Raw genomic sequence first — 72089 nt, forward strand, 5'->3', positions numbered from 1 at the left:
CTACACCAGCCCTCAGGCTGCAACTAGTTAAAAGCCTACCAACCCTCAAGGCTGCACCACGGCCGCAGCTAGCCAAGTGTTCCAGTCCTCAAGGCTGTTGCTGGACTCATCCTCTCTTGTTATACCCGAATCCTAACAGCGACATGTAGCTGGGATAGACGGACAAAGCGATACGTGGCTGGGACAGATAGACAAAGCGATATGTAGCTGGGACAGATAGGCAAAGCAATACGTGGCTGGGACAGATAGGCAAAGTGATACGTAGCTGGGATAGATGGGCAAAGCGACTGTGTGGCCAGCTGAGTGGCTGGTCGTTATTTCATGATGATGGGCCTATGTTATGCGGAGGACTGGGTCTGTAGTCCCATCCGTCTATTTCTTAATCTGCCCAGAATAATACAGAGATAGGTGCATACACGTTTTACAAAACATTTATGAAGAAGTCCTGTAGGCAGACTCATAGCTGAGGATACTCCCTTCTAGAGAAGAACCAGACAGCTCCAACACAACCATCCTGACTATGTGGGTGACTGTGATTCACCCTAAGGTATAAACAAAAAAGTAAATGTGGAACCACATATTACCATAGAGCCAACAAGGCGAGGGGGAGACATCCTGGGCCACAATTGCTGGGCCTGCAGTTATCACAACCTCAGGCTTGGGAAATATATGATTTATGCAGCGTTTACAGTCTGTGGAAGGGAGGAAATACTGTAAGTGTACGGCGCCTGTACCAATATACGAGTAAACACACTGACTCACATTACAGATGTACTGAACAGTCAACAAAAAATTACTTGGAAAATGCTAAAAAAAAATAAAAAAATATATAAATAAAAAAATGATAGCAAATGCAGCAAATTATAAAAAAAAATAGCTACAAGGGAACGTTAATAAGTCAGACGCAGAATTGAACTCCAAGTCGGTTTTGCGATAGATTGCACACTGCACATGATCAGCAGTTGGTCATACGCCTCTAGGGGAGATTCAAAGTCGTTTGCATATCCACTTGCAACTGAAGGGTGGCAGCGAGGGGTTCACACATAGGCTGAGTTTAGCGCGGGCATGTTGCCAACGTGTAATACGTAATAGCTGGTTGTAGTTAGGCAGAGATCCATCTTTTTTTCAGGTGTGCGCTGATAATGATGACAGCTATGAAACCAAGCGTATGGATAGGGCGGAGCGGTCGCGCAGATGCGTAAAGTTCTGTATATGGGCTAATATCAACCTGTAGTTTCGTGCACGCAAGGCGGGAGTAATTGCGGGCGACTTGTGTTTAACGCTTCCTCACCCCCTCGATATTTGCAGCATATATTTTGCGTGCGATTTAAGTTTGTTTTACTGTGATAAATTAAATAAAATAAAAATCTGAGATATACAATTACAAAATTTCCAGGATTATAATTGTAGAGTTTTGTGTTAAATTTGTATGACTAGGTGGATATTTACTAAAGTGCGGGTTTTTAGTAGTGGAGTTGTTGCCCATAGCAACCAGATTCTAGCTATTATCTTCTAAAAGGTGCTAGATAAATGTTAAGTGTAATCTGATTGGTTGCTATGGGCAATAATTCCACTTCTAAAAACCTGCACTTTAGTATATATACCCCTCATTATCACGTGACCTATTACACCGTACGGTAGTTTCACAAGCGTTCCCAGAGCGTTTAAATAAACATGGAAGTGAAATTTCTTTTTGTGCTCAATCAGAAATTATTTATTTTCTATTTTTAGTTTGTTTATCCAGATAGTGATTATGCTGCGTCCTGGCATTGTGAGAAGTAATCAGCCATGGATCGGGGGGGGGGGGCTTCTGGATTGTAGTTAGTGGGGGAGGCAGGGGTAGTAATGTGAGGAATTTGGTAATAGACAGCCCCTACCTCCCCCATCTAATAATTATTTTGATACCAGAAAAATTTCACAATACATTGGAATTCTCTCTGTAAATTCTCTATCCTGAAGTCGCTATGTTCTAGGCTTCAGGATAATAAGGGTTACAATTACACGCATCAGGTATTTGGAGGGGGAAGTTCTAATATGCCTAATGCTGGGTACACACTACTAGACAATGGCCCTCATTCAGAGGCGCTCGCAAAATGCGAGCGGTCGCTCTGAATGTGGGAGGCCGCTTCTCTTTTGAAGTGCGGCCTCCTGGTCTCTAGCTAAGCTGTGGGTTATCACCCACAGCTTTAGCAACCGACCAGGTTGATGGTCGCGTTGGTGAACACCATCGCGACCATCGGGGCTTGCTACGAGACCCTAAGGTTGGGTCTCGGCACCCGCAAGCCCCAGGGAGCTTCCTGCTCTGATCGAGCAGGAAGCTCCCCACTGACATCACTGCTGTGGTCAGTGCGGCCTCCCACAAAACGGCAGGCGTTCCTTAAGGAACGCCTCCGTTTGTGAAACCACCCCCCCGCCACGCCTACACAACAGGGCGAGCTGTCGATCACCATTGACAGCCGCCCCTTTTGTAGTGAGCTCCGGAGCGAGAGAATTTATCTCTAGCTCCGGGGCTTGCGCAGGGCCTAAACATTGACCCGCTTGTGAGCGGGTCTGAATGAGGTCCAGTGTGTACCCTGACGATGTAATGAAGGACAGAACGATGTTTGTATTGTCTGCAGATAATGCTATTATTTTATCTGTTCAGAACTTTAATAATCAAACCCGTAATAAGATCTCCCCTGAAGATTATGTTAAGTGAATAATTTTCACCTCTGGGCAAGCGTAATCGCAATGCAATTGCTGCTTTTGCGCAGTGCGGATTTCGCATAATCTCTGTAAATATTGGCTTTGCGTAAATCTCGGAATCAGACCCACAAATAGTGCATCTTCCAATTCATGATCAACTACTTGCATCGTGTATGGTGCCAGTACATTGACAACAATTTCTCTCGATCTTTGTACAGTTCTTCAACTGCCACCCCAAACGCTGCCAGACATTGCCGGACAGGAGTCACTGGCAGTTGGTGTGACTACCCTAATTGAATTTTGGACTGTGCTGCAGACCCACCACTGCAGCCACCACTGATCTGGAGTAGTGTGGAAGTAGGGGCATCACAGCATGTGCTTGCTTTGGGCTCCAGGGCTCCATGCTTACAACCCTACATCCACTGAGGTAGGATGAGGGAGGCTGTACCTGTTTCATCTGTACTGGGCCCCACAGATTCTGATGGCAGCCTGTACTAGCCATCAGACTGAGCTCAGAATTACACATTAGGTGCCAAACTCTCGCCCCTCATAGTTCGTCATCACAGGGCCTCCACTTAAGTGTGGGGGAGAACACTGCTGTCCGTACAAATGCAGAGCCATCTATCGGATTGTGGCCTTACCTAAAAGATCGGTTACCGTCAGCACCATAGAATGACGGGTGTATACACAGATTAATTGTATGGGCACCCTGACCATGATCTAAAGGCTCCCTACACAATATTAGTCAGGACGGTGGGCTCTGTGGGCCCATGCTCTCTCCAGTTTGAGGCCCCTTAGATCTTATGGACTGAGGTGCTGTGCAGATGTTTCCTAAACATTGCAAAATAGTTCAGTTATTTCTGGTTTACGAAGAGCTTAGCTATTTGTGCTTTGATTTAATCTGGAAAACTGAGAACCGTTGCGCAAATTGCCATCCTTCTACAATGTGTTTCCTGCCCCAATGGAACCCACCAACCCAAGCAGCGTACACATTGCTTCCTGAGATTGCAAAATGATGATTGCTCATCGCTCCTCAAGACGTGTGTGACGGGTCTCCTGGAATAAACACTTCACACTAGGAGCACAGGCATCTCGATTGATCATGCAAAAGCGCTCGCTGAACTTTTAATTACGGAAACAGAAATCTTTTAATATTGCACCCGTTGAGCATCGCTACGATGTCAGGCGTTGGTCAAGGACCTGTGGTCAACTCTTCAACACCAAGCTTGGTGTTTACAACCACGACTTACGATGACGAGCCCTTTTATATGTGCCCTAAAGAAGAAAGCATCAGATTTGGGGCTGCGATAGTGCCCGGCTTCTACTACACAGTCTTCGCTATAAGTTTGCTGGGCAACGGCCTGATTCTATTCCTGCTGCTGAAGTTTGAGAATGTAAAGACGGTGACCAACCTGTTCATCTTCAATCTCGTAATATCAGACTTGTTATTCACAGCATCCCTCCCGTTTTGGGGTTACTACCACAACCACCAGTGGATCTTTGGAGACGGACTGTGCAAGGTGGTGTCATCCGTCTTCTATATCGGATTTTACAGCTGCATGCTATTTTTGACGATAATGACAATAGACCGGTACATGGCCGTCGTGCACGCCATATACGCCGCCAGAACCAGGAATCTGCTGTACGTCTATGTGGCCAGCGCCATCATCTGGATCGTGAGCATCTTCTCCACCATTCCTAAATTCGTCCTGTATGGGACCAGGAATGACACTAATGTGGGGATGCTGTGCGAGGAAACGGGATACGAATGGGAGAAGATCAGTCACTGGAAAGAAGTTGGATACTACCAGCATTTATTTATGTTCTTCCTGATACCGCTGCTGGTAATCCTCTACTGTTACGCCATGATCATCGTTAAGCTGCAACACACCAGAATGCACAATAAGGACAAGGCCATGAAGCTGATATTCGCCATTGTGCTCGCCTTCTTCCTGTGCTGGGTCCCGTACAACATAGTGCTTTTCATTAAGGCCAAGAAATTGACTGAGGTCAGGCTGGATGAAGAATGCAGCAATTCGATCGACTACGCTTTCTATATCTGCCGCAACATCGCCTATTTCCATTGCTGCATTAACCCCTTTTTCTATACGTTTTTTGGGACCAAATTCCGTAAACATTTATCATCTCTATTTGGGAACTGGATAATGTGCGGATCGCGGTACAGACATTCCAGTTGGAGTAGCCGGACCAGCGAATACTCCCCTCAAACGACTTATGAATAAGTTGTGCTGCTTCCTAGTAACCAAGACCTAATTAGTTATCAAAGATGGAGAGAGAGAAGGGGGACGTTGAGGGTGGAGATGTAACAATCCTTGCAGATAGATAAAGTGTGGTAGGTCCCTAAGCAACCAATCAGCGTCTGTTAGAAGCTGGTTGCTATGGGCAACCTCTCAACTTTTCCTCTCGCCAAGGCTTGATAAATCTCCCCCAGAGAGGGAGAGAAGCCAGAGGGAGAAAGAGAAGGGGGGAAGAGAGAGAGAGGGTCTAGGGAGAGATATTACGTTGCCATGTTTACTATAAATAGCTAATTGCACTCTATAGCAATCAATGGTTTTTATGATTAACTTTTTTTTTTTTTTCTTGTAACGGAATTTCAAGGGCATTGCATGGATCTTAGCCTGTCAGTTGTGTGATAATGGTGATAATTGGAAGACAACTGTCGTGTGTTAGTTTAGACGCAGGTACTGAACAAAAGTATTTTCTCGGTAAACGAGACAATTTTTTTTTTTTGGCTACATTTCATTTGCAATCTTAATTTAGCCAAATGTTCCATCTCATATTGAACGATGATGATGATGATGATGATTTTTATAACATTTCGGTATCCGTTACATGTTTGTGTGAAGTTTGATTAAACGGCAGCGATGCCAGCAACAATCTAACATGAGACATTGGTGGTGTCGCATGTGATAAATGACTACGGTTCTAATCATGTTATTGTGAAAATGGTGAAATAAATGTTGCGTATACAATTTGATTTTCATCTTGTGCATGTATGTATATTACTTTATGTATTCTTTTTTTAATTTATTTATTTATAGACAATTGGCATTGTTTATTACAAAGGAACACTTGTGTCGTACACTGAGTGTTATTTTTCTAACATAGGCGCGGATATGCAATCAATAATGTACTTTTATCTGTTGACCATGAAAGTAGCGCTTATGTTAATAAATAGCATGCCACTAATGTAAAATAACAAACATGGGCTGATTCAATTGGGAGTTAAGCAAAAAAAAGTAATTAACAGTGCACCTGGCTAAACTATGCTGCAATACAAGGGAAGGGGGCAAATACATTTAGGGGGGTATCCAATTAGGCATGATCTGCGAAAAACAGGGATTTTTCGATGATTATCCCCATTTTTCAACAATTTTTTTTTCACCCTATCCTATTATTTCATACAAAATAATAGGATATTTCTCTCGAAAACGCATAGGATCTGCGATAAGCTCACAGTCCTATGTGTTTTCGCCATTTCAGAGGTGAAAAAACGTCACTTATCATTAATTATTTTTCGGGACATATCAGGCGGACTTCGGTGCTAATTGGATATCCCCAGGGGACCGATTAGCGCCCAAGCTATGTTCAGGGCTAATTGGATACCCCCTTATTGTGTTTACTTGCAGGGTAAATACTGATTGCTTTTGTAAGTACGGTAGCCCACATATACCAAGGATGTACTAGAAAATAATAGCTGGATGTTTATTGGTTGCTAAGGGAAACTTCTCAACATATCCTTTTTAGAAGCTTTGATACATTTCATCCTTTGTTTGTAAGCTGTCCTACAAATCAAAATCTCCCTGGGAGGAAAACAAGTATGGTGGCCAGTCACAGATGGACAGTCTGCTCACTACATTGTGGGTCATGTGACTGGTTGCTATGGTAGCCGTATAACACTACTGAATTTTAAATAGCAGCCTGAAGAAACAAACCGAGGAAAATGGTAATAACTACGTATGTAGCTTGCCACTATTTATGTTAATATAATAATTATTATAATTATTATTACACTAATCAGCTTAATTTTTGAGATTAAGTTTTTTTTCTGTAATTTTTTTATAATTAGTGGATGGTGAATTAAAAAATATAACTAATTTTGCTCAATCAGGTTAGTTTTTTTTCTGCTCTCTCAAGTTTAAATAAAAAATTCAAATTTCATAATTAAATTACATAAGTTTGGAACTGGAAATTATAATGTTCATTGTTTCAATGCAGACTTACATTCACATTAATTGTACAGTATATATGAAATGGTACACAGATACAGTTATTCTGGAAGAAAGACCTTTCCAAAGACTTTGGTGTGTGTTTTGCACATGAAACATCTCTCTCTCTCTCTCTCTCTCTCTCTCTCTCTCTCTCTCTCTCTCGAGGCACCGGCAATATTCCACAAGCATACTCTCCGCTGTTTTCAGTTTATTGATTTCTCCAGCAAAAAGGGCTGAAGAAAAGGCTTTTGTATGTTTAACCCCTTCGCTTCTGCGGGTTTACTCACCCCTGTGCTGAGTTTTTTTTTTTTTCACGTTTGCGCTCTTCACTCTTCAACAGTAATCTCAGAGTATGCTTGTTTGTTTTATTTTTATAATGCGGCACCCACACACATCCATTAGTCCTTTTATTCATTTTAACACATCATATAAAATGAGACTGAAATGGTTAAAAAAATAAAAATAAAAATTGTTTGATTTTTTTTTAAATTGAAATGCCCAGAGAGTGCAAAAACAAAAAGCAAATGTGATTTCTATTGTGTTTTTATTTTATTTTTTTTATAAACACCACAAATAAATACTTTGTGATTTTCGCTTCGTCATGAAAGCACTTTTAAGAAATTACAAGCAGCCGGCATCTACGTGTAGATTTTTTTATTTTTGCAAACTTTTTCTGCTTTGATTTAAACCCTAACGATGTGTAGAAGTAATATCACATCCCAAAAGGCCTACAATTTTTTTTTTTTTACCTAGGAAACCTACTGCATTAAATGATGGGACCCCTTTTTTATTTGATACAATATGGGGGAGGTTTGGACTTTAGATTCCCCCAATGTGTGCGCTTTCATTGTCTGGTGATCACCAGACTATAGCTTCTAAGGGTTAGATGGAACTCCCCTCTTTCTAAAGTGGCTGTCCCTTAATTATTGGATGCCAGGTTGTGGGAGCCCTTCCCCCATCCCTGGACTCCATATTTCTGTAGTGCTGGGGGTTAATGTCTGATGATCACACAGATAACCAGACATTAACTTTTATGAGGGAAACACATTATCTTTAGACCCTCCCCCATATTTGTATAATTTATTTTTACATTTTTCTTTAAATCGGGGGGATGTGGAGGATGAGCCTGACTCATCCTCTGCAGTTTTGGTGTACATCAGGATGATGAGTCAGGCTCTTCTTCTGCAGCGAAGGGGTTAATAAATAGACCCCCTAAATCTAAACCAGGGGGCACACGGATATAGGGAGAGTAGCCATTAATATAATTAGAAATTAAATATAACAAGTAAATTAGTCAAACATGTTTCTATATATTACATTATACAGAAAGATGGTTGATCTTTAATATTTTATTTTTTTTTGTGCTGTGGCATCCAGTATGCAAATATTGTATTACCGTTCCCACTCTCACCGGCTCTGCCTCAACCTGCCTATCTGGCGCCCCTGTATATATTACCTACTAGCTCATGCTTGTGAACCATTTTAGGTTATGTCAGGAAGATGGGTACATTTCAATGCATAAGAGATAAGGACGGCTGTTAACTACTGCGTTCATTTTAAAAAGATATTGATATGCAAAAATTAAACAGCAGAGACAGTAATAAGAGGCTGACAGGATAATATGGAAGCATTCATTATATTATGTTATCTATTAGCTGATAAATAGGGACCAATGGGTTAATGGTATAAAATGATATGCAAAAACAAAGTGAAAAAAGCAGAAAAAAAAGCCAAATTGGGTAAAGCTGCAGTACAGTATATTATACCTCTTTTCCACCGAAATGCCGTGTCCGACCCAGGTTATTTGTTTGGTGGAAAAGGGGTATAAATGTTAAGGTAATTTCCACTAACACAGGGAGATATAGGGGTGCATTTGGGAACGGAGGGGGAAGGTTATACAGCTGTAATGAATATTTTCACTAGTAAGAAAATCAGGATAAGCTCAAGGGAGTAAGTACCAGTGCCACCGTAGGAACCTACTTCCAGTGCGCCCCAGTTATTAAGTACCAGTGCCACCGTAGGAACCTACTTTCAGTGCGCCCCAGTTATTAAGTACCAGTGCCACCGTAGGAACCTACTTCCAGTGCACACCAGTTATTAAGTACCAGTGCCACCGTAGGAACCTACTTCCAGTGCGCCCCAGTTATTAAGTACCAGTTCCACCGTAGGAACCTACTTTCACTGCACTGATGATGAATAGCCTGGTAGCTAAAATATGTGAAAACTAGCGTTTCTGCATGGTTACCGGGCCATTTACTTATGATGAATATACCCCTCAGAGTGTTCCTTTGCGAATGAGGGACTTCCGGGTCTATGACCCACAAGCCCCTCTGGTATCATTCTGCGAATGCAAAACATCGGCCACGTCTGTAAGGACTAAAACGTTGGATGAAGGTTTCAGTGGATGTCTGGAGACAGCTGGTTCATATTAGGGGATAATTCTCCTCAATTTCCGTGCACCCAACCTGGATTCTGAAGTGGTGAGCAGCAATGAATATATATATATATACATATATATATATATATATATATAAATATATATACACTACCGTTCAAAAGTTTAGGGTCACCCAGACAATTTCGTGTTTTACATGAAAACTGACTTTTATTTATCAAATGAGTTGTAAAATGAATAGAACATATAGTCAAGACATTGGCAAGGTTAGGAATAATTATTTTTATTTGAAATAATAATTTTGTCCTTCAAACTTTGCTTTCATCAAAGAATACTCCTTTTGCAGCAATTACAGGGTTGCAGACCTTTGGCATTCTAGCTGTTAATTTGTTGAGGTAACCTGAAGAAATGTCACCCCACGCTTCCTGAAGCACCTCCCACAAGTTGGATTGGCTTGATGGGCACTTCTTGCGTACCATACGGTCAAGCTGCTCCCACAACAGCTCAATGGGGTTGAGATCTGGTGACTGCGCTGGCCACTCCATTACAGACAGAATACCAGCTGCCTGCTTCTTCCCTAAATAGTTCTTGCATAATTTGGAGGTGTGCTATGGGTCATGGTCCTATTGGAGGAGGAAATTGGCTCAAGCGCTGTCCACAGGTTATGGCATGGCGTTGCAAAATGGAGTGATAGCCTTCCTTATTCAAAATCCCTTTTACCTTCTACAAATCTCCCACTTTACCAGCACCAAAGCAGCCCCAGACCATCACATTACCTCCACCATGCTTCCTGCATCTTTTCACTTGTTCTCCGTCTCACAAATGTTCTTCTGTGTGATCCAAACACCTCAGACTTCGATTCGTCTGTCCATAACACTTTTTTCCAATCTTCCTCTGTCCACTGCCTGTGTTCTTTTGCCCATGTTAATCTTTTCCTTTTATTGGCCAGTCTCAGATATGGCTTTTTCTTTGCCACTCTGCCTAGAAGGCCAGCATTCCGGAGTCGCCTCTTCACTGTAGACGTTGACACTGGCGTTTTGCGGCTACCATTTAATGAAGCTGCCAGTTGAGGACTTGTGAGGCATCTATTTCTCAAACTAGAGACTCTAATGTACTTGTCTTCTTGCACAGTTGTGCACTGGGGACTCCCACTTCTCTTTCTACTCTGGTTAGAGCCTGTTTGTGCTGTTCTCTGGAGGGAGTAGTACACACCATTGTAGGAAATGTTCAGTTTCTTGGCAATTTCTCGCATGGAATAGCCTTCATTTCTAAGAACAAGAATAGATTGTCGAGTTTCACATGAAAGTTCTCTTTTTCTGGCCATTTGGAGAGTATAATCGACCCCCACAACGTGATGCTCCAGATACTCAACTAGCTCAACGGAAGGCCAGTTTTATAGCTTCTCTAACGAGCAAACCCATTTTCAGCTGTGCTAACATAATTGCACAAAGGTTTTCAAGGGTTTTGCGGGAAATGGGCCTCTATACACCTATGTAGATATTCCTTTAAAAACCAGACGTTTGCAGCTAGTATTGTCATGTACCACATTAACAATGTACAGAGTGTATTTCCGATATCTTCATCGAAAAAAACTGTACTTTTCTTTAAAAAATAAGGAAATTTCTAAGTGACCCCAAACTTTTGAACGGTAGTGTGTGTGTGTATATATATATATACTGTACATACTTACATTCGCTGGTGTACATTTGTGCGTTTGAATGTGCAAGGACTGACACGCCCACTGTCAGCGCCCGTACACAGTGTAATATCGCATGCTGCTTCTTTAGATGGTGCGACCGATGGTGCATCTTTACTTACACCAATTATTCCCGTGCTTGAACCATCATCTCCTCCTCACTCAGGGGCAAGGGCACCCCTCCCTCGGGTTCTGCCGCCCTGCTGTGCATTTGGGTGTTACAGTTGCTGCTGATGCCTATAATGATATTTATAAACCACGTCCATGTCCTGCAATGTTCTGTACTGTGTCACTTCTTTCTGATTTTGTTCATACTGTTTCTGTATCTTATGTAGAGCTGTGGACCCCTTGTGGCGTCATATAAATAAAGGATAATAATAATAAACTCGGAACCTATTACATAAACCCCAAAACTTTACCCGATCTGCATTTTGTGATGCAAACTTATGTAATTTTTTTTTTACATTAGAAACATATAAAACATGTATTCTACATGTCCCTTGTAGAATTTACAACGGAAAAGGCCACTAGGGGGAGCAACAGTTCCATGAGTTTCACTAATTTATCCGGAATACAGATGTTCTCCTCCTTTTCAGATCTTTGCTGAGAGCCATACTGGATAACCCGGGGGCCGCTGTGGTTATCCGTGTTATATGCTTCCTCCTCCTGGCCCAATGTGACAGTGTTCACCGTATTGTTGGTGCACTTGTAACGCTATCCTCACACTGATCTCTGAGGCTCATTTTAGTGTGCCCAGGAGGGAAGGAGTAACTGCCCAACCGACTGGACCCAGGCTAGCAATACCCAATACCAGGGTCATCAGGACTGGTTACTTATTGCCAGACCGCTGATAAACCCACGGGTATCAGTGATAGTCACTGAGCAGCAAGTTGTAAGGGATATATATATATCAGCGCAAATAATTGTCTTTATTATTTATTACCAGTTATTTATATAGCGCATACATATTCCGCAGCGCTTTGAAGAGAATATTTGTCCATTAACATCAGTCCCTGCCCCAGTGGAGCTTACACTCTATATTCCCTACCACATGCTCACACACATATTTACACACTAGGGTTAATTTTTGTTAGGAGCCAATTAACCTACCAGTATATTTTTGGAGTGTGGGAGGAAACCGGAGCACACAGAGGAAACCCACACAAGCACAGGGAGAATATACAAACTCCACACAGTTAAAGCCGTAGTATTTGCAGTATACAGTACTTCAACAAACAGCCTGGAGAGACAAGAATGGGAAACATTAGGGAACAGTTTTACTTTTGCTGGTAGTTGCATGGCTCAGCTGCCCAGCAGAGGTGGTAAGACGAGCTTAGCGGTTCGGTCATATGACAGGGAAACAAACCAGGCATGGGATGATATCACTTTTCCATCTGGATGACTAGATTGCAAGCTCTATAGCAGAGTAGCCTTATGGGCCCTAGGCAAGACACTGGTTTGGGCCACAGTTTCCCACTGTTGTTGAAACACGCCCCTACCCCTTGACAGATCCCTAGTGATATATCCTGCAGATTATCACATTACTGGCCGCCCGTAATCTGCAGAACATCTGTCCCGTCCACTCCCTGACAGGTACATAGTGCTATAATATGCAGACTATTACATGACTGACCTCTCTAGTGATCTGCAGAACATTGCTCTGTCCCATCTACCACCCTGACAGGTACATAGTGATATTATATGCAGATTATTACATTGCTGACCTCTCTAGTGATCTGCAGAACATTGCTCTGTCCCATCTACCACCTTGACAGGTACACTGTGATATATTCTGAAGATTAATAAATTGCTGACCTCTCTAGTGATCTGCAGAACATTGCTCTGTCCTATCTACCCCCTGTCCTGTCCACCTCCATGAAGGTACCTAGTGATGTATTTTGCAGATTATTACACTATTGACTTATTACTGCTTCAAGCTATTTCCTGAGCATCTGTAGTGAGTAAGGGAACTTGGTGCCTGAGTTAATTTCTTACAGGAGCTCTGTCTAATCTCTCTCTCTCCCCCTACACCCTCCCCTCTCTCTCTCTCTCTCTCACACACTACAGTACAGCAGCAGAAATCAGGTGCCTGTGTTTCCACGGCTGTCTGGGATAACTGCAACTCCTCCTTCTTGGTTATGATCCAGGAAGCGAGGACGGAGAGAGTCATCTGCTGGAGCAGTCGGAGTTATGGCCGCAGAGCGGACGCCCAGCAGGAGGAAGCAATGTATCTTTAGGAGGACGCTCCAGAGATTCCCATTCGGGAAATGCGAGAGGAGGTCCGGCGGCAGCAGCAGCAGCAGTTATGGTAAGTGTGACCTGGAAGAGAGCCTGCGGGGCCCTGCCTGCCACCAGCACACTTAGAGATACGTCCTACTCCTGTGATCTGGGGAGGGGGAGTTCCCGAGGAGTGTGTCTTAAGGGGGGTATCCACTAGACGATAAAGTTGAACGATTGAACGATAATGATAAAATCGTTCGATAATCGTTCGATAATCGTTCAAACATCGTTTGAACATTGTTTGCAAATCATGCAGTAATTGTTTCTAACGATGTACGATGCGCGCTCCCGCTGGTCGTTTGATCGTCTCCTCCATCGACTGAACATGCAGGTCAATTTCACTTGATTGCTTACAAATCGTTTACACATCGTTTACACATCGTTCACGCTGAACGATCAAACGATGAACCACTATCTGCCCACTATAGCTGAAAGCTCTCAATCACAGATTAAAACAACATAGTTTATTGTTAGATCTTTTGCAAATCGTTTGCAAATCTTTTGCAAATCTTTTGCAAATTGTTCAGAGTGGAAGATCATATTTCAAGGGAAACTTCAAGGGAAAATCGTTAAGAGGTTGGACAGGGATAAAATCGTCTAGTGGATGCCCCCCATTAGGGGCACATCCACTAGACGATCTACTCCCTGTCCAACCTCTTAACGATTTTCCCTTGAAGTTTCCCTTGAAATTTGATCTTCCACTCTGAACTATTTGCAAAAGATCTAACGATAAACTATGTTGTTTCAATCTGTGATTGAGAGCTTTCAGCTGTAGTGGGCAGATAGTGGTTCATCGTTTGATCGTTCAGTGAGAACGATGTGTAAACGATGTGTAAACGATTTGTAAGCAATCAAGTGAAATTGACCTGCATGTTCAGTCGATGGAGGAGACGATCAAACGACCAGCGGGAGCGCGCATCGTACATCGTTAGAAACAATTACTGCACGATTTGCAAACGATGTTCAAACGATGTTTGAACGATTATCGATCAATTTTATCATTATCGTTCAATCGTTCAACTTTATCGTCTAGTGGATACCCCCCTTTACTCTCCCACCGATCAGCCTCCCAGCTGAGGTGGCAGTAGCTCATGTCACGTAGGATGGAAGAGGCAAGTTACCCTCTGGCGCCCCCTATGAATGTTTGTCTGGCACTGCTCAGGTAGATACATACAGAGGCGTCACTAGTCATTTGTGGGTGCCATAGCAACATATGTAAGAGCCCCATGTACAGCCCAATGGCAAAAAACTCACAGAGAAGCATGGGACAGACAGGGAAGGCATCAGGCCCCCCCATCGGATGTGGGACCCATAGCAGCTGCACCTATGGTAGTAGTTACGCCCTTGGAAACATTCGCATTTATCTTGTGTTTCGGGTGACTGGGAACGCCGGCCATGGACCTTAGTAACAACCTAGTTACTCCCAGCTTGGGTGCTGGCATTCATCCTGTGTGTGCGCAGTCATCGGACCACTCATGTGCAAGGATCCCTCTACCAAAAAAAAAAAAATTGCGTTAAAGTGCGCTTACCGGATTTTGGTACATTTCATATTGAAGCAGCATCCCGCCAAGTATGAATATGGAAGGACCACGGCGCTTATCTCTGATATCTGATGCACCCCCCCCTTCTTACGTTATGGGGATACTCCATGTTTTCTGATATCCCCAGATAAATTGATGTTTATTAATAAGCCCCTATTAGGCGCTATCTAATTTAGATGCTACTTCCCATCTACACTTCGTGTATAATGAAAGTGGGGAGGGGGATGTGACCTGTAAGGATCGTGTTGGCGCTTATCTTGCCTATATTTTGCCTGGGTAAATGTGGAGAGATAGGGTACAGTCTAAGGGTCTGGAGTTTTAAGCTGCGTACACACATAGCGATAATACTGTATGATTTGAACGATAACCATATCGCGTTCTCCGCTTCTTGATAAAGCTGCTGTATGCAGAGAAACACGTTGAAGTTCACGGATCCTTTTTTTCCACACACCAGAGACTATTGATGGCTGTTACCGACTGACTCCAGTTGCCGGCTTATTCCATCGGCATCCCTGGCTCTGTGCTTATTTACCACCTGATCCCGTTTATGTTGCTGTGCATAACCCGGCCACATCACCCGGAGGTGAGCGCGCTGCACGGGAGCCCCGACGGGGGTAGAAGGCAGACGTCTGCAACACTGGTCCCTGTGAGCACACTGCTGCAGGATACCCTCAATTTAAGCACACGATTGAGCATCTGCTTCCGTATGGTAACTATACCACACTGTGCCGTTATACAGCCAATTACTCTGGAGTCCTGAATATCATTTAGAGACTGACTGACACGTTATTGAGAGCCTCTATTTTATATATATATTTCTATTGGCAATGATGAACTGTCTCAGCCTTGAACATTAACTCTTTATTTTTTATTCATGTGAAGCGCTCTGTTTTTCTTCCAGTTGTTTGATGCCGCACTTAGCAGGTGTCATTTACTGGATATTCATTTTTTTGGTAGCCTTTGCTACTTTATTAGCACATATCACTGTTTATTGGAATCATTTATGTATTTGTTTTATTTCAGTCATTGTTGATACACTCCCGGGAGTATTTTTATCATATACTCTTTATATATTTTATTAAATACATTCAATTGTTTATCAAGCAGCGCCATCTGCGTGTGTTTTTCTATATATGTTTACTCAAGGAGTGGCATTCCTCTTTTAAGGTTGGCTGCAGCTTGGTACATGATTGCATAATTTGTTGTGTTTATTTTATACTTATTTATTCATCTGGTTATCACTACCCTAGCGCCTGGACTATACATTTTTTCTGCGCTATATTATGTGCGTATTTATCCCCAGCATCTCCTGGCCTCTCCTATCTCTTCCCTGGCCCTTCCCCATCAGGTGCACTATATTATGTCCCTATTTATCCCCAGCATCTCCTGGCCTCCCCGATCTCTTCCCTGGCCCTTCCCCATCAGGTGCACTATATTATGTCCCTATTTATCCCCGGCATCTCCTGGCCTCCCCTATCTCTTCCCTGGCCCTTCCCCATCAGGTGCACTATATTATGTCCCTATTTATCCCCAGCATCTCCTGGCCTCCCCGATCTCTTCCCTGGCCCTTCCCCATCAGGTGCACTATATTATGTGTCTATTTATCCCCAGCATCTCCTGGACTCCCCTATCTCTTCCCTGGCCCTTCCCCATCAGGTGCACTATATTATGTCCCTATTTATCCCCAGCATCTCCTGGCCTCCCCTATCTCTTCCCTGGCCCTTCCCCATCAGGTGCACTATATTATGTCCTATTTATCCCCAGCATCTCCTGGCCTCCCCTATCTCTTCCCTGGCCCTTCCCCATCAGGTGCACTATATTATGTCCCTATTTATCCCCAGCATCTCCTGGCCTCCCCTATCTCTTCCCTGGCCCTTCCCCATCAGCTGCACTATATTATGTGTCTATTTATCCCCGACATCTCCTGGCCTCCCCTATCTCTTCCCTGGCCCTTCCCCATCAGGTGCACTATATTATGTCCCTATTTATCCCCAGCATCTCCTGGCCTCCCCTATCTCTTCCCTGGCCCTTCCCCATCAGGTGCACTATATTATGTCCTATTTATCCCCAGCATCTCCTGGCCTCCCCTATCTCTTCCCTGGCCGTTCCCCATCAGGTGCACTATATTATGTCCCTATTTATCCCCAGCATCTCCTGGCCTCCCCTGTCTCCTCCCTGGCCCTTCTCCATCAGGTGCACTATATTATGTCCCTATTTATCCCCGGCATCTCCTGGCCTCCCCTATCTCTTCCCTGGCCCTTCCCCATCAGGTGCACTATCTTTTATGTCCCTATTTACAAAATGGGAGGGGGGCACTGCTCTCTCTGGCACAGGGCGGCAAATAAGTCTAGTTACGGCTCATATATATATATATATATATATATATATATATATATATAGTACTGTCATTTATTAACTACATATGCCACCAGTATACATAACGTTAGCCAACTTTTTGGAACAGACAGCCTGTCCCATTTGGCTGGTGTGTGAGGTGCTTTGTGCCTCTGGCATGAGACTGAAACGTCAGCTAATGTAAATAAATAATAAAACCCCCAGTTTTGCATTTCCATGGACCCCTGATTATTTTGTTACTCTACTCTTATATTAGCCAGCTATAGTGTTTTCTGTTGTTATATTGTCCCTTGTGCCCTGTGATGTATGTCAGCGAGGAGGAGAGGCGCTGGTCAGAGGCGGGTAGGAGAGGGTCAGTGCGATTGGGTCTAACGATGAGGTCAGAGATCTTCGTAGGGGAGGAAGCACTGACGAAGTTGTGTCTTGAATTGAATTCTGTAAGTCTCAGTATGCGTCTGTGTGTGTGTGTATATATATATATATATATATATATTGTATGTATATACTGTATACATACATACATAATAAGAGAATGAATTACCATAGACACGATACAACTGTTCTGAGGGTAAAGGTTCATACCAACAAGACCTGCGTCTGCCAAATTTGGGAGTTGTACACATTGTCTCATTGTGAGCAGATTCTGACAAGCTGGGGCACGGTCACCGTGAGGCGGATGTGCCAACTGCGGTCCCACGCGAGACACACCCGAAATTCCCCCAAACCTGTACCTAGGGATTTTACACAGCGCCAGACATTGTACAGGGTGCCACTAGAGACTGAGGCTTACAATGAGTCAGGGCCCTGCCAGGATGGATTGTATTGGGCGGCAAAGTGGTAAGCATTGCTGCCTCACATCTCTGCCCCGTGTGTGCCTGGTTTTCCACTGTTTCCCCGGTTTCCTCTCAGGCCCCCAAAAACATACTGGGAGGCAAACTACTGTAGTAAGGAAATTTAGGGGTCTATGTACTGAGCCTTGGAGAGAGATAACGCACCAACCAATCACCTCCCATCATTTTTCAAACACAGCCTGTAAAATGACAGCTAGGAGCTGATTGGTTGGTACTTTATCTCCAACCACTCTCTCAAAAGCTTAGTACATAGGCCCCTTAGACTGTAAGCGCCAATGGGATGACAGAGATTTTCTGCACACCGCTGCGTAAATGCGTGGCGCTATAAAAATAACAATATCAATAATATTTGGGGCTTGTGCCTGAGTCTTGTGTGAGCTTAATATAATGGTTTCCGTGGTTACTCGGCAACCAGCATAATAGGAATTTATGGAAAGGAAATTGAGTATTATCCCGTACCAAGGGTGGGTTGTAGCAAAGGGAGAAATGCGTTTAAACCCCCAAAATAGGGGTTTGACTGCATTACTCATATGGACCATTGGATGGGTAACACCATCTCCTGCTGGGGTTACCCTATAGAAGCCTATCTGGAGAGTGCTGTGAGAGGGATCCAATCAGATACCTCCCAGCACCCGTCTGCGCATGTGCAGAATGACAACAGAGGGGCTTCTGGGTCATCGACACGGAAATCCATCATTTGCAAAGCAGAGCTCATACCTAGTGAGCTGTCCTGTGTGATTTTCTTCATGCATACCGGCGTTACTAACGCAGGCCAAGGGTGGCGGGATGCATTGCACCCCAAAAGTTCTCTTATAGGCCAATGAGCTTTGCACTAAGCAACCTAGGCATGTACCTATGCTGGGATCACATTCCCGTCAGTGTTATTAGAGACCACTGTAGTGTTCTAGTGGTTGCTCAGCTAATTACACCGAGCTAGACGTCTGTCACCTTATCCCAATGCCGAGTCCCAGATCTGTAGCTATAATTATTGTTATACTGAATTAAAAACCCCGGTAACAATAGGGAGGTGACTGGAGCTCCTGCTGGTACATAAGGAGTTAAAAGCTCAGCTGTCACCATAATCTGATCCCCGGTAAAGTGGTTGGGCCGGTTCTGCCAGCTGTACACACAGACACAAAAACCTCTCTCCAAGCATCCCGCAAAGTCACAAAGCGCGAATAGGGCAGCACAGACCTGATCATTAACCGATTGTAGTATGATACTCTGAGAGAGGGAGAGGGGGGTGTATTGGCAGACACTGCAATGGTATAGGGCAGCAGTATGCAAACGGAGGTCAGTCCTGCAAGGGAGACTGGCTTAACCACGGAGCTGATTTATTAACCTGGTAGAAACAGGTAGCAGGATAACATAGATAAGTTGTAAGGAGTTCCCAGCTGTAGCCAGGAGCATCAGGGTTATGCTGGGCATTGTGGTGCGCTGGGTATATACACACTGTATGCGGGTAAAATAAGTATTGAACACATCAGCATTTTTCTCAGTACATATATATGTAGTGGGGCTATTGTAATGACATTTTCACCAAATATCAGCAACAACCCATGTAATCTACACATGCAAAGAAATCAAACCATAGATGTCCATAAATTACGTTATATGTAATAATGTGAAATGACACAGGGAAAAATGTATTGAACACACTTACTGACATTTATTTAATACTTCGTACAAAAGCCTTTGTTGGTAATGACGGCTTCAAGACGCCTCCTTTATGGAGAAACTAGTGGCATGCATTGCTCAGGTGGGATATTGGCCAATTCTTCCACACAGTCTTCAAATCTTGAAGGTTCCGTGGCCTCTTCTATGAACTCTGGGCCTGATTCAGAGGCGCTCGCAAAAAGCGAGCCCTCGCTCTGAATCAGGACGGCCGCTTGTTTTTTTAGTTGCGGCCTCCTGGCCGCTCGCATAGCTGTGGGTTACCACCCACAGCTTATGCGAGCGGCCAGGTGATGGTCGCGATGGTGAAGACCATCGCGACCATTGGGCTTGCGACGAGACCCTTGCGGTAGGGTCTCATTGCCGCAAGCCCCAGTGGAGTTCCTGCTCTGATAGAGCAGGAAGTCCACCTACTGCGTGCGCACTGCCTAACAATCGACCTGCTTGCGAGCGGGTCTGAATCAGGCCCTCTGATCTTTAGTTCTTTCCATAGATTTTTAATTGGGCCATTCTAGCAGCTTTTTCTTTCTCGGAGACCAATTGAGAGTGTCCTTGGCTGTGTGTTTGGGATCATTGTCTTGCTGAAATGTCCACCCTTGTTTCACCTTCAGCATTCTGGTAGATGACAGCAGATTTTTATCAAGAAAGTCTCGGTACATTTTTCCTTTCATACTTCCTTCAGTCATATGAGTATGCCAGTATCGAATGCTGAAAAACAGCCCCACACCATGATGTTCCCTCCTCCAAACTTCATTGTTATGGTGTTTTTGGGGTGATGTGCACAGTAGTGCCATTTCTCCTCCAAACATGGTGTGTATTATGGCATCCTAAGAGTTCAACTTTGGTCTCATCTGACCAGACTATGGCCCTCATTCAGAGGCGGTCCCAAGAAGCGATCACTCTCTCTGAATGAGGGCGGCCGCTTGATTTTTTAAGTGCGGCCTCCTGGTCGCTAGCTAAGCTGTGGGTTACCACCCACAGCTTAGCGACCGACCAGGGTGATGGTCGCAATGGTCAAGACCATCGGGGCTTGCGACGAGACCCTAAAGTTGGGTCTCGGCAACCCCCAGGGAGCTTCCTGCTCTGATCGAGCAGGAAGCTCCCCACTGACATCACTGCTGATGTCAGTGTGGCCACCCACGAAACGGCAGGTGTTCCTTAAGGAACGCCTCCGTTTGTGTAGCCACCCCCCCGTCCCGCCTACAAAACGGGCCGAGCTGTCGATCAACATCGACAGCCGGCCCTTTTGTAGTGAGCTCCGGAGCGAGAGAGTTTCTCTCACACTCCGGGGCTTGCGCACGCGCAGTGCGGCCACTGCGTGTGCGCATTGCCTAAACATCGACCTGGTTGCGAGCGCCCAGCGCTTGCGACCAGGTCTGAATGAGGGCCTATATTCTCCCAGTATTTCTCAGGCTTGTCCAAATGTTGTGCAGCAAACTTTAAATGAGCTTCAACAGCCTTCTTTTTCTTCAGCAATGGAGTCTTGCCATAAAACAAGGTCCCTACACAAAGGGCGGGCACAGTCTAACTTTTACATCAATAATTTAATTGCAGTCCAGGGTAATGAAAATGGCTGGAGCAGACGATTGCACCCCAGGGAGTGTGGGTCACTTATGTGAGAGGCACAGGTAGGTTCCGTGTAACTGGGATGATGATCAAAATAAAGGTCTTCAATTTTTCCAAAAAGTTACATCAGGATCACACAGAGTTTTATTGGGAGATCTTTCCAACCTTCTAAAGAGGACACCAATCCGCTTCTAGCTGTCATTTTATAGAATGTACTAGATAGCTGGAAGGTGATTGGTTGGGCAACATCTCCACCTGTCCTCTATACAAGATTTGAAATATCTCCCCCTACAGTCCACAATAGCCGCGCATGCCTAATTCTAATGTTGGCCATATGCACTGGGAAGGTAAATTGGATAAATCCAGTTCCGCAGAACATGATGTAAGCTATCAATTAGAAATTCGGACATGTTCCAGCAATTACAGTCCCAACTCGATTACATTTTTGATCCATTTGGACGTCCCCATACGCTGATTTCAGTCCGGCTTGGTCCTAGATTTTATTAGTTATCATTGTTTATAGTTATGTAATTTCTGCCAGCAGACAGTAATGTTGGGATCTGAGGTAATTCAGAGATATAAGCCAACCAACGCCTGTCCGATTGTGTTACAGATATCCACCATTCCGACAAGTCTCCGTACACACCAGGAAAATGGTCGCCCACGGGTTCATCTACTTCCGTGTTCAGCAGCCACCAACCAGGCCACGGAGAAGGCTTGGACTCGGGGGTGAGTGGAAGGACACAGCTGCCAAGTGTGGAACCACCAAACTCCTTCAATGGAAGGTGTGAGGATGGCATGGTTTTGGAGCCCATGTCCAGGATTGACCATGTATCTAACCTGGGTTTCTTTCCGCCTCACCACCCTCCCCAGCACCACATGAACTCTGCGCCCGTCTCGCTGGACACCATTGGGCAACAGGACTCCGACTCGGTCTATTCATCCACATCCATTACAGAAGATGGGACTCCACTTCCGGTGGAATCGCCACCATCTCCCAGCACCTCCAGCATGGGTGAGTCTCCATCCACACTCCTAGCTCCACTCAGAGAGTTCTATACTGTGACAAAGAATAACGGGGTGGGCAGGAACTCCAGAGTCCTATAGGAAATAATCTGCAGGATTAGATATTCCTTAATTACTTTAGATGGTCGAAAATAAAGAGTTTAGGTCAACAAACTCCACCTCTGTTGTATGAAATTCACTGTTTACTAATAATCTGCAGAATATATATCACTGTCAGAAGGTAGAAGGGACAGAACAATGTTCTGCAGATCACTAGAGGTCCGTAATGTAATAATCTGCAGAATATATATCACTGTCAGAAGGTAGAAGGGACAGAACAATGTTCTGCAGATCACTAGAGAGGTCAGTAATGTAATAATCTGCAGAATATATCAGTATGTACCTGTCAGGGGATAGATGGGACAGAACATTGTTCTGCAGATCACTAGAGAGGTCAGTAATGTAATCATCTGCAGAATATATCACTATGTACCTGTCAGGGGGTAGATGGGACAGAGCAATGTTCTGCAGATCACTAGAGAGGTCAGTAATGTAATAATCTGCAGAATATATCACTGTACCTGTCAGGGGGTAGATGGGACAGAGCAATGTTCTGCAGATCACTAGAGAGGTCAGTAATGTAATAATCTGCAGAATATATATCACTGTGTACCTGTCAGGGGGTAGATGAGGCAAAGCAATGTTCTGCAGATCACTAGAGAGGTAAGTAATGTAATAATCTGCAGAATATATATCACTATGTACCTGTCAGAGGGTAGATGGGACAGAGCAATGTTCTGCAGATCACTAGAGAGGTCAGTAATGTAATAATCTGCAGAATATATCACTATGTACCTGTCAGGGGGTAGATGGGACAGAGCAATGTTCTGCAGATCACTAGAGAGGTCAGTAATGTAATAATCTGCAGAATATATATCACTATGTACCTGTCAGGGGGTAGATGAGGCAGAGCAATGTTCTGCAGATCACTAGAGAGGTAAGTAATGTAATAATCTGCAGAATATATATCACTATGTACCTGTCAGGGGGTAGATGAGACAGAGCAATGTTCTGCAGATCACTAGAGGTCCGTAATGTAATAATCTGCAGAATATATCAGTATGTACCTGTCAGGGGGTAGATAGGACAGAGCAATGTTCTGCAGATCACTAGAGAGATCAGTAATATAATAATCTGCAGAATATATCACTATGTACCTGTCAGGGGGTAGATGGGACAGAGCAATGTTCTGCAGATCACTAGAGAGGTCAGTAGTGTAATCATCTGCAGAATATATCACTATGTACCTGTCAGGGGGTAGATGGGACAGAGCAATGTTCTGCAGATCACTAGAGAGGTCAGTAATGTAATAATCTGCAGAATATATATCACTATGTACCAGTCAGGGGGTAGATGGGACAGAGCAATGTTCTGCAGATCACTAGAGAGGTCAGTAATGTAATAATCTGCAGAATATATCACTATGTACCTGTCAGGGGGTAGATGGGACAGAGCAATGTTCTGCAGATCACTAGAGAGGTCAGTAATGTAATAATCTGCAGAATATATATCACTATGTACCTGTCAGGGGGTAGATGAGACAGAGCAATGTTCTGCAGATCACTAGAGGTCCGTAATGTAATAATCTGCAGAATATATCAGTATGTACCTGTCAGGGGGTAGATAGGACAGAGCAATGTTCTGCAGATCACTAGAGAGATCAGTAATATAATAATCTGCAGAATATATCACTATGTACCTGTCAGGGGGTAGATGGGACAGAGCAATGTTCTGCAGATCACTAGAGAGGTCAGTAATGTAATAATCTGCAGAATATATATCACTATGTACCAGTCAGGGGGTAGATGGGACAGAGCAATGTTCTGCAGATCACTAGAGAGGTCAGTAATGTAATAATCTGCAGAATATATATCACTATGTACCTGTCAGGGGGTAGATGAGGCAGAGCAATGTTCTGCAGATCACTAGAGAGGTAAGTAATGTAATAATCTGCAGAATATATCAGTATGTACCTGTCAGGGGGTAGATAGGACAGAGCAATGTTCTGCAGATCACTAGAGAGATCAGTAATATAATAATTTGCAGAATATATCACTATGTACCTGTCAGGGGGTAGATGGGACAGAGCAATGTTCTGCAGATCACTAGAGAGGTCAGTAATGTTATCATCTGCAGAATATATCACTATGTACCTGTCAGGGGGTAGATGGGACAGAGCAATGTTCTGCAGATCACTAGAGAGGTCAGTAATGTAATAATCTGCAGAATATATCACTATGTACCTGTCAGGGGGTAGATGGGACAGAGCAATGTTCTGCAGAATATATCACTATGTACCTGTCAGGGGGTAGATGGGACAGAGCAACGTTCTTCAAGGGTCAGTAACTAAACCAATAAACAATCGTATAATTCTATAGTGGATGCTTTACAAAGGAGTAACTACAAGATTCCGGATTGTGGGGGGCAGCGGTGCCGAGGGGTGTCTGATGTAGGCAGTAGGACGGTCCATACCACTAGAGCGCAGAAACACACTTTATAGTCCATGGTGGGCAGACAAACCACACAGCGTCTGACAGTCCCTTTCTGTGTTCCCTCTTAGAGATGGACGTGGGAGTGGACCCAGAGACGGGCGAACGAGCCATGGACTAGCGGCCAGAAGATGTCGTGCGAGGGAGAAGACCTGTCTAGTCCTGTACAATATACTCTGAGTTTCCTACATTGGGCACATTCATCCAAATCATAGTGGAAACGGATGGACAGAACGTGACCTGAGGAGGACGGGGGACAGGGAGAGAGGACATTGCCAGCTAGGAATAAGCCACTCTTGTGGATCTCCGTTCATGAAGGAGATATGTCCTAATACTTGCTCCTCTGGAGAACCATTAAACATCAAAGAATAGAGAAGTTACAGGACCGATAATAGACAGTCATACTCTATGTTACAGGATACAGCTCGTCCTTCGTAGACTGTAGATGAGCCCCATGCGGTACCCTAAAGACTGTGTGTTCCCCCGAGGGACAGTTTCACGTATCGCTCATTTATGTAGCAGAAAAACCGCCAAAGCTGCGCAGTAGAGCACGGACGTATTATTCTGAGCACAGGAAAAACCACTGCAGGCAAGGACAGGGGGGATGTCTTCCATAGGGGGGGGGTCAGATTCTTAAGCCAGGTAGGTAGCGCTGTGTGCTATGGTGAGTGGAGGGGGGCGCAAGGGTGTGTAGAGTGATCCTGTCTCTCAAGAAATGATTTACACAGAATGTCCGGCAACCACCTATTCCAAAATGCGCACATTATACCCATGTCTATATTGCTTAGCGCTAAGATAAGCTGCGCTCTAAGTGGCCCCTTGACGGCCCATTGCCCGTTGGACAGTATAAATTGCTTTGTTGGCATCTCCGACCTAAAATACGAGATGTTACTCTGGTCTGTTACACCATAAAATATAGGGCATCAGGAGAGCATTCCTATTGGTCTCAACACATAATAGCTCCGCCCACTCTGACACAGGATCATGGCCGCCCCCAGCCAGCAAGCGCCAGGATTTTAGAAATGGGTAACACTGTATAAAACACTAATATCTGGAGTTTAACATGTGCTTAAGGCTTTAATAAAATAAAATGTTTGTTGTGATTGGTACTTTTTTATTCCTCCAGAAAGCACTTTGGTGCCTTCCATGATAACAGTACTGAGACGTATATAATCTCTAGAAAATAATATATAAATGGGGAGATGTGACGTCATCGCATCAAGATTCTATAGGAAAATGTGTAGATTAATAATACTGCACCCATCACTGTGGGTTATACTAGAAGTTACCTCGGAGATCCAAAGACCTGTATAAAAATGCCAAAACGCGTCGGTGTCTTATAACTTACAGCAGGGAGTACAATATCCCACATAGATCTGCCTCGAAAATTTAGATCGATGTCTCTACAGGTAACTTTAAATGCGATTTCCATTATTGGCAAGCGTTTAGGATGAAATAAAATAAAAACACAAATGACCAGCCACATAATCCCTCAGCCAGGTTTGTGCGGAGTTTTGCCAAATCTAAAACATTAAAAGAAAAAATTTAATTTTGCCTCCAACAGTCTAAAAAATTTCAAACTGGAGCCGTGTGTTGGACGGAGCAGGGTCGCTGCCTGGTCTGGGTGTGGATGCTGTGAAGGAAAGTGGTAGTTATGAAGTTTAGACTGGGGATATTACAGAAACAGTTGTCATATTTAATTATTACAAAACTTTTATTTGAAAACAAATGTAAAAAAAAAAATGTAATAAAGAAACTTCAATTCCAGAATATACAAATAATACCTAAATAATAGCGACCAGCAAATTGTACATAGAAAGTCCGCTACCAGCGAAGGACCCGGCTTAGATACAACCCTAGCTCGCTGTGTCCAGTACTACCTGCAGATGAAAGCCTATTTTGGTGGAAACAGTCGGGTGACGTCAGACGGATGAGACGCCTGTTGTACGCTGAGATCAGGGCAATTTGCACCCTCTGGAACAATCTACACCCTGGAGGGCGCATTTAGCTGCCAGCAGCACTGATCACAGCCTGGGCAGCGTCTTGTGGGTACCCAGTGTGTCATAGGGATGTACCAGTGATACAGGAACAGATCCCTGTGTCCTGGGGGGTGGGCAGTACAACGACGCACAATAGGCTTCAAATGGGCGGACGACACCCGAGTAAACAAGCCCCAAAAATAAGCAGTCAGCTCACGGGCTCAGTGTCAGTCACAAGTCATTAACCAGTTATTACACTACAGAAAAATAAAAATACAGGTTACACAAGCACCAGATAAGGTCAGAATAACATGGCACAAAGGTAGCAAACCATGGGAAACTAACGCTTATTACATGTAGCAATCCGGCTGTCAGCCCCGATACCACGTAGGGTATCCGACCACGGAGCAGTTCATATCGGTCATGTACACTAACAAACAAAATAGTTCTATATTTTAGTATATAATTTGTCACAATTGGGGCTTTTGCCAGGTTAGTAAATAAGTCTTAGAACATAAAAGCAGCATGGTGTTATAGACCACATGGAATTCCCTTTGTGTAGTTGCAGGAAACTGTGCAGAAAGCACCACGGAATGATTGTGTATTTGCAATGGGAGGGGGGGGGGGGGGGTGTCCTGGGGGGGCGGGCGGTAGGGATTGGCAAGAACATTGGCACCTATCTATGGTATGATGGGGGGGGGGGGGGAGGTAAGAAGGCATCTAAAGTGGTCTCTCGTCTGGAAGGTAAGAGGCTGGCAGCACAGAAGACTGTAGCCCATCCCTTAGGTCCCGGTATCCGGCCACTGAACCAGTGATTGTGGAGGTTTAACAGCAAACCCCGGCCCAGCGGCGAAGCCATCGCTTAGATCCGTTAGCAGTCCGTGTGTAGGGAGATGTCCGTGAGATGTCTCTCCGCCACCGTAGCTCATCCACAGGTCCTAGTTTATAGGTTCATAGTGGGAGAAGACCCTCTTCTTCAGAAAGGAGACCACAAGGGTTCCCACTAACAGCAGTACCAATGGCGTGCCCAGAGCCACGGCCATTATACAGATCACCAGGATGGAGAAGGAGTCACGGGGTGGGGTGCCGTAACCGATCAACGCCGACCTGAAAACCAGGAGACCTCCAATTAACTTATTACATGACACCGGCATCATTAGGGCATATTAAAAAGTACAAAAACAAATAGCCTATGACTAAAATTAGCAAAAAGGGCAAAACTACTGCAAAATGTAACACACAATACAGAATTATTACCGGAATACACAGACCATCATCTGCAGCAAGTTGGTCATTTTGGAAAATGTTTTGAAAATTCCTTTCCCTGTTATGCTGACGAGGCAGCTGCTGGCGTCTGGTTTGGCCAGATCTGTAACCAGACCTAGTCAGTAAGTAATATCCTGCTGCAATGTCTATTACTCGTTTTCCTGTAATCATCTACCCTAAAAGGTGGGGTTCTAGTAAAGCTTTTATAGAGAAGAAACAATAGTAACTGTACTAAATGTTAATCTCAACCAGCCGACTGAACTAGCACCATCATAGTAACCAATTCCTAGAACAAGAGCAATTTTTGTAGTCATCCCTTAAAATATGCATTAGACAAATGCAAAACGGACATTAAAAAGAATTAGAGTTCCTCTTGAGCAGGGGAAGACCACTAGCCTCTGTGGAACTACACATCCCAGCATGCCCTGCCACAGTTTTGCTGTCAGAGGATATGAAAATGGTAGCAGTGCCTGCTGGGATGTGTAGTACCACAGCAGCTGGATTACTTTTAATTTCCAGGAACGCCAGGACTTAATATAACAGACCGTTAACTGCAGCTTAATCTACAGTAGGATTTTTATATGTTATACAGACTAAAACTACAGACTTTAGGGCTCCTCATCAGCAGTAAGAGATAGAATAGTACATTAATGAGGCATTGTGAATACCCACCAGCCTAAGAACTTGTGCTTATCGTAGAAGTCCCCGTCCGCAATCCCGAAGGAGATATTGTAGGCCTCTACGTTATACCTCGTGGACAGATCCTCTCCATAGAAGGCGTGCACGATACTCTGCAGGCGCAGAGTGCCGTTTACCGTGCGCGGCGTGTAAATCTGACACGGGAGCGCGTCAGACCTGGTGGCACTGGCCGATCCATACGCCACAGACTTCCACTGGAAAAAGCCCTTGGCGTGGCTGCTGTTTAATGAATCTGGCACCAACTCCATCAGCTGTCGGGAAACACAGAGCGGGATTAGAGGAATGGAGTGCTGGAACTTGTAGTTCCACAAAGGCTGTAGGGCTGCAGGCTATCAAAACCTGGGTTATAGCAACAGAGAGCTACACAAGAGCGGCTCCCCTGCTAGTTAACAGTCTATACAGTCTATCTGCAACAGCGCCAAGCAGTAACTAAAGTCTGTATCTAAAGGTAGGTAAACATGTTAGAACGATATCGGATTGATTTGTCGATTCTGGGTATATCGGAACGACAAATCGGGCATTTTGTTAAGTGTGTATGCCCAATTTGCGCACTCCCGCAATCGCATGCGGTATCTTCTGGTTTTCTGTGCTGCACGGTCAATCAGAAGATATTGTGTACGATGTCATACTGCCAAATGCAGCATGGCATCTTACAAGTTTGTACGCACTTGCCAATGCAGGGTCCGGTGGCTGGGTGAATCGCCCGGCTACACATTGAAGTGTAGCCGGCTTAAGCGTCTGATAACTGGAGGGTTACATGTGCCAGACAACCTTACCTCAAATATGGTCGGCGTGTACTCGTCATCGATCGAGCGGACAGACTGCATTTTCTTGCGTCCCGCCTTCCGTTCCAGCGTAACCATCTCTAGAGCGAATCGGGAATTATTGCCGCGAGGGCGCACCCCTGAGATGCTGAACTCCAGCTTGGTACAGTTGGCGGTGTGAAGCAGCCGGGGCGAGGAAACGTCTCGTCCGGAACCTCCGAACGCAGAGACCTGCGAAAGACAATTATAGTGTTCAGTTCCATGGCGGAATAACAAATCCCGGGGTTCTGGCGGTTGGGTCGGGGAAGAGCGTTATTCAGAACGCATACATCCGGTTAGCGGCACAGAAAGAAGGAAACGTGTACCAAACCGATATATTAGAAGCCCTCACAATTACCAGTAAAATTAAGTAATATTTTCCCTTTAAATATAATCACCAGCACCCCAACATTTTGTATTACACCCCACAAGCGCCTTTTCTTCTCACCTTGAAAGTGATGCTGCCATTTTGAAAGTTCCCAAAGGGGTCAGACCCATTGACCCCGGTCAGGCGGGCGGTCAGCGAGGAAGAATTCAGCGTGCTGTTGACGTTCTCCCACACAAAGTCAGACAGGTCGTAAGGGGGGTAGAAATACTTTCCAGCCGTCCCAGAGAAGTCAGCCGTGTTATTAACATCGTTATATTCAAATATCTGGGAAAGGGGACGGAGAAGATTAAATGGTGGCAGCGTGAAGGCGATCCGTAACATTACACAACGCTCTGCGTTACTGTAAGAAGTCATCTCCAAGACCTCCGCATACCCTGGAGAAGAGCAGGGCGGTGGAATAGCGCACGCTGCCAGGAGGGTGGATGGCGATGGCTCCGTAGGGCTCTGGAGACAGGAGCTTGGTCCAGTTAACCAGCAGTTGGCTCTGCTCGGTCTCTGTGTATACGAGTAGTACTGTGGGGGTCCCAACAGTGCTCCAGATGTAGTGGATGGTGTTACCTTTCCCCACAGCCCGAATGTGAAGCAGGTTCACCGAGGAGTTGGAGGATCCAGGGTTGAACTGTAGGTAAACCTAAAAGAGAATAAATGGTATTATCACCAGGATGACGGGGAGAGGGGCACAGTATAAATGGGATTATCACCAGGATGACAGGGAGAGGAGCACAGTATAAATGGGATTATCACCAGGATGACAGGGAGAGGAGCACAGTATAAATGGGATTATCACCAGGATGACGGAGAGGAGCACAGTATAAATGGGATTATCACCAGGATGACGGGGAGAGGGGCACTGTATAATTAGGAGTATCACCAGGATGACAGGGAGAGGGGTACTGTATAATTAGGAGTATCACCAGGATGACAGGGAGAGGAGCACTGTATAATTAGGATTATCACCAGGATGACAGGGAGAGGGGTACTGTATAATTAGGAGTATCACCAGGATGACAGGGAGAGGGGTACTGTATAAATGGGATAATTACCGGATGACAGGGAGTGGAGCACAGTATAATTAGGATTATCACCAGGATGATGGGGAGAGGAGCACAGTATAATTAGGATTATCACCAGGATGACGGGGAGAGGAGCACTGTATAATTAGGATTATCACCAGGATGACAGGGAGAGGGGCACAGTATAAATAGCATAATCACCGGATGACAGGGAGAGGGGCACAGTATAATTAGGATTATCACAGGGAGAGGGGCACAGTATAATTAGGATTATCACAGGGAGAGGGGCACAGTATAATTAGGATTATCACCAGGATGATGGGGAGAGGAGCACAGTATAATTAGGATTATCACCAGGATGACGGGGAGAGGAGCACAGTATAATTAGGATTATCACCAGGATGACGGGGAGAGGAGCACAGTATAATTAGGATTATCACCAGGATGACAGGGAGAGGGGCACTGTATAAATGGGATTATCACCAGGATGATGGGGAGAGGGGCACAGTATAATTAGGATTATCACAGGGAGAGGGGCACAGTATAATTAGGATTATCACCAGGATGATGGGGAGAAGAGCACAGTATAATTAGGATTATCACCAGGATGACGGGGAGAGGAGCACAGTATAATTAGGAGTATCACCAGGATGACGGGGAGAGGAGCACAGTATAAATGGCATAATCACCGGACGACAGGGAGAGGGGTACTGTATAATTAGGATTATCACAGGGAGAGGGGCACAGTATAATTAGGATTATCACAGGGAGAGGGGCACAGTATAATTAGGATTATCACAGGGAGAGGGGCACAGTATAATTAGGATTATCACAGGGAGAGGGGCACAGTATAATTAGGATTATCACCAGGATGATGGGGAGAGGAGCACAGTATAATTAGGATTATCACCAGGATGACGGGGAGAGGAGCACAGTATAAATGGCATAATCACCGGATGACAGGGAGAGGGGTACTGTATAATTAGGATTATCACAGGGAGAGGGGCACAGTATAATTAGGATTATCACAGGGAGAGGGGCACAGTATAATTAGGATTATCACAGGGAGAGGGGCACAGTATAATTAGGATTATCACAGGGAGAGGGGCACAGTATAAATAGGATTATCACCAGGATGATGGAGAGAGGAGCACAGTATAATTAGGATTATCACCAGGATGACAGGGAGAGGGGCACTGTATAAATGGGATTATCACCAGGATGATGGGGAGAGGGGCACAGTATAATTAGGATTATCACAGGGAGAGGGGCACAGTATAATTAGGATTATCACCAGCATGATGGGGAGAGGAGCACAGTATAATTAGGATTATCACCAGGATGACGGGGAGAGGAGCACAGTATAATTAGGATTATCACCAGGATGACGGGGAGAGGAGCACAGTATAATTAGGATTATCACCAGGATGACAGGGAGTGGAGCACAGTATAATTAGGATTATCACCAGGATGACGGGGAGAGGGGCACAGTATAAATGGCATAATCACCGGATGACAGGGAGAGGGGCACAGTATAATTAGGATTATCACAGGGAGAGGGGCACAGTATAATTAGAATTATCACAGGGAGAGGGGCACAGTATAATTAGAATTATCACAGGGAGAGGGGCACAGTATAATTAGGATTATCACAGGGAGAGGGGCACAGTATAATTAGGATTATCACAGGGAGAGGGGCACAGTATAATTAGGATTATCACAGGGAGAGGGGCACAGTATAATTAGGATTATCACAGGGAGAGGGGCACAGTATAATTAGGATTATCACAGGGAGAGGGGCACAGTATAATTAGGATTATCACCAGGATGACAGGGAGAGGGGCACAGTATAATTAGGAGTATCACAGGGAGAGGGGTACTGTATAAATTGGATTATCATCAGGATAGGGGCACAGTAGGGCATTGCTATCAGGGGGGTCAGACAGATCAGAGAGAGCACAAACACTAACAGTGATTACATGGGAGTCCTAACAGAAGGACAATAAACAGTGCTCTCTTGTGTCTTACTTACAGTCCCTATTTGTACTGACAATGTCCAGGTCACAGTGCATATGTACCCATCACAGGTAACCCTGAGCCAGGACAGCTAGATACAGCGGTCACTGACATGGGGACATAACAGGAAGGCTATGGAAGGGGTGCGTTACGGCCTCTGCATGTGTCACTGTTCTATCCTGTGATATTAGTGTCAGACAATGGTCTCAGGGTGCAGCAGGTTCCACTTTCAGCTCATGTTCCCCTTTTCCAGAGTATATATAGGGGAACGGTCACTGGGGAAGGGAACCAGATGGCCGGGGATGAGTCAGCGTGGCTGGGTGACTCCAACGTCTCCTTCCATGCAGGTAAAGCCTGGGCCAGAAGCTGCACATCCCATAAGGAGACCTTACACTATCTATATAGCAGAGTAGGACTGGTGTGTGTGTGTATATATATATATATATATATATATAAAAGAGAGAGAGAGAGACAGAGACATTGTAGGGGACAGCCCTGTGACATAACATCTACTACAACCCATTACCACATAATTACCATATACCCTGCCTCCTGTTCCTATACACCCTTTCCCCTGTAAGTATATACCACCCATTACTGTATATATCAGGGGTATTCAAGGTGCGGTGCTCAGCTGTTGTGGAACTACACATCCCAGCATGCCCTGCCACAGATTTAACAAGCCCTAATAGCAAAACTGTGGCAGGGCATGCTGGGATGTGTAGTTCTACAACAGCTGATGGGTGGATGTTGAATATCACTGCTATATTCCCTTCCCCGTGTACATATATACCCCAATTACTATATACCTCTCACTATGTACCTATTTACCCCCATTATCCTCATGTACCTATATACACCCCATCAATATCTGCCTTTCCCCCATGTACCTATATACACCCCATTACTATATACCCTTTCCTCTATACACCCCATTACTGTATACCCTTCCCCTTGCACCTATATTCCCCCAGGTACCATATACCCTTCCCCTGAACCTATATACCCCCCATAACTGTATACCATTCTCCCTGCACCTATATCCCCCATAACTGTATACCCTTCTCCCTGCACCTATATACCTCCATAACTGTATACCCTTCTCCCTGCACCTATATCCCCCATAACTGTATACCCTTCTCCCTGCACCTATATCCCCCATAACTGTATATCCTTCTCCCTGCACCTATATCCCCCATAACTGTATACCATTCTCCCTGCACCTATATACCCCCATAACTGTATACCATTCTCCCTGCACCTATATACCCCCATAACTGTATACCTTTCTCCCTGTACCTATATATCCCCATAACTGTATACCCTTCTCCCTGCACCTATATCCCCCATAACTGTATACCCTTCTCCCTGCACCTATATCCCCCATAACTGTATACCCTTCTCCCTGTACTTATATACCCCATAACTGTATACCCTTCTCCCTGCACCTATATACCCCCATAACTGTATATCCTTCTCCCTGCACCTATATATCCCCCATAACTGTATACCCTTCTCCCTGCACCTATATCCCCCATAACTGTATACCCTTCTCCCTGCACCTATATCCCCCATAACTGTATACCATTCTCCCTGCACCTATATCCCCCATAACTGTATACCCTTCTCCCTGCACCTATATACCCCCATAACTGTATACCCTTCTCCCTGTATGTACCTATATACCCCATAACTGTATACCCTTCTCCCTGCACCTTTATATCCCCCATAACTGTATACCCTTCTCCCTGCACCTTTATATCCCCCATAACTGTATACCATTCTCCCTGCACCTTTATATCCCCCATAACTGTATACCCTTCTCCCTGCACCTATATCCCCCATAACTGTATACCCTTCTCCCTGCACCTATATATCCCCCATAACTGTATACCCTTCTCCCTGCACCTATATATCCCCCATAACTGTATACCCTTCTCCCTGTACCTATATCCCCCATAACTGTATACCCTTCTCCCTGCACCTATATCCCCCATAACTGTATACCCTTCTCCCTGCACCTATATCCCCCATAACTGTATACCCTTCTCCCTGCACCTATATCCCCCATAACTGTATACCCTTCTCCCTGTACCTATATATCCCCCATAACTGTATACCCTTCTCCCTGCACCTATATATCCCCCATAACTGTATACCCTTCTCCCTGTACCTATATATCCCCCATAACTGTATACCCTTCTCCCTGTACCTATATATCCCCCATAACTGTATACCTTTCTCCCTGTACCTTTATATCCCCCATAACTGTATACCTTTCTCCCTGCACCTTTATATCCCCCATAACTGTATACCATTCTCCCTGCACCTATATATCCCCCATAACTGTATACCCTTCTCCCTGTACCTATATCCCCCATAACTGTATACCCTTCTCCCTGCACCTATATCCCCCATAACTGTATACCCTTCTCCCTGTACTTATATACCCCATAACTGTATACCCTTCTCCCTGTACCTATATATCCCCCATAACTGTATACCATTCTCCCTGCACCTATATCCCCCATAACTGTATACCCTTCTCCCTGTATGTACCTATATACCCCATAACTGTATACCCTTCTCCCTGCACCTATATATCCCCCATAACTGTATACCCTTCTCCCTGCACCTATATATCCCCCATAACTGTATACCCTTCTCCCTGCACCTATATCCCCCATAACTGTATACCCTTCTCCCTGCACCTATATCCCCCATAACTGTATACCCTTCTCCCTGCACCTATATCCCCCATAACTGTATACCATTCTCCCTGCACCTATATCCCCCATAACTGTATACCCTTCTCCCTGCACCTATATACCCCCATAACTGTATACCCTTCTCCCTGTATGTACCTATATACCCCATAACTGTATACCCTTCTCCCTGCACCTTTATATCCCCCATAACTGTATACCCTTCTCCCTGCACCTTTATATCCCCCATAACTGTATACCATTCTCCCTGCACCTTTATATCCCCCATAACTGTATACCCTTCTCCCTGCACCTATATCCCCCATAACTGTATACCCTTCTCCCTGCACCTATATATCCCCCATAACTGTATACCCTTCTCCCTGCACCTATATATCCCCCATAACTGTATACCCTTCTCCCTGTACCTATATCCCCCATAACTGTATACCCTTCTCCCTGCACCTATATCCCCCATAACTGTATACCCTTCTCCCTGCACCTATATCCCCCATAACTGTATACCCTTCTCCCTGCACCTATATCCCCCATAACTGTATACCCTTCTCCCTGTACCTATATATCCCCCATAACTGTATACCCTTCTCCCTGCACCTATATATCCCCCATAACTGTATACCCTTCTCCCTGTACCTATATATCCCCCATAACTGTATACCCTTCTCCCTGTACCTATATATCCCCCATAACTGTATACCTTTCTCCCTGTACCTTTATATCCCCCATAACTGTATACCCTTCTCCCTGCACCTATATCCCCCATAACTGTATACCATTCTCCCTGCACCTATATATCCCCCATAACTGTATACCCTTCTCCCTGTACCTATATCCCCCATAACTGTATACCCTTCTCCCTGCACCTATATCCCCCATAACTGTATACCCTTCTCCCTGTACTTATATACCCCATAACTGTATACCCTTCTCCCTGTACCTATATATCCCCCATAACTGTATACCATTCTCCCTGCACCTATATCCCCCATAACTGTATACCCTTCTCCCTGCACCTATATCCCCCATAACTGTATACCCTTCTCCCTGCACCTATATATCCCCCATAACTGTATACCCTTCTCCCTGCACCTATATATCCCCCATAACTGTATACCCTTCTCCCTGCACCTATATATCCCCCATAACTGTATACCCTTCTCCCTGCACCTATATATCCCCCATAACTGTATACCCTTCTCCCTGCACCTATATCCCCCATAACTGTATACCCTTCTCCCTGTATGTACCTATATATCCCCCATAACTGTATACCCTTCTCCCTGCACCTATATCCCCCATAACTGTATACCCTTCTCCCTGCACCTATATATCCCCCATAACTGTATACCCTTCTCCCTGCACCTTTATATCCCCCATAACTGTATACCCTTCTCCCTGCACCTATATCCCCCATAACTGTATACCCTTCTCCCTGTATGTACCTATATATCCCCCATAACTGTATACCCTTCTCCCTGCACCTATATCCCCCATAACTGTATACCATTCTCCCTGTATGTACCTATATATCCCCCATAACTGTATACCCTTCTCCCTGCACCTATATATCCCCCATAACTGTATACCATTCTCCCTGTATGTACCTATATATCCCCCATAACTGTATACCCTTCTCCCTGCACCTATATATCCCCCATAACTGTATACCATTCTCCCTGTATGTACCTATATATCCCCCATAACTGTATACCCTTCTCCCTGCACCTATATACCCCATAACTGTATACCCTTCTCCCTGTATGTACCTATATACCCCCATAACTGTATACCCTTCTCCCTGCACCTATATATCCCGTTGTTCAGTGCAAAACATCTTTCCGGGAGCAGCCCACAGTAACTGTGGAATCACAGGTCCCAGCATGCCCGGAAGGTCCTTACACAAGGAACCCGAGCCCTCACCTTACGGGTCTCCTCCTCCTCCTCCTCGGAGGCAGCACTGACCCCAGCGCACACAGCCCCGACCAGCAGCAGCCAGAGCCCCGGACACCGCATCTCTCTCTCCTCCCAGCCGGGCAGCAGTAGCGGCTCCAGCCCAGCAGCGCTTCCGGCTGTGCAGCACGTGATCCGCAGTCAGCTGACCGCGGCCAGGGGGCGGAGCATATTCCAATCACGTGTGCAGCAGGCTGCTGTAACCACTCCCACTCCAGACAGTCCCCGGCATTTGCCAGCAGTAGAAGGAGCACTGATCCCTCCCGTCCAGTGACTGATCCGGGGGAGGGGAGCTCTCTCCTCCGCATCACGCACTGACCTCCCCCTCCCCTCATTCAGCCGGTGCTGTATGAGATGAGAGAGCACTGCGGTACCCGGCCAGTTATCCCAGTGTGCAGCCAGCTACAGCATAGGGAACAAGGCTAGAAGGGCACAGAGTGCGCTGAGCTTCTCCTGGGGGTGGGTCGGGTCGCAGCTGCTGGCAAAGTTGGGCATGTAGTAGTAGCACATGGTCTGCCTCACATCCTCCCTCCCAGTCACTTTCCTTCTTCTACTCTAATACTTGTGGCATGAAGTGTCAGCTCTTGTGGTTAGGCGACATGGACAGCCATGGCTGGTGCAGTTAGGCAGGGTACACACCTAAACAACCGGCAATCGTTCAGGGCGATTTGCCTTCAGCCTGGAAATCGCATGATTGCCGGTACATGAAAGACGGAACAATCACTGCTCCATCCTTCATTAGGCTCACATGCGATATCGTATGATTGACTGTGCAGCACAGCCAATCGCACGATATTGCATGCGACCGCAGGTACACGCAAATTGGGCATACACACTGCACGATATGCCCGATTTGTCGTTCCAATTTGGCTAAATCGGGCTGATATCGTCCAGGTGTGTATGCACCTAAGGTGCGTACACACTACACGATATGCTCCCTGAGCGATATCGACTAGTGTGTCCACGGCAGGCTGTGCTCAATGTCGTTCATGACATTGAGCACAGCCACTTAACGATATCGTTCAGCACCGGGCTCTCTTCCCCTATTCCCCAACATGCAGCAACCTGACGACTTCGTCAGGTTGGCCTGCATGTTAACCCGATGAACGATGATGACGAATGACCCGCGGGAACGCGCGTTATCGTTCATCGTTTTGGGGTTAAAAATGGACGATAAAGTGGACGACTGAACGATATCGTTCAGTCGTGCACTTTGAATCGCCCAGTGTGTACCCACCATTACTTAGCAGTGATCATTACAAACACACGTCCCGAGCCTTCAGCACATGATAGGGAGGGAAGACTGTGCTCCATTGCTATAATGCACAGGTTCTCACACTTGGTCCCCAAGAGCAGTGCATGTTTTCCAGGTCTCTTTACAGAATCACTAGTGCAATAATTAGCTCCACCTGTGGATCTTTTAAAGTGTGTCAGTGAGTAAGGACTACACCTGTGCTCCTGCTGGGTGACCTGGAAAACATGCACTGCATGGGGTACTGAGGACAGTTTGAGAACCACTGCTATACTGTAATGAGTATAATGTCTGCTTGTGCTCAACATGGATAAGTGACCCCAAACCAGCTAATCAGGAGCCTCGCCCCATAGGAACATATTTTATTCATTCAGTTATTCTTACAACCATCCTGATCAGTTTGCTCAGCCGCCTCACAGGTGCTGCCATTGTGCTCCATTTGCCACCTGAAGTGGGCAGCAGCGGAAGGGTATATACCAAGCGGTTTCCCATCGGATAACTGAACTCCGCTCATCAATCCCAGTGTCAGAGCTGCCAGGAACAGTGTGTGTATATTGGTTATGCTGACTAGGAGTGCCCGTGCTTCGTATCACCACAGGGTCCTTATGAGAAGCATCACCGCCTTCTAAAACGGTACCAGCAGCGATCAGACAACTGCACCAAGGGCAGCGCAGCCCTATAATTCTGATACCCCTGGATTAGAGGCCTGTGCTCATTGTATTGTCATTTCTGGGCGACATTAATCTGACCAGCCACAGACCGTCACCTTCTGCCTTTAGCTGCTGATATACATAGAGCACCTCCTGCAGGACTAGATGAGGTACTGCACCACAACATTCTCCACTTACAGAAGGGTCATTTTATATAAAGCGCAGGAGTGTCCTTAATTGTAATACTTTACAACAATGTGAAAAGCCAGAAATAACATCTCAGACACACAGGATGCCAAATTACTATTTTATTTTTGGGAGTACTAAGTGCAACAGCATATAACGCACGTTCCCCTCCCACGACTCTCTTGCCCCCATCCTCTCAGACAGAAATAAATAAAGAAAGAATGTGTTCAGCCAGGCCACAGTATACAGGGAACACGCTGCAAGGCCTAACATCTTCTGCGACGTCTCCTGAAGTGCTGGATAATTTCCCAGAGGGATCTGCAAGCCACGTGGTGTTTGATCCTCCAGTCACGATTCACTCCTGGGGGGCTTCAGGTGCTGCGGGTCTCCCCTGATCATCCCCCTTCCTCTTGTGGCCCGACACAATGTCATCAATACGGAGCAGCAAGATGGCAGTCTGTACGTGGGAGAGAAAAAAAAAAAAAAAAAAAAAGGGTTATAACACATGGATCAGACATATAGCTGCATCTAATTTACCACAGTGACAGAGATTGAGGGCAAAATCATGAGCCCAACAGCTCCCTCCCAACAGCCTAATTCCCCTCCCCAGCAGCTTATTATTACCTCTACAGCCGTCTTATACGTTTGCAGTTTCACAGCTAGAGGCTCCCAGATTCCCAGATCCTTCATATCAACCAGCACTCCAGCCTCCCCATCCACGCCCCAGGTCTGACATCCGTCCTGAGTGTGTTTTGCCTGCGATAAGAATAAGCCGGTTTAGAGAACATTCTGCTCACCGCGTATAGCAGCACCCATCTGCAAAAAGCACTGCGTGACCTACCCTCAGGGAGGTTAACACCCGGATTGTGCTGGCTCCGCAGTTCTGGATCAGGGTCCTTGGAATGGCCTCTAGAGCCTGGGCCACCGCACGGTACGGCCACTGCTCCACGCCGGTCATGACCTTCGACTTCTCAGTGAGGACGTGAGCTACAGCCATCTCAGCTGCCCCTCCACCTGGCACCAAATATGGGTCAACCATTACATTGCGGCAGACTTGCATGGCGTCTTGTAGGTTGCGCTCCACCTCCTGCAGGGAACAATATCGGTTACATGAGTGGAGAACGAAACAAATGCAGGAGAACTAGTTGTCAATTCTTATTAAACCATTGACGGAAGACTGTTATACATAAAGTGACTGCTTCCAAATTTATCCCCTGCGTTACGAGCGAAAACCATTATATTTTATTAAACACAGGGGCACATCGATGATCAGCAGTTAATAGAATACATAATATAATATCCAATGCAGGAAGCACTCACAGCTAGGATTTCTTTGCTGGCCCCGCGCAGAACAATGGTGCAGGCTTTGGGGTCCTTGCACTCGGTAATAAAGGTAAAATACTCATCACCGATCTTCTTGATGTCGAATAGTCCGGCACCAGTTCCCACATCCTCCTCCCGAAGCTCGTCTGTGCGACTGGCGATACGAGCGCCACAGGCCCTGGGAGAGAAGACGTAGAAAATTGGTACTCGTTCTCACACCAACAGATCAGGGTCTCTCAGGGTCCTCCCTTGGACGTCACCTGGCTATTCTGTTGTTGTCGGTCTTGCGGACTCTGCGGATGGCGGTGATGTTGGCTTTAACCAGGTAATGCTGAGCGAGATCTGAAAGAGAAGACTTTACAATTGGGATCTCTCGCACCTGTCTGACTAGTTAGTGACAGAACTCTGCTCCAGTCCCTCCGCACACATCAGATTATAGGCCATGGCGCCAGGTACTGCAGTTAGCGGTATACAGGTTACAGATGGGATGTTCAATTAAAATAACGGATCCAAGGCTCACCGGAGATTCCCTTCTCTGTGATAACCAGATCCGGCTTCAGTCTGATGATGTCCTCACAGATCTGCTGGATATATTCCTCTTCCATCTGGAGGATACGAGTAAAGTCCTCCTCGCGGGTTATCTCAATCTCTGTCTGCGGAAACATGGAAGAGGAGGATAAGACCATGCCAACTCCAGCACGGTTGGCGTAGGGGCTAATTTTGCCACAGCCATGGAGTCAGGAGTTAAATTCCTGACCAACACACCATCAGTGTAGAGCAGCGCATCCCCTCTCCAGTTCTCAGGGATGCCAAACAGTGCATGTTTTCCTTGCTGGAGTACAAGAGTACTCATTACAAATGTGACATTTTAAGTATTTAACTTGGAATTCTGTGAGGAGACCTGGAAAACATGCACTGCTAGGACTCAGAGGACTAAAGTTGGGAAACACTGGTGTAAAGATTGTATGTTCTCCCTGTGCTTACATGACCTTACCACGGGGTGCTCTGGTTTCCTACCACAACCTAAAAAACAAACTAGTGGGCTAATTGGCTTCTGTGTGTGTCCATGTAGGTGGGAATAGAGTAAGCGCCACAGGGACAGGGAGTGATGTCAATGACTAAGGGGTAATTTACTAAAGTGAAAGTTTGTAGAAGTGAGTTTTAGAAGAGATGTTGCCCATAGCAACCAGATTCTACTTAACACTTAACTAGCACCTTCTAGAAGATAATAGCTAGAAATCTGATTGGTTGATATGGGCAACATCACTTCTAAAAACTCTCACTTTAGTAACTTTACCCCTCAATGTCATCATTTATTACTCTGCCTACAGCCATAGCCAAACTTAGATTGGGTCCTGATCTGAGCGCAGGCCCCCACCAAACACAGAAACCTCCGACTCAGCAGGACTTCCTAGCAGTATTACTCAGCATGGCAAGCGGCTGCTGAGGAACCATGATATGGTCCCTTGTACAGATCCTTATTTCAGGTTCCATAGAGTCCAACGCGGGGGTGACACGCTATGTTCTCACCATCAGACATGGTGTCTATATAAGGAGGTGCAGGAACAGGAATACCTGGCTCTCTCCTTTCTTGTACTCCAGGGAGCAGTCCAGCAGGACGATACGTGGGTTCTTGATGTTACGCCTCATCTTGGGGTGTGTGACGTCTTTGTTCACCATAACACCGCGCAGCACGCAAGAGTCTTCAATTATACCGCCGGGGATCTGGTGACAGCAGATGGAGAGTCAGCCATTGGGAAACAATGCAGCTAGTGACGGACAGTGCTCGGCCCATCTACATTATACATCGCATTATATTATAACTCATCCTCCTGGACAGTCTCACCTTTTCCACCTTAGCGTACTTCTTGATGTCAAACTCCTTCCTGCCGTTTTCTTCAAACGCTACTGTCTTCACGGCATCCAGGGCGATGTTACAGGCCAGGTCTGCCCAGCGTTTGATGGCTTTGGTGTTGACGGCGCTGTTGATGATCTTCAGCATCGCCTCTCGATCGTTCGTGTCAACAGGAGTGCTGCATACATAGCAATACATGGGAGTGTCAACTAGTTGAGCAAGCCAAGGAGAGAAAGCAGCACCGTGCTGCATACATAGCAATACGTGGGAGCATCACCTAGCAGAGCATGCCAAGGAGAGAAAGCAGCACCGTGCTGCATACATAGCAATACGTGGGAGCATCACCTAGCAGAGCATGCCAAGGAGAGAAAGCAGCACCGTGCTGCATACATAGCAATACGTGGGAGCATCACCTAGCAGAGCATGCCAAGGAGAGAAAGCAGCACCGTGCTGCATACATAGCAATACGTGGGAGCATCACCTAGCAGAGCATGCCAAGGAGAGAAAGCAGCACCGTGCTGCATACATAGCAATACGTGGGAGCATCACCTAGCAGAGCATGCCAAGGAGAGAAAGCAGCACCGTGCTGCATACATAGCAATACGTGGGAGCATCACCTAGTGGAGCATGCTAAGGAGAGAAAGCAGCACTGTGCTGCATACATAGCAATACATGGGAGCATCACCTAGCAGAGCATGCCAATTAGAGAAAGCAGCACTGTGCTGCAGTGGACGAGTGCTCAGGTATTACATATAAGCTACATCAGCCATCACACAAACTGCTACCAACAAGACAAAGATGAAGGCAGCAAATACGGAGACCAGGTGCCGGGATAAACGAAACTAGATGGCTAATAGGTTAATATTTAGGAACCATGCCAGCCTAGAACCTTTGTCCAGCACTGCTAAACCCTCCGCCCCATTGTTACAGGATTGGAGGTACATGTTCCTGGAGCCAAAGGACTCAACACTGTGCTAGTGGCTGCTAGGGGCAGTTTGCTTAGTTACAAGTCCAACAATCACCAGTATGACGACTCTCAGGCAATGTGTGGGGTTTCCTGGATTGGTGCAGGGACAGGGCCACCTATTTGCTGTATGAGGGGAACTAACCGTTAAGTGGTTATTCAATTATGCTCATCAGCAAAGCAGAGCATGTATTATACTAGTCTAGGGATGTGCTGAACCCATAATCGGTCAGCTATGTAAAAAAACAATTATTTGGGTATAAAAGTCCCAAATAATAAAACAATAATCTCTTTTAACAGTCTTTATGGAGCCGCTGTGCAACAGTATAAGAATAACACCGAGTATTTTCCCACAATGGAGATTGCAACAAGTTTTACTGAAGACGTCCATAGCAGCGGCTCCTCTCACTGTGGGGATGTTGTTACTAGTTTAGCATGGCGGAGGGAGGGGTACATGGTTATAAAAATTAATTAAAAAAAAAAAGCCTAAAAAGTAACTGCTCCAAACCCACTAGAGATACGAAAATCTGGCTGGTGGGTTACTAATCGCTGCGCACACAACAATCCATCCATGGGACGGAGCCCTATGTGTATGTCACTAGCTTATATGGAGAACATCCCTGACCACAGAACGTGTCAGCGGTTTGTAGCATTTGAACATCACCTGATCTCCTTCAGGCTGCTGACCATGTCGTCTAGGGCCTTGCGATAGGCGCTAATCACGACGGTCGGATGCATCTGCTGCTCCAGGAAATGCTCAGCGACGGCCAACATCTCTCCGGCTGCGGAGACAGACAGCAGTGAGAACGCAGGTCACAGACGCCATTTGACGGCCAGAAGATTCCAGACCGGTCCTTACCCAGAATGATGACCGACGTGGTCCCGTCTCCCACCTCCTCGTCTTGTGTGCGACTGATTTCAATCATGGATTTAGCGGCCGGGTGCTGAACCTGGATCTGGAATACACACAGGGAGGAGAGAGTTATGCCCAGATATTCCCATTATATCCTGCACCATCTTAGTAAGGTCACTATTTATTAGGGCAGAGGAGCATAGGACAGGTGACTACATTCAGATTTGCCAAACTAAAGCTACCACGCTGGTGCATCCATAAGGCGGGCTGCCGCACCATCAACCGGCATTATTTCTTACCTCGAAATTAGGGCCTCATTTTCTAACCTGAGGATTCGCTGAAGACCACGACCTTGGCTTCGCCACAACTCCGCCTGTGCCCTCGTACAAGCCTGGCCTAATAGCACTCAGGTAGTAAGCTGTGTACACACTAAACACCACATGTACCCAGCGATGAGACCGGAGACCTCCCCTCCCCCCCAAATGGCGCACCCTCCTCTTTCAGCAATGTATTCTGCGCTCCCCTCTGATCCTTGCATACAGGCGCGGCACGTTACCCCATTGCCCGACATCACGCACAGGCACACTCACCTCTCTGAGAATGGCATTTCCATCGTTGGTCATCACAATACCCCCCATGGGGTCCAGCAGCATCTGGAATAGGAAGATATGAAACATTACAGCTCTGCGCTGCATCTCGCAGAACGTCACATCCATCAAACACAACGCAAACTCTGTAACCCCCACTATAACCAGTAACGCCACGCAGCACGTCCTGTGTCTGACTAATCACCTTCATCATGGCGCGAGGCCCCAGGCATGTCCGGATGATGTCTGCGATGGTCTAGAGAGATACACAACAGTTAGATGTCAGTCTGTCTGGCCGGCCGACACTGCAGGACAGACAGGCGATAAGGCAGGTACCTTAGCAGCATTGATGTTACCGGTCTGCACCTTCCTGCCCGACTCCCGCTTTGTGTTCTGACCTGAAACAGGAACAGCAGCTGCTCAGATATCGGGGAGAAAAGGACTAAAACAGGGACTAAAGCAGCATTGCATACACCGAGACACTAAAATAGGGATTACAGTAGTGCTACATAGACACTAACACTAAATTAGGGATTACAGCAACGCTAGACACTAAAAATAGAGACTGCAGCAGCGCTACATACACCCAGCCACTAAAATAGGGACTGCAGCAGCGCTACATACACCCAGCCACTAAAATAGGGACTGCAGCAGCGCTACATACACCCAGCCACTAAAATAGGGACTGCAGCAGCGCTACATACACCCAGCCACTAAAATAGGGACTACAGCGGCGCTACATACACCCAGCCACTAAAATAGGAACTGCAGCAGCGCTACATACACCCAGCCACTAAAATAGGGACTGCAGCAGCACTACATACACCCAGCCACTAAAATAGGGACTACAGCAGCACTACATACACCCAGCCACTAAAATAGGGACTACAGCAGCGCTACATACACCCAGCCACTAAAATAGGGACTACAGCAGCGCTACATACACCCAGCCACTAAAATAGGAACTGCAGCAGCGCTACATACACCCAGCCACTAAAATAGGGATTGCAGCAGCGCTACATACACCTAAACACTAATAGGAACCTACAGCAGCGCTACATACACCCAGCCACCAAAACAGGGCTGTAAGGGGTCGCGTTGGAGTGTCTTCAGCAGCGCTACAGGACATGTCACATACGGGACCCCCAGATATACTCACTCAGCACGAGTACCGGGCGGCCCATCATCCTGGCGGCTTAGAGAGGAGGGCTGGGAGGACACCGACGGAGACAAGCAACGGGAAGAAGCTTCTAGATCTACGGAATGAAAGAACAGACCCTCCTCCTGAGAACAACCTAACCCCACAGCAGCATCCACACCTGAACCAATGAAAGCCGCCACTGCCGCGTCTTAACCAATGCTGTGCCGGGAGGCGTGGCCAGTGGGGGCAAAGCGGCGCAAGCTTGGTTGGCTGCTCAACTGCCGCTGATAGCCGCATGGTCACTGGTACATCAGTGCGCATGCGTCATCGCTCAGAGCCGCGGTGCATGCAGGGAGTTGTAGTCTCAGCCTCTTTCTGCCGTATGCAGAGCAATATTTCCCTCCCACTCCGTACACTGAGCATGCGCCGCGCTGTGCATGCTGGTAGTGTAGGTGCGGTTACCGCGCAGACTAGGCAACGCCGCCTGGACTGTGTCGGTTACCCGTGACGCAGCTTCATGTTACACAGAGCAGTGATGAGGGGGGATGAGGGGAATGAGGGGATTGAGTCCCCCCAAAACTCTGTTATAATGATTCCACAGTGTAAACTATGAGGCTGATACATGAGATTTGTGATGGGTCTATGTACAATAAATTAATTTAATTTTAAATACGACAAGAAAACATGAGGCCGTGTGTATATGTACTAACAAGTAATGTCATGTTTGCATCTCTGGCCCATCCACCAGGTATCTCACTATGGTGTGGTGTTATCTGTAATTAGGGCTACATGTGACAAGAAAACAAAAAAATGCTTTGCTATAGGAAAATGAAGCTATCTAATACTGATATATGGTGGGGTCTGTAAAGCATCTGTATGTACTCAGTGCTCTGTACAGCAAACACATTTACTAATATATCAGACATAAAAAAAAATACAGGCCCAGATGTTTAAAAAGGAAGGTGATGTGGTGAGAAAATAAATAACATTTCCAATATATTAAAAGGCATTGAAACTTGTCACCTTGACCATACTCTGTTTATCCTACTCGTGGGGGCAACCAACTAAGTTACATTTTAATTATATGGAGTGCCGCACGTTGTGTGTGTATATATATATATTTACATATCGTCAATCCAAGCAACTGGCATGTTGAAAAAACAAATCATAGGTATTCTATATCAACTTATAAAGTAAAATAAAGTGCAAATATTTTCAAAAAATATATATGTGCTATATTAATCAATAAATATGTAGTGAAATAAAGTACATACAATGATTAGTTTTAGCTTCCAGAAATAGCTTTAAAACAAATTATTCACATGTATAAAAAGGAAGGGCCAAACATATATCAACGAAATCAAAATATCCGCACAGATTAATTATAGCAGCAGCTAGTTACTCTACAATGGTGCAAACCGTGCTGAAGAGTGCTATGTGCTGTGCAAAATATATAAACAATCCTTTTGTTGTTTCATACGGCGATCAGATAATAAATGTACTTAATAAATACCATAATAAGCTTTCACAGAACTATAGGTCAGTGGTAAAAATACGCAGAGGAAAATAAATGACATATTTAAAAGTAATAAGAATTATTAAAAAAAAAAAAAAAAATGCTTATCTGATAAAACAGTTCAAAGTTCATAAGTCAGCTTCCCAATATATACATACATACAGCAACGTTTCAGTGCCTCTGCAATACCGGTACTATAATCAGGCTAAATTGAAAAAACAGCTTACCATGAATAATAACCCCTATGCTCCATGTGAACGCCAAGACCTGAGGCGAAACAGCTCACACGGGCCGGCAGCGCACACCGAGTGACAACAGTTCAGTGACCTATTGCCATAGTAACCAAACGCTTAAACACAGAGATTCGCTATGTAAACACTGCGCTGTATCTCTGGTCAAGCTAGTTAAGCTATACATAGTAAGCACAATAAACAGGAGGTTACAATAACAAGCCAAGCTAGACTATATAGGCAGTATATCAATATGGATCGCTACTTAGTGATAGTAACAGATTCCGCATAATAAGACATACTATTTGTATTAGAAATGGCAAAAGATAAAAAGGGTAATAAAAACGAGGCAACAAGTATAGGGGAAGTACAAAATGACACATTGGCAAATACTCATAATGGCTTTGGGAGTATTTCTGCACTAGTGGGTAGTGGTAGTGGTTTATAATCTGTTGACCAAAATTTCTTAATTCTAGGGTTGTATTATCCCTTGTTTAGATATGGGGGTGCTGCCAAAGGACTATAAATGGACCTATATACATAAAAAAGGAAATAAAAGATTGTCTTGTTTTGTTGGCGCACTATAGTAAGTCGATAAAATGTAACTTATTATTTTAAAATTACATGCCTCTACAGTGAAATATTAAAACCAGTTTATTATATATATATATCAGAATTGTGAAGAAAATGAAATATAAAGAAACATATTCTAAAACTAATCTTGCTGTCCAGTTATTTCTTTCTTTATTTTTTTTCTCACGGTTGTGTATTTCCTCCCTTTGTGCCGTATTCAATTAGCCGTGAAAAGGCGAAATCGGCGAAAAACTTTCTCCTATTGCCGCCTTTCGTCTGTTTGCGTCTTATCTCCAAATTAAATTCCAGGACGTTTTCAACTAAGCGCAAACTCAATGCACTGAAACAGGAGGAAAAGTTTACCGAAAGGACAAATCAGCCCAAAAAATAAATTACCTCAGAACACCCCAAAAAAAGACATGTAATTTTTGGGTTGAAATTGAAAAAAGTGGGGAGACAAGGAGAAAATGTAGTGATAGAGATTTCTTGGGGGACTGTATGGATGGGGCCAGGTTTTTTAGGATTGCAGATGTATGCAGCAGGTGGATGTTTCAAAAGTACACTTTAGATACACAAAATATGCTATCACCCATTATCAAGTACCTCAAATTTGAGAGGACTATTTTTCAGAAAAAAAATACAGTTTTCTATTATTTTTCACCACTTTAAAAAATATGCTTCTAGAAAGCTTTTAACACAAATTAAGGACACAAAGTACTTTTAATAGGGCTAATAGTACACATCTGTAATGATTTTCAGTACTATCTGCCTGTTATGCATTCGCCTATTTGCGTTTTCACTTGTTTCGCAATTGGGGGCGAATCGCGGAGCCTGCATGCTGCAAATTAACAGGCAAATGCGGCGGAAAGTACAATAGCGAAAAGTTTCCGACTTTTCGAGTCTGATGTGCACAATTATAGAGAGCTATTTATCACATTTGTCTGCCTTGATGGGGATACCCATTTTATGAGGGTTCACCATGAGAAATCTCTAAATGATATCAAGAATGTAAATCAAGATATCGGAATATAATCACACAAGAAAGATATATCAAAGTTGTTTCTGTCATGTTTAGACCACCAAAGTGTGGATAAGAGGGAATTTAAATCAAATTGGCAATAAGAGATGACAGATTTTACACCAATTCCTATATGTGGCAGAATGTGCTGATAAAGAGAAATGTTTCAATACTTAATCCCTGATGTAAAAACACATATTTATATCTCATGTTCTTGCTATATAGGATCATGGATTGTAAATCTGCTATATCAGCCACGTAACTAAATGAGTGTAGGGTTGTAATACTGCAGAAAACAGTATCGATTGTTCCAAGACCCCCTGATGGTATTGGATTATTGCTCTGAAATTCACTTATAAAATGGGATGCACGTTTTTTTTATATCCACCTTTAGCAAGTTTATTACAAATGTTACAGTCAAACTGTGTATTTTCAACATTCATATGATAGGAGCATATTTACGTTCACCTGTGGCCAGAATATTTTAATTTCTACCTTATTTTGTGACATTCCAATAAACTTAGTCCACATAATTATCTGTGTTATGGCCACATGATAATAAATAGGGGCTGATGTCTGTCATGTGACAGTTACAGGCGCCAGGTGACTCCCAGTTGCTGTCTGTTGGTTCAGGTGACCTCCATGTTGTGCTTTGCAATGAAGAGCTGTTGAAACATGTCCGTCTCTGGCTCAGTTACTAAGCTAAGGGGTCATATATAACAGGGACCTTAGTGAGACAACCAGTGTTTTATGTCTATGTGTATTGTGTCCCCCTTTCTTTTTCATCCCATGCTTGCAACCTCCCTACGCTCTGATAATTATACTCTACACACTTCTCGATACTCATGTCTTACTGACGGTTATTACTCTAACTCTGGTTAATGTTATGTGATCCTGGCCCGTGTACTGTAATCAGGTGACTGGTGACATACAATGTATTTCTCTTTGCTGTATTTGTGCCTTTTTTGTTTTAATGCTGTTGAAAAACCAATAAAAACGACTCAATTAAGGAACAAATATTTAATTTGTATTTCTCATGCAGAAAGGAGACCTCACTTTGTTCTGCTCAATCATGTCCAAGTGTCTGCGCTGTTACGTCAACACCTAAAATGTAAAATATGTAGAGTGAAGGGTAATAAGCAGACATCTTTTTCCATATTATCATTAATCTGTCCTCTAGCACAGTATGTATTATTAGGGCCCCGCAGGAAACATTACTGTAGAACTAGGCTCACCATATCATCCCTTTACACCGGGACACTCATGGATTACACAGGTTCTGTGGCTCATTAAACCAGGTGAAATCTAGTGTAATACATGAGTGTTCTGGTATAAATCCTATGTAGAACAGTGAGCATTCTATGTCCACCTCCTGCACCTGAGGTCGTACAAAGCGATGCTTTCCCTGCCGAATCTCGTTGCCAGTCGGGAATGGCCAGGATACTCTGCGATGGAATATATGTATATTTATAACACATGTGGGGGTTGGTGGTTTAGGAGGAGTGGGGTAAGAGGAGGAGCCATGGCTACAATGGTGTAGGCAGCAGACTTGCTTGGGCTCTGCTATATACCTCCTGCAAAGCTCCTGGTGTCCTGAGATTGATGCTGCTGGGCTGACTTGCTCCAAAGCTCCCAGACGCATGGTCCTGCTGCCCCTCTATTTGCTGCTACTCATGGCCCATAGCACCCTAAAGGGTTCTTATGCAATCTCGATGAGCCCTTATAAATTTATATACAGCAGTGCTAGGCCTTGGAGGGGTTACTGTGCCTGCAGCATTTCCTTTCTCTACAGCACATAAACCAATACTTCTGGATTTGTGAGTACAGTGTACTTACATTTATAAAGATATATCAGTAGTAGATTGGTGAATTCACTATGTAATTTCTGGCTTTGGAGCACCTGGGCCATTGCTCCTGGATGCCATGTAAGCCATCATTCCTGGTCTTGTGAGTACTTGCACTTACTGATATATCAGCTGGAGACTGGGGAATTCATTATTTGTGATCCTTGGGAAACACTCAGTATGATTACTGTCGCAAGCTCCTTAGCTGTACATCTAAATAAAATTTATTATGATTACAGCACCTTCATATGCTAAAGTATTTAAGCTGCTGCTCCCTGATTTAAGAACATTTTTTTTTATAAAACTATATACAGAAGTGCTAGGCTTTGGTGTGTTTACTGTGCATGCAGAAATTGCTTTCTCTATAGCATTTAAGTCAATATGTCTGGATTTGTGAGTGCTTACTTCTATAACTATATATCAGTAGGTGCATGGTGAATTCACTAATTAATTTATGGCTTTGGAGCACCTGAACCATTACCTCTGGGTCTCATACAAGCCATTAAATCTGGACTTGTGAGAATTTACATTCACTGATACCTCTTTTCCACCAAAAACCTGGGTCCGACCTGGGTTTTCAGACATGGTTCCAACCCAGGTCAGACACCGTTCACACAGCACCATCGATCTGGGTTATTCTCAGGTCAGCCCCGTTCACACTGAACCTGGGTCTGCCCTGCTAAACTTGTGAGGTCATAAAAAGTGGGAGGTAACTACTCCATAACCACCAATCAGCTCATTTTACGCATGACCCAGGCTGGATAACCCGGGTTGCGCCATTTACACTGCACCATTACCCAGGTCCATCCTGGGACTGACCCTGGTAGCTAGCTGGGTTGGATTGCCGGGTCACTTGACCCGGATTATTTTTGAGGGACCCTTTTACACTGAGCTGTGACCCGGGTAGACCCAGCAATAACCCGGGATTTAGCTCTGGTGTAAAAGGGGTATAAGATATTTCAGTTGGAGACTGGTGAATTCATTATTTGTGCCCCATTGGAAAGTCTCAGTATAATTACTGCCGCAAGCTCCTGTGCTTTATACTTACACATTTCTTATGCAGCAACTTCATATGTTACAGTATTTAAGTTGCTACTCCCTGATCTGAGAATACTTATGTATACTAAGACATAGCGGTGGGAGATTAGCGCAGAGGAGTGTGCCCTGCCGAGAGGAACAAGTGGCGTTGCAGCCATAATTTTTAATTTTCATAAAGAGTTTTCTTTTTCTTATAGTCATATTTTTTTATTATATTGCAATATGGGCAAACAAAATGCTGATACACTCTCGCCTCATCCCCACTTACTGTTAGTATCTTCCCATGCTAAGACTATTTGCCTGTCTTTGGACATCGCTTTGCCTAACCCTCTGTACTGACCCTGGACTGTTTAGACTATGAATCATTTGTATCCTGATGCTACAGACAGGTGAGCAACATTGTCAGATATCTACACTGCTGTGGTTGCTCACTGTATATTACCATATTTATGCTAGTGTCCTTGAAGGGGGGGACCATCATGAGAAAAGAGGGGAATGGTACCTAGTTACTGGTGACAGCAAAGTAGTGAAAATACAATGACTCCAGCCTGGTGCTGAGTGTATCTCCTCATTTCTACTACAGACCTGCACCACCACCACTAATATGTAGTGTAACACTTCTCACGCGGAATGAGTCGCCTCACTCCAACTGTTCCTTAAAAATATGGGGACAACTGGTAGACACAATGCCCGCCTAAGCTGGCATAAGAGCCGGGAGTGATCCTGTGGGCAAAGGCTGACTGTGCCTAATGTAAATGTGGGCGGACACTGGCAGTAACACTAGGTGGCAGTGACGGGTATGGAGCCTCAGATGATGTGACATCTGCCCCTAGCAAAGACTGGAGACATACGCACCTACCAGCCACCTACATCACATGGGTTATATGGGGTAATAATATAGTAACAATACGCCGGTCATCTAGGTAAATACCAGTAACATGATCAGCTGTGTGATAAAGATACAGGTTGTGTGTATAAACGTCAGGTCACTTACAGCCACGTTACACATATCAATGACTTATATAGAGCAATTCCTGGAACAACAGAGCTACTTGTGTCAGTAGTATTGGTAATAAGTAACAAGACAGTATGGCGCACCTATGTAGTCTATACACAGTCTCTGAGATAAAAGACCTGGGCCAGCTAGCCATTCATGGTAACCAAACCCCGCACCTATATATGGCAATAAGGCTACACAGCAGAAGCCGGAATGGAGATTATTAAAAGCTAAGAGCCGGTTTAGTAGAGTGCGATGATGGGCAGGTTATTTTCCACATTTCTATCTCTCCAGATGGACTTTACATTCTGTATTCCAATAAAGGTATTATTGTGGCTGATGGAGCAATTATGACAGTCTAATAATAACCAGGTACATATACTGTATGTAGAGAATGTAGCTGGTGATGCTGACCACCACAGCTAGCAATAAGACCAGGAGGGGTCCTACTGCCAGCACAGGCCTCCTGTAGTTACACTAAGGGGTACATTTACTAAAGTGAGAGTTTTTAGAAGTGAGTTTTAAAAGTAATGTTGCCCATAGCAGCCAATCAGATTCTACTTATTTAACTAGCACCTTCTAAAAGATAATAGCTACAATCTAATTGGTTGCTATGGGCAACATCACTTTTAAAACTCACTTCTAATAACTCTCACTTTAGTAAATGTACCCCTAAGTCTGCCCCTGGTAAAGGCTGGAGCCATACACACCAGCCTGCCAACTAGAACACGTCTCTTACTATTGCATAATAACAGGAATAATATAGTGATAATATGTAGGTACATATACTGTATATAGAGAATGTTAGTTACTTTCCAGATAAAGACGGCAATAAATAATAATAGTGTTGCTGCTTCTGCAGCAGTCACAGTAATGATGCTTGTGATCACTGCGTAAGAAATGAACAGATTAGGGGAATAAATCCATCTCCGAATATATCCGTATTACACAGCACTATATACAGGTTATACAGTTACCCCCCCTGAGTGTGACTGTTGGGACAACCCTAATTTAGACAAATTCCCCTGTACCCCAACAATTAGACCACATTGTAATATCTGGAAACAAATACAGAAACACTCACCTCCCTCTCCACACTCAGCTTCTCCAGGTAATTAAAATATAGGCAATTATATCTGTAGAATCTGCAAAGATAAAATTGGTGACGGGGTTATAACATGACCATCCCCTGGGGTACATCGCCATAGCAGTAACATCGGGGCCCTTTGGCGATTACAGGACTATCTGTATTGTAACACGTCTTCAATACAAATCTACAAGGAGAATCGGCAGAAAACCTTGGGCATAATGTAAAGCATTGGGATGACCCGGTGTTGGTCTGGGAGGCACCAAGGTCAGTGATAAGGGGCCATATATTGAGGAAAACAACCTCTATTGCAGGGGTGGGAATAAGAGGCCGCCCAGCTGCTGTTGAACTACACATCCCAGCATGCCCTATAACAGTATTACCATTTATACTTCTATTGTGTAATATTTATGTGTATTGTAGCATTGCATTACTGTGCAGATTACATGTGCCGTTATATGGTGCTACAATGCAATGGAATGGACATTGCCCTATATAAATTAGTGTCAATTCTCACTACTTGTGTGAGAAGATATGAGTGTACGTCTGACCTGTGTGATATGTAGAGATAGAGAATTACTGTGACTTATTCTCTGTGCGGTTACCATTGCAGGTGAGGAGACCACCACCGTCACCACCGAGACCACCACCGTGACCACACCTGATGACACGTATGTAATACTTCCTCTATTCTCAGTCTGAGTGACCCAGGCAAAAAAAGGTACTTGTTACGTGTTTGGCGCATAGATTGATGCAATTGTCTATCTTACCTATAAATATTAGGTATCGACCTTCCTTATCATTCATTTGTTTTTCAAAAACAAAGTTACATGTATTGGAGACTAATATCGCCACCCCTGCTTTTTTACATGGACCGTTGGAGGTATAGCAAAGGGGGCATTTTAAATTAGAGAATTGAGGAGGGGAGGATTGCTGGAAATGGGTTTCTTGTATAGCGATTATATGAGCTCTACATTTAGCAAAATGTCGCAATGCAAGTGTTCTTTTATTGGGAGAGTTGAGTCCCTTAACATTGATAGAAAGTATCTTAACCATTTGGATATAAAAAAAACATTGCTTAGCATTAGTTGATCTGAACCGTATTGTACATAGAACAAAACCTGCTTATCATATATATATATATATTACCTGAAAACTTATTAAATCAGTAAAATAAAGAAAAAAAGGAAGTAACGGGGCAATAATAAGGAGAAAATAGTTTCTAAAAGGGACTATTGAGGACCACATTCGTAGGTGGCACATTGTGGAGAGTGGCCAATAAGGCATTTAACCCCCGTCACCCGGAGTCTTAATACAGAACGTAACACATTAGTGTTCACTATAGAGAACAGAGAACAAATATAGGAATCAATAGACAACATTAAAAGAGAAAACACAGTATAACATTCCCAAATATCTAAGTATGAATACGAATACACACCTATTAAACTAAATTGCAAGACAAATGTTACAAAAACAAGATGTTCAAATCTGCAAGTCAAATAAAAAATGGCAGATCTAGAAGATGGACCAATAGTTTACTACCCCTGCGCTTACCGACCCAAATTTAGGGTTTCACGTTTATGGAACATCATAAAGCTGAACAAACACTTAATTCTAGCAACACTAGGTGTGTATATTATTCTGAAAAAGTATACGAGAAATCAAAATTCAGTTATGACCAGTCCTGGTTTATATGAAGGTTGCTTGGGATTTTATGCGAGATGTCTTCCAGATTCCAAGTCACTAGTAGTTAGATGCCTGCAACTGGATCTGATATGATCACAGTAGAGCCATTTCTATTTATGATCAATTTAGTGGGGAAGCCCCATCTATAATTAATAGATGCTTTTTGTAGTGCTCTGGTAACTGGAAGAAATTATCTTCTTAATGCCAGCGTTGCTGCTGAGAGGTCCCCAAAAATTTGGATTTTACCCAATACGGCAGCATCTGCTTACCTTGCTGCGCGAAGGATCGCTTCTTTTATATGAAAATAGTGTAATTGCATCAGAACATCCCTGGGAGCATCAGTAGGAGCATTACGAGCTTTAGGCAATCTATGAACACGGTCTAGCAGAAAGTCCCAGATCTGTGTATACGGTAGGAGTTTTGCAAAAATTTCTGTAACGTGATCTGTCAACTCTGAATTCGGGATTGCCTCCGAGATCCCACAGAGCTTGAGATTGTTTTGCCTAGACCTATCTTCTAGGTCTGCGTTTGAGAGGTGACCTCATGAAGAGTGATCAGTTCATTATGCGATTTCACTACTTCCTCCAACTTGTTCTCTAAATGATCCGTGCGTGTCCCCAATTCGTCAACCGATTGCTGACATGACTATAATGCTGCTTTAAATTGGGATGTAATATCATCTTTAAAGGAGGCCAGGAGCATTTTAATAGAGCCCATTGTGAGTGGGGCGCCATCTGCAACTTCCAGCTGTCGAGAGGTAGATGGTGGGTGGCTGTCAGGCGGGGTACTTACAGCTGATAGGTGTTTACTGCTTTTATTATGTGACAGTCCTGTTTTATCGTTTTGTGAGGAAGGAGATGCTTTAAAGAAAGATACTGGTGGGACAGTCGATGAAGGTTTTGGGCGTTTAGGCGCCATTATGGTGAGAACTGAGAACCTGCAGTTATGTAATAGATGTGGGTGCCTGCACTATAGCTTAATGTCAAAGGCGGGCGACAGAGGTTTAGATTGGAATTAGTGGAAAAAAGACATAATTTTGTAACAGTAGTTATTATATCTTGATGGTGACCTATATGCCTGATATACACAGCTCCGGTAATAATGGCCGAACGATTTGCCGAGCATCTAAATTCTTGCCCTTATATCACAGGGTTATACAGGGGTTAAGCAGAGTAGGGCAAATGGATCCTTAGTCACTGAATATATGTAATAGTGATCTAGGTGACAATTAAGTTCACCAGATCATCAGATCTTACCCCAGGCAGAAGGGTGGTGATGAGGGGGCTGAGCTCTGTAGAATAAGACAGTGCTCCAGCCACCTGTATGTAGCCTCCGCTTGTTCAGCAGCCCAGGCTCAGGAGGAGTGCTATGGGTAGTTAAGCCCAAAATGGCGCTTCCCTCCGGCGTCTCCAAGGGTCTTGTGGCAACCTCCTGGTGTTCCTCGTGGGGCTGTAGAGGGTCTCAAAGTGAAGGAGTCCCGTCACAGGGTCCGGCGGCGGCCGCTTTAACTCCGACTCACGGCGCGGCTATAGCACCAAAATCGATGCCGCGGCTTCTGGTAGGTGAGTAGGCCCCAATACGGAGATGGCCTCAAAAGTATACCCGAGGCCCGGGAAAGCGGCCAGCGGGTTCTCGCAGGGGTCTGCCCATTGATACAGGCCAGTTGGGACGGGTAAAGGGCAAATAATCTGGGCCCAGGATGACTTTGACCGGGAGCTGCAGTACAACGCGTCTGCTCCACTTGTTGTCCAAACCACACCCCCAGAATAGATTATTTTTTACCCTCTGCCTTTTTGGCATCCAGAATTCCCACTTCTGGTATTGAGGCTTTAGTCCTAACTGACCACGCCTTGATATGCTTTCATCTGCGGTCTACGATATCCTCAGGTAATTGCAGACTATGGCGTTTCCCCTCCTTTTTGGCCTCATCCAATAACCTCAAAGATGTATTACAGAATGCTTGGAATGATTATACCTTTTCTAACTCTCAACACCTTAATGACCCCTCTCTTTTGGCAATTTGCGAAGGCGGTGCTCAGGGGGAGAATAATGTCTTTTGTTTCTCACAACAACAGGAACCAGTCGGAGAAAACCTAATTGGCTCAGGATGCCCTGACCCAGGCCTACGTAACTATCCGACAAACACCCTCGCCTCCAAATAGACGTCAGTTTGAGGAATGTAAGGTGACTTTTGATGCACTGATGCAGCGGATCGGTGATCGCAAAATCCATAATAACAAATACACTTTTCATATGCATGGCAACAAAAATGGCAGACTTTTATCTAACTTACTTAGTGGAGAGAGAACTAATTCTGCCATTTTGACACTAGCTGATGACAAGGGCTCCCTACATACTGAGGGTCCAGCCATTTTGGACATACTTCACACTTTCTACTCTAAACTATATGCTTAGGAGCATGTTAATACAGCAAATAAACAGGCTTTTTGGAACAAAATTGCCCTTCCTCAACTATCAGACGACCATTGTCTAATTCTCACCCAACCCATATTTGAATTGGAAGTCACTAAAGCCATTAAGGGTCTCAAGCCATGTAAATCTCCATGCCCTGCAAATTCTCCAATCTTCCGTAACCACCACCTTAACAAATCTCTACAACTCCATTCTCACTGGCTATTTCAATGATGTTATTATAAAGGTATTACCTAAATCAGATAGAGATACAACCCTACCTGCTTCTTATTCCCCAATATCACTACTAAATATAGCCTACAAACTATTTACAACAATTATAGCAGAACGATTTAAGCTGGTGGTGCCTTCATTGGTACATCCAGACCAAACCTGATTCATATGGTAACACAGCGCAGCAGTGGCGTAACTAGGGTATTTGGAGCCCAGGGCAAATTTGAAAAGGGAGCCACCCCACCCCCCATGTGCGCGCGCCTAAGGCGCGCGTGGCAAGAAATGGGCGTGGCCACTTAAAAATGGGGCGTGTCAATATGACACACCCCTTTATTTTCAAACTGAACATTCCTATCCATATGCACCTTAACCCCAGTAGTACCCCCAGTATGCAGTTGTGGTCCCTCTCATGCAGGCCCATAGTAGTGCCCCTTATACAGTATCCCCAGTAGCGGTCCCTCTTATACAGCCCCCAATTAGTTCCCCTTACTCAGTACCCCCAGTAGTGGCCTCCCCAAATGCAGTGCCCCACGTAGTGTTCCCCCTTATGCAGAGCCCCCAGTAGCAGTCCCCACAATGCAGTGCGCCCAGTAGCGGTATCCCCTTATGCAGTGCCCTTTTATATAGTGCCCCCAACTGTACTCCCCCCCATGCAGTTTTCCCAGTAGTGGTCCCCGCAGTGCCCCTAGCAGTAAGCCCCTTATATAGTGCCCCCAGCAGTAGTGTCCCCCCCTCCCATGCAGTGCCCCCAGTAGTGGTCCCCCTGATGCAGGCTCCCAGTAGTGACCCCCCCCCTATCCAGTGGTCCCTGTAGTGGCCCTTCCTATTATTGCCCCCGTTAGTGGTCCCCCGAGTGCAGTGCCCCTTTTAGAATGCCCTCAGTGGTAGTCCCCCCCCAAGTAGTAGTCCCCAGTAGAGGTCCTCCCAATGGCACCCCCAGTAGATGTCCCTCCCAGTAGATGTCCCCCCCAGTAGTAGCCAACCCCTCCCCCGTTGTGCAGATAGGTAAGGTTTAAAAATAAATATATATAAAAATATACTTACCTGATTCCACGCTGCTCCTGTCCGCAATGCCGCTCCCGCCCTCCAGTCCGCCCGGGCTGGCGCGCTCAGCATTATGGGACTGACGTCATGACGTCAGTCCCATTACCCACTGCAGGAGCCGGACTGAAGTCCTGCTCTTGCAGTGGGTGCTGCAGCAGTCAATGAGAGTCTATCTGACTCTCATTGGCTGCTGTTTAACACATGCATCGCCGCCAGCGCTGGCGGCGATGCGTGTGTTATGCACAGCCTGAGCCCGCCTCCTGGCGCTATTGGGCAAGCGCTCAGGGGGAGGGAACGGGCTCAGGCGTGCAGCACAGGACCGGCGCTGGAAGCCTAGCGCCGGTCCTGTGCAAATGTGTAGCGCTGACCGGCGCTACACTGGCTATCTAGGGCGGGCGGGCCGGTACCGTGGCCGGCGGCGCCCAGGGCACGAACCCCGCTCGCCCTGCCCTAGTTACGCCACTGCAGCGCAGTCTCCAATATCAGCAAGGTTCTTGCTGTATTACAACACTTAGAGGAGATACATGACAGTGCTCTTCACGTCCTTCTCTCACTTGACGCAGAGAAGGCGTTCGACTTAGTAGTCTGGGACCATCTATATGAATCTTTGCACAGATTTGGTTTTCCTCGCCAAATTATAGCCCTTATTCAATTACTGAATTCCTCTTCTCGCATCATGGCTATCAATTTCTTATCAGCTCCATTTCCGATTCAAAGAGGTATTCGCCAAGGCTGCCCTCTATCCCCGTTATTATTTGCTCTTGTCTTAGAACCTCTGGCTATTGCTCTCAGGACCAAATCGTCATTTCATGGGATACAGGTGGGTAGAATAGAATTGGAGCTCTCTTTGTATGCTAATGATATGCTCCTGTTTATTTCTCAACCCACACTATCTACACCCGCAATACTGGAAGAAATTTCATGCTTCAGTTCAGTTTGGGCATCTTTATCACACCTTCTATAAAATGTATATATGCAGCCAATTTCCCACAAACTACTGAAAAAATTATACAAAAAATCCAACATTGGATGACTCTTCCACTCTCACTGATGGGAAGAGTTGCAGTCATTAAAAGTGTACTGCTTCCAAAACTGGCTTATCCTCTCCAGTGTTCTTAACTGGATCAGATACAGCAAAATGTACATCAGCCTTTCAGCGATTTATCTGGAATTTCAAAAAGCCTAGAATAGCCAGAAAGAGACTGCTATACAATAAAGACAGAGGGGGACTGGGGCTACCGGATATCCAGAACTATTCATATGCCGCCGCGATCAGATACATCTCCGATTGGTTCTTGACCCAATTCCATTTTACTAATCCTCAACTAGAGGAGGCGTTGTTTTCTCCAGCAGCTCTTCTGCATGATCCTCACACAAAACTCCCTATAAGAATCACCCACAACATTTTCTTTATGGACACCTATAAAGCTTGGTCTGCTATAAACAAACATTTATGCTCAAATCCGCATTTTACTAAATACATACCGTTCTGGGGCAACCCAGATTTCCCAGCATCCCTTACAATATCCCATTACAAGTCGTGGAAACAAAAAGGGATTGCATCTATTAGAAACATTTTTGATCCTGGAGGCAATCTTTATTCCTTCCAACAAGTAAAGGATATCTATGATATTCTTTTTTTTTTAATAATATTTTTATTGATATTAGTGCATAAAATTTGACAGAGAACATATTTCTCAACATACAATAGTAACAATATCATATCGTGGCAATGTAGAAAAGTAAAAAAAAAACAAAACAAACAAACAAACATAAACACATGGCATAGAATGATAAAAAGAAAGCATTCTCCTCTCTATAGTCAGTAATTTAAAGAATTCATACAGAAAACAGAGTATGAACCATTTAAGAACGATTTTGTATAAAATATTCCCATACAACCTAATTGATTTATGCGTGACATGGTTTATCCTTAGAATGGTGGGTGACCTTTCTCTAGTATCTCCATATTATACCATGTGGTCATAACTGCCACTCTACGTATATTTTCTTTGAGAGATGGAGATAGATTATTGATATAGGGGAGCCATATTTCAAAGAAGTTCTTTGCATTATTTTCAATATCGAGTGAACTTTCCACCCAATCCATCTGATAGAGATACATTAGTCTCGGTAGCATAAGCGTTAAAGGAATGGGATTAGGATCAATCCACTGTGACAAGATAGTTTTTTTTGCTGTTCCCGCCACCCTGGCTAATAATAAACGTTTTCCTTTTGTTAGTCTTGGTTGTGTCTCATTAGAATAATGGTTCCATAGCGCCCATGCCATTGATATCTCAAAGGAAATATGTAATATATTATTTATATAGGATTGTACTTCTTTCCAAAAAATCTGGACAATCTCACACGACCACAAGCAATGAACTATGTCAGCATTGGGAGCTGAGCATTTAAAACAATTAGAATTGTCTGATATTCCTGTTAAATGTCTAAGTTTTGGTGTGTAGTACGCTCTATGCAATATTTTATAGTGCATCTCAGCATATGAAGATGAGACTAGTTGCTTATTTAGTGTATTCCAGGATGTAATGATGCATTGGAGCGTTAATTCCGGAAATGTATCTGACCATTTGGCTAAGCCTGTATCTACCTTAGCAAGATCCAAACGTCTTCGTACATAATCATAGAGCATTGAAGTAGACCATGGATCTCCCATCCTGCTCCTCACTACAGCGTCTAGAGCATTGACTCTATTCAATTGATCAAGTTGCGACATTTTTTTTAAAATATAGCTTCTTACTTGAAAATAAGCAAATATTGGAAAATTAATATTAGGATAACGCTCCTTAAGTACAGACAAAGACAGTATTGTGGAACAGTCTTCATCTAAAAATTTGTAGATCGAGCTAAGTCCCCGAAGATTCCAGTCCCTAAAAGTCCTTGCAGATATATCATCTTGTAGAGTGACATCACAAAAAATAGTTTGAAACAAAGACTCTGTGTGTGAAAGATGAAGTCTTCCTCAACAGTCGCCAAGCAGAACAAGTAGTATTTAGCAGAGGGTTGCATTTAATCTCTGGAGCAATTTGTGAGGGCAGAGTATGTAATAGATTAACCAAATTACACTCAGGGCTGAAAGCCTGATCCAGTTCCTTATATGCAAAACAACTGCTATTCCTTATCCAATCGAGAGCATATCTATAATTGGCTGCAATGGCGTAATCCTGTGCGCATGGTAAATTTACCCCTCCCAATGATAATGGTTGTTGTAACTTTAATAACGAAATTCTGGGTCGTTTGTTAGCCCATATAAATTTGGATAGTGCTCCATTAATTAGTTTAACATCAGTTTTTGCTAAAAGAAAAGGAAGCATCTGGAGTGGGTATAATAATCTGGGGAAGGAAATCATTTTATAGAGTTGGCATCTGCCCAAAAAAGATAAAGGCAAATGTTTCCATCGTTCTAAATCTTGTAGCAACTGCTGAACAGAAGGGGTAATATTAGCTGCATATATATTTTCTATCTTAATTGGAAACTTTAGTCCTAAATATGTTAGGTGACCCTGAGCCCATCTAAAGGGAAATTGATCTCCCCATGCTAATCTAGCCTCCGCATACAGTGCTAAAGCTTCAGTTTTGCTAAAATTCACCAGAAAACCTGAGATGTCATGAAAATCTTTTAATATCCTCAATAATGATGGAAAAGCCTTCTTTGGTTCACTAAAATATAAAAGAAGATCATCTGCAAAAGCTGATACCTTAATCATAGAGTTCCCTAGCAAGACTCCCGTCCATAGATCATCTTTGATAAATGTGCGTATTAAAGGGTCTAAAGCAATATCAAAAAGCAATGGGGATAAGGGACATCCCTGACGTGTGCCTCTTGACAAACAAAAGGGAGAAGAGTTCCATCCATTAATTGTCAGGAAGGCAGTGGGGCGTGTATAAAGTAATCGAAAAATATTAATAAAGCCGGTACCAAATTGCTGCATGTGTAAGATACGTGATATATGTGACCAGGAGACGCGATCAAACGCCTTATCGGCATCACAACTAACTATTATAGTCTCTCTATTATTTATTTGTTTAGATCGTGTCAAAGCTGCTATCAACATTCGTACATTATGTATAGATGTACGTCCCTTAACAAATCCATTTTGTGCTGGGTGGAGTATCCTAGGAAGAATATTTTGAAGTCTCTGAGCTAGTAACTTAGTGAACAATTTTAAATCCTGGTTTAATAATGATATGGGTCTGTAGGACTGAACTAATGTGGGGTCCTTTCCAGGTTTTGGCAAAACTATAATTCTGGCTTCGTTAAAACCAGTCGGCGGTGGTTTCCCTCCAATAATAGCATTAAATAAGGACAACAAATGTGGCAGCAATTGAGTGGAAAGAATCTGATAATATTCTGCTCCAAAGCCATCAGGTCCTGGGGTCTTACCTTTAGGTAATGTTTTAATTAACTGTATCAATTCCGTCTCCGATATTGGTTCTACCAAAGATTCTCTTTCCTCCTCCGTTAATAATGGCAAACCTGCTTCCCTCAAAAATCTTGTAGCTGACTCAGGAGAATCGGGAGGAGCCGTGTATAATTGTTTATAATATTGTTGAAATTGTTCTAAAATATCGGCTGAACCCGTAACACAATTACCCAAATTATTCTGTAATTGAAGAATATTTGAAGATGTATTGTGGGTTTTGGCTAAGTTTGCTAATAATCTGCCTGGTTTATTACATCCTCTAAAATATTTGTTACGTTGAATATTATGTGAATATTGGGCACGTTCTTCACACAAAAGATCGTATTCATTTTTAGCTTCCACATAACTTCGCCTATTCTCAGGTGTCTCGTTCAGAATGAGTGTGTCATACGTTTTAGTCAAGTGTTTGTTAGAGGAATCCAATTTAGAAGTTAGCAGCTTACGTCTCCTGGCCACATACTCCATAATCTGTCCTCGAAGCACCGGCTTTGAAGTAGCCCAGAATAAGTTAATATCCTCCAAGTGTTCAATATTATCATTTGAGTAATTACAAAATGCTCCTTCTAAATGGGTACGGAAATCATTTGATTTACTCAAATACGCCGGGAATCTCCAATTATATGAAGTATATATGGGGGGATTGTAATGAAAGAGTGAACCATATCGGAGCATGATCTGAGACTGCTATGGGTGCTATCCCTGAAGACTCTATCCTTTGATATAAAGAGCGAGATATTAGCCAAAAATCTATTCGTGAAAAAGTGTGATGTGGATGTGAGTAAAAAGTATATTCACGAGATACTGGATTTTGACATCTCCACGGGTCGCACAGTTGCAGTGAATCTACTAGCAACTGTACAGGGGACACCAAAGCCTCTCTATTTCTACCTGGAATGTTGGATCTATCCAAACCTTGAGATATTACACAATTAAAGTCACCTCCTATAATCAATTCACCTTCCATCCAGTCATTCAGTCTAATATATAAATTTGTGAAGAATACTTTATTTGGACCAGTAGGAGCGTATATAGTAGCCAAGGTATAGATCGAATCATGTAGTGATATCTTTACAAAGAGATATCTACCTTCAGGGTCTATCAATGTGTCTTTAATAGTATATGGGATATTTTTGCGAAAAAGAATCAAAACTCCTCTACGCTTAGACGTGAAGGAGGCAGCTTTATAGTCACCTATCCATGTATCTCTTAATTTATTGGGGTCTCTAGAATTCCAATGCGATTCTTGCAAAAATGCCACATCCGGTTTCATGCTTTTTAAATGTTTAAGGACCTTACGTCTCTTGACAGGCGTATTTAATCCCTCCACATTCCATGAAATGAATTTAAGTACTGACTTAACCCTCGTGGAATCTGAAGAAATCACTGCCATATCAACCTATTCCCACTCTGGGTGCTGAACAGTAAATAATCCTAATACTTGCACCACCCCCACCCGTCCCAGCGAGCAGGTATCGGGGTAAGAGAACACACTTTTCACGAAACCACGTCATGATAAATATAACAAAGAGAACACATATCTCCGTAAATAATCATGTAAGTAACAAATAAAATTTTTTTTTGAATTTTTACGAACCCAATAGTGCGATTGGAATAATCGCCTTATATAACAATGATATAAAAAACGTTTAGAAAAGAGAATTGTAATACCTATATAGGTGTCATGAGACCATTGTAAACACAATAAAATTATGTTGCCCCAAAATTTTTCTTGATATAAAAACTCTTGATAAACTAGAAGAGAAACTAGCATGGGATTTGCTAATGGTCCACATTTTGGCCACCCAAAACACCACAGCAATAAAAGTATTACCACTGCAGTATAGTATATCACAAAAAACTGTACCATAATATTAAAATAATTAAATGCAAATATCAACAAACAGATATAGAGAACATTTAGCATATAGAACCTGAATGTACTTCACTCATAGGGAATTCTTCACATATAATGAAGCATCTGTGACCCATCAATCATAACCCTGCGGTGAAGTGTCAGATGGAAGTGAGTCCACAAAGTTCTTTGCAGCTTGTGGTGTTTCAAAGAAATACGTTTTTCCTTCATAGGAAATTCTCAACTTGGCTGGATATAATAAGGCGAAGCGGTGTCCCCTTTCAAATAAACTTTTGCAGATAGGAGCGTATTCCTTTCTTTTTGTTGCAACCATATAAGAGAAGTCTTGGAACAGGAGTATCTTAGCTCCCTGATATCGTAGCTCTGATTGTTTTCTGTATGCTTCCATTAGTCGAGCTTTGTCAGCATAATTCAATACTCTCATAATAACAGGTCGTGGTCTGTTTCTGGTGTTTTGTCTGTCTGGACCAATACGATGGACCCGTTCCACCATCAGCACTCCCTGGTCAGGGACACTCTTTAATTCACGAGGCAACCATTCAGAAACAAGTGTCATCAACTCAGTAGTTTTAATGGTCTCAGAGAGACCAATTATGCGCACGTTATTCCTCCTGTTTCTATTTTCAAGATCTTCCAACTTATCTTGCATGGATACTGCTGCCTTTTCTTGGGTTAAGAAGTCAGCCTTAAGTACAACAAGCTCATCCTCCAAGTCTGAAATCCTTTGTTCCGCCTCTGAGATACGTTGATCATGTTGTGTCAATTGTGTCAAGGCTGAGTCTAAAGAGTCTTTCAATGGGGCTAATTTTTGATCCAATAATGAAGCTAAGATGTTGGTAATCTCATGTGTTGTGAGAGGGCCAGCAGTACTGTTGGTTCCAGCATCTGACTCCCGGTCCCTAGGGCTACTTCCCAGGCTAGCATTCTGAGAAGTCGGGGAAGATGAGGAGGCGGCCGATGGAGCCTCTCGTCCCCTGCCCCTTCCTGTCTGATGTCCCTTAGGACCTCTAGGTGTTTTGACCACATGTCGATCCATAGCGCTATCTGACTGTTAACAGTAAGGATTATGACGAAAGTGTGTACAGTCAATTGATGTAAATGTCTGTTGCCCTTGTTATTGGGCTCTGATTCTGGTGTTCTGGGAGTGTGTGGAAAGGATGATAGCCCACTACTTCTTACCAGGACCCCCACGGAAGATTAGTGATAAACGTCCACTTTTCTTACTACTCGTCTCAATTGGATAAGACAGTTGTGTTTTAATATAGACTCCGTGAGCCAGCAGTCACTCAAATAGGACCGCCCACCAGATTTCAGCATTGACTTTCTTTGTAAAATTAAGTTTTTAGTATATGATGACTGTATTCACTCTTTTGATTTGAGATAGACAGCTGTTCAATGTGGCCGGAGGTAATGTGGTATCTGATGAAAGATTATGTCAGAGCAAACAGCAGTACAAACGCAGCTTATAACTGCAGCATCTTCAGAGAAAAGCAGTTAGGCCGTGTTACTACAAGTTGCAGTGTCTACCTGGGGGGGAAACCCCAGCAGGGAAAACCCACACAGGAAAGTCCTTTATGAAGTTTTGTCTTGTCAAAGATAAATTTATGGGAGGTCTATCTCCAGGTCACAAAGGGAAGCCTTTTAACCAGCACATAATGGGGGGAAGCTGCTGTATATAGAGAAAGCCCAGTAGTGTATGTGAGTTATCCAGGAGTTTGTACTCCTCAGCATAGACCCATGGGTCTTATTCAGCCAAGGGAGAGCCAGATGCTATAGGTATGTCCCCCAGAGCACTCACCCCTAAGTCTGGCCCAGTCCTGGATGCAGGCAAGTCTCGGAGTCCGTCCTCAAAACGGTGGCCCCCCGCGAGATGCGGCTCCGACCGCGGGCGTTTTCCGGCTGTTGGCGGTTTAAATTCACCCACCGCCTGTCTCCACGTCCCCAGCAGAGCCCAGCGGAGGGTCAGGGAGACCGTGGAGATGTCCGGCGATGGCGCGGCAACTCCGCCGAATCCGCGGGCTCACAAATCTAGTCCCCGGCTTCTGGAGGTGCAGTAGGCCGCAATGACGCCGGAGCCGGAGGTCACCCCAGGAACGAACAGGAACGAACAGCGGGGCTCAGTAGAACATGCGGCGGCTCAGGGTAATCGATAGGGCCCCCCAACACAGCCGGTATTTAGGTATTTGTGTCCTTTTAGTGGGGTTTCAGAGGAGCCGATCTGGGACACGTCTTCCTCCCTCAGATGTCATCTATGATATTCTTAACTCGCAATTTTATTTATACCTACAAATTAGACATTATATCAACAGCAAAATATCTTATGGTTCTTATGTATCACTAATAGCTCCATCCACCCCATCCTCCTTACACTGTCTTTTCATAAAGGTGTAAGGGGAGCATCTGCTATGGGGCCCAGAGCTGAGGGGCGTCCATCTTCCTTGTCACATGGGTGCAACTTCCATAGGTGTAAGGGGTGCAGCTGCTATAGGGCCCAGAGCTGAGGGGGGCCCATCTTCCTTGTCAAATGGGTGTAACTACCATAGGTGTAAGGGGTGCAGCTGCTATGGGGCCCACAGCTGAGGGGGACCCATCTTCCTTGTCACATGGGTGTAACTACCATAGGTGTAAGGGGTGCACCTGCTATGGGACCCAGAGCTTGAGGGGTGTCCATCTTCCTTGTCACATGGGTGTAACTACCATAGGTGTAAGGGGTGCAGCTGCTATGGGGCCCAGAGCTCAGGGGCGTCCATCTTCCTTGTCACGTGGGTGTAACTATCATAGGTGTAAGGGGTGCAGCTGCTATAGGGCCCAGAACTGAGGGGCCCATCTTCCTTGTCACACGGGTGTAACTACCATAGGTGTAAGGGGTGCAGCTGCTATAGGGCCCAGAGCTGAGGAGGACCCAACTTCTTTGTCACATGGGTGTAACTATCATAGGTGTAAGGGGTGCAGCTGCTATAGGGCCCAGAGCTGAGGGGGACCCAACTTCTTTGTCACATGGGTGTAACTATCAAAGGTGTAAGGGGTGCAGCTGCTATGGGACCCAGAGCTGAGGGGGACCCAACTTCTTTGTCACATGGGTGTAACTACCATAGGTGTAAGGGGTGCAGCTGCTATAGGGCCCAGAGCTGAGGGGGACCCAACTTCTTTGTCACATGGGTGTAACTATCAAAGGTGTAAGGGGTGCAGCTGCTATGGGACCCAGAGCTGAGGGGGACCCAACTTCTTTGTCAAGTGACATGTGACATACTAACTTTGCTATGGGGCCTTCAAATACCTAGTTATGCCGCTGTTGTCAACATTTATATTATTATGTTAGTGTTTTAAACGTATTCCTTTATTTGCTCAGTAAGCACATTTGCTATTATGAAATGCATATAGCCAGGATAAATTGGGAACTTTATCTATTTGAACACGTCCAAATTCTAAGCCTGTAATTTACCTTCACGCCAATATAATTCCCATATTATGGGTTTATGAGATAGGGTGCGGTGTGGGCTGACAGCGCCGGCAGGATCCCCGTGAATGTGTCACTTTTATTTTAAAATTATAGTAACGCTTCCGTTAGTAAGGAAGTAACTCAAATAGCAATTTTAAAATAACATTTCGCTGACATTATTATTATTACTACTACTTGTATTATTATTATTATTATTACTTGTATTATTATTATTATTACTACTACTACTCCTTATATTATTATTAATACTTGTATTATTATTTCTACTACTTGTATTATTATTACTACTCCTTGTATTATTATTTTTACTACTACTTTTATTATCATTTTTACTACTTGTATTATTATTATTACTACTACTCCTTGTATTATTATTATATTACTACTTGTATTAATATTATTACTATTACTACTTGTATTATTATTATTATTATTATTACTACTCCTTGTACTATTTTTTTTACTACTCCGTGTAGTATTATTATTACTAGTATTATTAGTATGTGTATTATGCTGCAGTACAAACTGTCCCTAATAGTCCCAGCCAGGTTCTAGCCATCACTGGACACATCACAGCAGGGCTGAGGGTAATATCAGGGTCTGTAACAGTCTGAGCCCTTTGATAGGAAGTTGTAGGAGATAATGGACGGTAAGTGGAAACTTCAGTTATTATTACTAAGGGGAAAAACAAATCAGTGTAGTCAGACATTTATACATCAGCAGCTATCAGGATACACCGTATATATACACTGTATACACCACAACAGTCACACACAGGGTGGTAACTTTATAACGCTGTATATAGTGCTGTGTAATACGGATGTAACTGAGATTGATTTATTCCACTAATCTGTTTATTTCTTTTTTTTTTTTTAAATTGAGTTATTTTTATTGAAATTTTACATAATACCAACATTCAATAAAAAAACAATAACAATAGCATAATACATTGCAGATGAATCGTCATAAGAAATATGTATAAACACAAAATAGTGTGATACACATTTAGGCTTACATATATATCCCTAAATTATCGTTGTGCTACTAAATAATTTCCCTTCTGTATAGAGATATTCATATTATAGAACTTAATTGTTTTGGTACAGATCAGTCCCAATCACAGAAACATGCTAACAATATATACCAATTAGGACATCTATTCCACAATAATATTATATATACCACACGGTGAACAAATCCACCTTATATTATTAAATAACCATACAATATATATAACAAAAAGAGAAAGAGAAAAAAAAAGAAGAAAGAAAGAAAATTAAATCGAAAGAGAGAAGAGAAGCTTCTCCCGTGCCTGCACCTATACCATACATCAATAAACAACAGTTAAGCATTACATATCGGGGAGAGCGGATCTGGACCCATTCCATCTACTCCAAATGTGGTCAAATTTGAACTCTGCCTTTCTAGTTAAATAAAGGTATTTCTCTTGCCGAACAGTGGTTCGGACTAATGCAAGCCATGCACAGAAGTCCGGACCCTGAGAGGCCAACCAGGTGCGAGCAATAGTAACCTTAGCCAGAGTACACATATTAATGATAAACTGCCTAGCATACTTATCAAGAATGGTATCCTGTAAGACACCCAAACAACATATCATTGGGGTAAGAAGAGAGGCATTAATCCCAGTGGTGGAAAGAACATGTATAACTTTACCCCAAAATGTCTGAACTGTGGGACAGTCCCAGAGTAAGTGCTAAAAAGTACCAACAGCCATCTGACACTTTGGGCAAACATTAGAAGCAAGACCACCAAATTTCTCCAACCTGATTGGGGTTAAATAAACCCTATGTAAAATATATAGCTGAATCTGTTGATTTCTCACAGAGGCAGTGGATATGCGAGGAATACTCAAGGCCATATCCCAGTCACTATCAGTTATGGAACCTCCATCCACCTCCCATTTTTCTTTAAGATTAGCTAACCTGGAATCTTGGTGAAAGGACGAAAGGTATGAGTAAATAAAAGACCTGCGGGGACCCAATGAGATAAGTACTGTCTTAATAGGAAAGGACTATCAGGGAGACCAGCACTGAACTGAACACTGAGGGCATGCCTAAGTTGCAGAAATCTTACAAATATGCTCAAGGTAGGGAAAACTCCTCCTGCAGTTGAGAAAAGAATTTAAGTG

At 44.2% G+C, this 72089-nt stretch overlaps 4 protein-coding genes across 5 annotated transcripts; 2 read left to right on the forward strand and 2 right to left on the reverse strand.

The window, feature by feature from the left end:
- The first annotated feature begins 3781 nt into the window (after positions 1-3781).
- Positions 3782-5650, forward strand: LOC148532502 (C-C chemokine receptor type 4-like). The gene has a single exon (XM_088467695.1). The coding sequence runs from the start codon at positions 3864-3866 to the stop codon at positions 4926-4928; it is 1065 nt and encodes a 354-aa protein (XP_088323821.1). The 5' UTR covers positions 3782-3863; the 3' UTR covers positions 4929-5650.
- A 7378-nt stretch (positions 5651-13028) lies between these two features.
- On the forward strand, positions 13029-25950 carry LOC148532503 (uncharacterized). Of its 2 annotated transcripts, XM_088467545.1 has the most exons (4): positions 13029-13316; positions 21889-22004; positions 22149-22290; positions 24901-25950. In XM_088467545.1, the coding sequence occupies exons 1-4, from the start codon at positions 13199-13201 to the stop codon at positions 24948-24950; spliced, it is 426 nt and encodes a 141-aa protein (XP_088323671.1). In that variant the 5' UTR covers positions 13029-13198; the 3' UTR covers positions 24951-25950. The 2 variants fall into 2 exon arrangements, with proteins under 2 accessions (XP_088323671.1, XP_088323670.1); XM_088467544.1 differs by having other exon boundaries at positions 13030-13316; positions 21889-22290.
- A 574-nt stretch (positions 25951-26524) lies between these two features.
- Positions 26525-37871, reverse strand: GLMP (glycosylated lysosomal membrane protein). The gene is made up of 6 exons (XM_088467543.1): positions 37640-37871; positions 30338-30595; positions 30025-30228; positions 29550-29768; positions 28747-29024; positions 26525-27915 (listed from the first exon to the last, which is right to left on the reverse strand). Exons 1-6 carry the CDS (start codon positions 37730-37732, stop codon positions 27747-27749), a joined length of 1221 nt encoding a protein of 406 aa, XP_088323669.1. The 5' UTR covers positions 37733-37871; the 3' UTR covers positions 26525-27746.
- A 1993-nt stretch (positions 37872-39864) lies between these two features.
- On the reverse strand, positions 39865-46669 carry CCT3 (chaperonin containing TCP1 subunit 3). Its single transcript, XM_088467546.1, has 14 exons — positions 46499-46669; positions 45676-45737; positions 45545-45595; positions 45343-45405; positions 44759-44855; positions 44564-44681; positions 42927-43113; positions 42656-42805; positions 41601-41733; positions 41341-41422; positions 41078-41258; positions 40599-40844; positions 40382-40513; positions 39865-40214 (listed from the first exon to the last, which is right to left on the reverse strand). Exons 1-14 carry the CDS (start codon positions 46524-46526, stop codon positions 40113-40115), a joined length of 1632 nt encoding a protein of 543 aa, XP_088323672.1. The 5' UTR covers positions 46527-46669; the 3' UTR covers positions 39865-40112.
- Positions 46670-72089: the final 25420 nt, after the last annotated feature.

This window comes from Taudactylus pleione, unplaced genomic scaffold, assembly GCF_031769625.1.
Source record: "Taudactylus pleione unplaced genomic scaffold, aTauple2 ptg000073l, whole genome shotgun sequence".
Taxonomy (NCBI): Eukaryota; Metazoa; Chordata; class Amphibia; order Anura; family Myobatrachidae; genus Taudactylus; species Taudactylus pleione.

Coding starts and splice junctions, on each gene's coding strand:
- LOC148532502 (XM_088467695.1), top strand. CDS start 3,864: ATGTCAGGCGTTGGTCAAGGACCTGTGGTCAACTCTTCAACACCAAGC.
- LOC148532503 (XM_088467544.1), top strand. CDS start 13,199: ATGGCCGCAGAGCGGACGCCCAGCAGGAGGAAGCAATGTATCTTTAGG. Junction 13,317..21,888: donor CAGCAGCAGCAGCAGTTATG/GTAAGTGTGACC, acceptor ATTGTGTTACAG/ATATCCACCATTCCGACAAG. Junction 22,291..24,900: donor TCCCAGCACCTCCAGCATGG/GTGAGTCTCCAT, acceptor GTTCCCTCTTAG/AGATGGACGTGGGAGTGGAC.
- GLMP (XM_088467543.1), bottom strand. CDS start 37,732: ATGCGGTGTCCGGGGCTCTGGCTGCTGCTGGTCGGGGCTGTGTGCGCT. Junction 30,596..37,639: donor AGGAGGAGGAGACCCGTAAG/GTGAGGGCTCGG, acceptor ATTCTCTTTTAG/GTTTACCTACAGTTCAACCC. Junction 30,229..30,337: donor CCGCCCTGCTCTTCTCCAGG/GTATGCGGAGGT, acceptor CCCCTTTCCCAG/ATATTTGAATATAACGATGT.
- CCT3 (XM_088467546.1), bottom strand. CDS start 46,526: ATGATGGGCCGCCCGGTACTCGTGCTGA. Junction 45,596..45,675: donor GTAACATCAATGCTGCTAAG/GTACCTGCCTTA, acceptor GTATCTCTCTAG/ACCATCGCAGACATCATCCG. Junction 45,406..45,544: donor GGCCTCGCGCCATGATGAAG/GTGATTAGTCAG, acceptor TTCCTATTCCAG/ATGCTGCTGGACCCCATGGG.